General features: G+C 32.2%; 2 protein-coding genes and 2 long non-coding RNA genes across 5 annotated transcripts; 3 read left to right on the top strand and 1 right to left on the bottom strand.

Annotated features, from left to right (window-relative positions):
* The first annotated feature begins 1,082 nt into the window (after positions 1-1,082).
* On the top strand, positions 1,083-18,058 carry LOC143075899 (sulfotransferase 1E1-like). The gene is made up of 6 exons (XM_076251480.1): positions 1,083-1,142; positions 3,702-3,841; positions 4,433-4,753; positions 5,534-5,640; positions 6,758-6,926; positions 17,774-18,058. The coding sequence occupies exons 1-6, from the start codon at positions 1,120-1,122 to the stop codon at positions 17,881-17,883; spliced, it is 870 nt and encodes a 289-aa protein (XP_076107595.1). The 5' UTR covers positions 1,083-1,119; the 3' UTR covers positions 17,884-18,058.
* On the bottom strand, positions 11,734-16,171 carry LOC143075898 (uncharacterized). The gene is made up of 2 exons (XM_076251479.1): positions 16,078-16,171; positions 11,734-14,074 (listed from the first exon to the last, which is right to left on the bottom strand). Exons 1-2 carry the CDS (start codon positions 16,079-16,081, stop codon positions 11,769-11,771), a joined length of 2,310 nt encoding a protein of 769 aa, XP_076107594.1. The 5' UTR covers positions 16,082-16,171; the 3' UTR covers positions 11,734-11,768.
* Positions 18,059-30,812: 12,754 nt separating the features above from the next.
* On the top strand, positions 30,813-34,231 carry LOC143074546 (uncharacterized). Its single transcript, XR_012977928.1, has 3 exons — positions 30,813-31,008; positions 32,806-33,003; positions 33,885-34,231. It is a non-coding gene; the product is annotated as an uncharacterized LOC143074546 (long non-coding RNA).
* A 6,275-nt stretch (positions 34,232-40,506) lies between these two features.
* LOC143074545 (uncharacterized) lies at positions 40,507-42,905 on the top strand. 2 transcript variants are annotated; one of them, XR_012977926.1, is made up of 3 exons: positions 40,507-40,567; positions 41,994-42,058; positions 42,662-42,905. It is a non-coding gene; the product is annotated as an uncharacterized LOC143074545 (long non-coding RNA). The 2 variants fall into 2 exon arrangements; XR_012977927.1 differs by lacking the exon at positions 40,507-40,567 and adding an exon at positions 40,730-40,959.
* The last annotated feature ends 18,476 nt before the right edge of the window (positions 42,906-61,381 follow it).

Genomic DNA, 61,381 nt, shown 5'->3' with positions numbered 1-61,381 from the left:
TATTCAAAGATCTACAGCAATCAACTCATACTTCTCATAGCAACTTAAACATACAAAGTTGTCACATCCCACACACAGCTGCTTAACAAAAGTAGCATATTTGTTAGATTGATAAACGGTTTTTAACGTCCAGTGGCAAATATTGCATGCATATTCAGGACAGTATAGTAGCGAACTGGATGTACACAATATGAATATATTAATTTAGTGTTTAGTACGTTCTTTTTAGCCGTATTAACTTTCTTGAATATGTTGTGTTCAAGTTGCAGTTATGTAAGAAAATATTAATAAGATAAATAATTAAGTAATGTTTTCTCATTTAATTTTCTATTATTTGTTATGTTTTACTTTTTTTCATTGTTAATTGAGAAATGTTACTTAATATAATACAAAAACGATGAGCAATACATTCTAAAATGTGCATTCGATACTTTCAATTTTCATTTGGTTTAAATGGAAGGCCAAGTATTGTCAAAGAACGGGTCGAAGTAAGTACTTTTTCTCACAGCTTGGCGACTGTAGAATAATTTGCAGTGAATCACATGTCTACCCCATCACTCGCGATATAAACAAAAACTTTCTCGAACGGAAAGGTTGGCATATCAAATCGGGAAAATTAGATAAAGAATATCTGAAACCTGTTAGTTCAGCTACATGTACATGTAAGTATGCAAAAAACGGTAAAAAATGTTTTCGATTAGAAGTTTTGACATATTCCACTCCTCTAAACACGGTTTGTCATCCCCTTTTTAAAGCTTCTGGATGATTAAATTTCATCATTGTCTAATGTTTTTGTCTAAACTGCTCAATGTGCAGAGGCGCTTTCCGGTTGTCAAAAGAGTCATTAGGCGTCCGTTATTTTGCGACAACTTGTCCACGAATCGCTATTTACAATGTACAATTCGTCAATGAAAAAAAAGAACAAATATCGTAAATAGATATCAAACTAATTAATAATATCTAGTTTACTATACAAACAGCAAAAAAATGGCATTAAAACGACAAAATCCTCCTCATACGATGTCTTTATTTTTCAATATGGCCCTTACAGGCTTCCGTAGTTTTATACAAGGGTTATATATATTTAGCATATCATATTACCTATATGTCAAGGTAATCATGGATAAATTGAACTTAGCAGTGTAAGTTTAAAGAAGTAGCCTTAATATCTTGTCGCTTTTTGTAAATAATCAACAATTAAATAGCCTCATGAACTTTTTACTCAATTACTAATTACATTTGCAAATACATTTGAATGTTATGAAATACAATTTTATTCCATTTAATTTAATTGAAATTACTTAGAATGATGAAATTATCAGTGTGGCAATGTTTAAATATGTATTTGTGTCATAAGGTACACTAACTTCATAACAGATGTGACACTGCATAATTTTGTACAACTGATTATAAATAATATAAACATTAACTGTATGTTTACGTATTATGAATGAATATTGATCGTATGTGCTAGGGTTATAAGGTACTATCTAAATATAGATTAAACCACTATGCAGCTAGCTACACCAATGTGTAAAACATTTATAAATATATTTTGAATTATTAAAATACTGTTTTTCTTTGGTTATTTTTTTCCGGTAAAGCATCTTCAAGGGTTATTGATTGTACTAAATGGTTATATAATATCAATTTATTTTTTATTTTATTTTTTTTGGAGGGGGTGGATAGCTTCCAACCATACACCGCTTCATTGTTATCTGTGAAACTTCGTGAACAAATATACCGTATTAAAAAGTCATTTTTTATTCGTCTGAAGATCAATTTGATTGGTCGAGTTTCATGTGTCTAAAATTTAAAAATAACAGTCCCAAATGAATAGAATTGATTGTCGATGCTTAATATCCAGTGACAAATATATCAAGGACGCATTTCAAACAATAACAGCCATACAAAACTCGTTCAAGTTGAGTTTTGGAAATAAATTTATTATACGGTCTGATTTTTTAACAAATACAAAACTTTTATTTGTTCATAGTATTTTCAACGCGTTGTATAAAATGTTTCTTGAAATAAAATAAAGCTATATCATCATGATCATTCACTCTAAATGTTTGTGTAATTGGAGCTAATTAAATATATTTGACCTGTCTCAAATAACGGATTGCACTTGATTTGCAGAAGAAAAAAAAACATTATAAAAGTAAAGATGGCAAAATTTCCGATTTACCTCCTTTCTTGTATGTATAAGCTAATTGTGTCAACAGATTGATTGATTATTGACTGCATAACGTCCATTGGCAAATATGTCATGTATCTTCATATCGAAAACAAATAAACAATGAATAAAATAGGTGGTTCCTGTACAAATTAAAGGCGTCCGGGATGAAGGTACGGTAAATTTTGACTGCCACTCGAAAATGAGGGTAAATTGGATAGAAACAGAAATTGTACGTTGCAACAACTCAAGTTGTTGCAACGGTTCTTAAAGTGCAGAGAGCCTGACACTCTCTTTGAACGAGGCTTCAGATTTAATGCTCTCATTCTGCCCGGACGTGGCTGCGTATGTGTATATCCCACAGAGCCAAAAGGGCTACTTACTTTGGAAAGGGTTTTACTGCCGATCGGAAGAAGACCCAAGTGTCCATATTGTGGATTCATTTATTTTTATCGGTACCAATTTCAGTCGATTGGGGAAAAATTGTTTTTCGTGGACAGTTGATTACTCGGTTTTGACAAAATGTGCATACAAGCCTTTAAAATAATATTCTTCGTTAGACATGTGATTTGAATTATGGTTAACCTGTACCGCAAAATTCACGAAAATTGGTATCAGACGAATGATAATAAATTCACAGTACTTCTATTCCTCAGTCCGCCTGGGGGAACGTCAACATAAGGATGGATGACAAAGGGAAGTTTTTGGATAACGCGAAGAGTAAATAAAAATTATATCAACCACGCATATGGAAAAAACCTGGAACCTTATCTTCTTTTATTTTTTTATATAAAAGGATATATATAACATGTATAATGAAACATTTCAGAGTCTCATACATTTGTGTTGTATCCCATCCAGGCCTAGGGGCCTCGGTTGACGAGTCGTCAGGTAGTCGAATAACTGTATCACTAGCCTGTCAACGCTGACTTTGTTGGTTCAAATCCCGCACGTGGCAATTGCGCTCGACTCCAATCTTAATTGTCTAGGATTGTCAGTTTTCCTACCGACGGCTTCCTCATCCGATAAAAACTGACCGCTACGAAATAGCACAATAGTGCTGAAAGTGACGTTAAACACCAATCAATCAAGCAGTCAATCTCACCCACACCACTCATATATAATATACAGTGAAGCCATTGCTTCCTTTTTAAGATACATTAAACTTTTTCTCCAAAATGAAAATGAAAAATTAAAAATTTATATGGCAAATATAATCCCACAAAACACAGACCAAGTTTGAATTTTTGTGACGTCACTTTTACTTTTCTAGAGTTATGCCCCTTTACAAATAGAAACATTGCTGAATTTTCGTTTATGTTCTTTTACTTAAGTTTGCCTCAAACAAATGATATGAAACATATACACACTGCTTATTACCACAAAACTCAGATCAAGCAAGAATTTTGGTCGCGTCACTTTTACCGTTAATGAACTATGTCCCTTTGTGATGTAATACGCAAGCAGGGGGCATCATCTGTTGCCCATAGACCAATTCCCTATTTATTTTTTCAATATTTTACAGATCAAAGATACCGTATTACCATGGTATTTTACTTCCAGATTACCCAGAATTCGCAAACGATGTTGAAAAGAAAATGTTAGATATAAAGAATTTTGATTCACGAGAATCTGACATTCTGCTTTGTTCTTCTATGAAATCAGGTAACCTATCCGTACTGATCATTTATTATGTGAATAATACCAATCTGCGTATTATACCTGTGTGCTTTTCGATCTTGCTATTGAATATCTAACTATTGTTAAAATTAGATTGATCGATTGTTTCTTAACGTCCAGTGGAACATATCTCATGCATGTTGAGGACTATAACAAATCAAAATATATACTGTACGAATATAGATGGCAAATTAGATAAAGACAACAGTTTGGCATTGCACCAGGCCATCTACAGATCCATCAAAGAGTTGTTGCAAATGTTCTTACCGAGCTTGGCACTCTCTTTACACGAGAAATTAAATTAAACGACCCATTCTGACCGGACATGGTTGCGAATGTGGGTTGTGTTTTATTGCGTACTATCTTATGTTAAAATAGAATGTGTATTGTCATTGACAATTGTATCTCTAACTAGAAATAAAACATGGGATAAGATATAACTGATGCGTAGTATTGTTTTTCTTCTGAGTAAAGATTGATAATTCGAATTCGTCTATAGATAAATCTTTGTTTTAGTTATAATGTTCAGTTTACAGTTATATAACAAATCTTTAAATCTTTGTCTTTTTTACACAGGTTCTCATTGGTTGTTAGAAATCATTTCCATGTTGATTTCCGGAAGTTGCGATGTAACAAAAGAAACAGTATTGAGTAGTAATCTTGAATACACACGACTTGAGGCGTTCGAAGATAGACCAAATCCACGAATTATTCATTCACATCTTCCTTTAAAATTCCTGCCAGCAAAGCATTTAGAAAAGGCTTATAAAACAGTTCTAGTTATGAGAAATCCTAAAGATAGACTTGCATCGTACTATTTTTCAATATTAGGAAAAATGCCCGGATTGGAAAATCTCAAATGGTCGGATTACTTCAATCGAATCATACAAGAAGGAGGTACAGAAAATGTTATTGTAATTTATTTTTAGTTTTGAGTATTATATATTTTTGTAAAACTAAAAATGTCGTTCGATTTGTGAAGTTTGAAAAGATTATACAAAGGACACGGAAATTAAGAATTGTAGATGGATATATAACACCATTGTCGTTATTTTATTAATAAAAAATGCAAACTAATCAGTTTATAGTTGAAAAACAGGTGCGGATCCTTGATTTTCAAAAGGGGAGGGGTGTGGGGGTGTCAAACCAACGATTGGGGTGATGCTAAAAAAAGTCTATGCATTAAATAGAACCCTTCCCTCCAAAAGCTATTCACGAAACTAGGCGTTCCAGTCTGATGTAAACTTCCTGCTAAACGTGTTGCACCTATCGTGTTGCTAACGACAAATATAAAAACAACTTCCAAGTTAAGTCTCAATCGGTTACAAACACAGAAAAGCAGGAAATTAGTGCGTGATTTGCTTCGACAAATTTATCGTATCTGTTGTCAACTGTGTCACTGATACTCCTTAACGGACAACCAAAATGTGCCTGTTATGACGGCGTCCGTAAGATGTTCGAATAGATGACTCCAAAGTTCTACCAATAAGGTCTTGCTTCAGAAACAAATGGCGATCTTTAAATTTAAAAATCTTAGTTTAGATAAATAAAAGTGAAAGTTAGAAATAAACTTCTAAACAATTCGGAGAAATGTGTACTACAATTTATAATTAAGTGGCATGTTACAAATGTTCATTCAATAATTAGTATAAATATAATGTTCTTTATTTATCACAGTTCCACGAGTGTACGGAGATTGGTTCGATTACACATTAGAATGGGCAACAGAACTAAAGAAAAATTCGACAAACATATTTCCGATCTTTTATGAAGATTTAAAGGAGGTAAAGATTAAAAAACACAGGAGTTAAGTGTAAAAAACGATATTATGCAAAGGGACTGTACATGTAGTAACATGAGCAGTCGATGAAACTCATATTTTACTGTTTCTACCAGGACTAATCTGTCGAGAAAATTTTCCCATTCAAAACAAACAATATTTTACCATGGCGCAATATAACGTAAAATTTAATTATAAATTGATGCTTTATACTATATGTAGCCTTTCTTCTGATCGCAAATTAACGCCCGAAAATATATCCATAGTACATTGTAATTTAAAACAAAAGTCAATAAAAGCAAAGTTAATTAAAATCATGTATGTAAAATCAACAACTATATAACTATTAATAGCCTATGATGAACCCAATTGACTATTATTATCCTTGTGGCATTTAAAAACTGGAAAAATATAGCTCTTCATTATATTCGAGAAAAGACAGATATAATACACAGCAAAGTCTGTCGATGACGAATGTCAAATTAGTGCGCCCAAGGTTGGTTTTATTTTGATATGCTAAAACTCTATTTTTATTTGAAAATGATTCATTTGTATGATTTGGAGCATGATTTGGAGCATGCTCTGCTAACTCTTCCGAAGTACCCGAGATAACCCCCGGTTTTTGATGGGGTTCGTGTTGCTATGTCTTTTGTTTTTTTATGTTGTGTTTTGATACTGATGTTTGTCTTTTGATCGTTTTTGTTTTAATGCCCTCGCCGTATGCAAGGGGCACATTAAGTGTTACCCTTGATCCTCCTTCCGTCCGTCCGTCCGTCTTTCTGTCCGTCCCATTTTCGTTTCCGTCATGCATGAAAAATTGCAAAGCTTTTCCGTTTGTGTTCGAGTATTCAGTTTGAATATTCCTTTGGTAACTTTCGCCTCACTTTTCCTTTAAGTTAAGTGTTTAATAAGCAAGTGATTCTGATTTAGTATACTTTTTAAGCAGACATCCATGAATTTTTTATACTTCTGTTGTTTTGTTTTTTTATTAACAAATATTTGTAAATAGTAATATATATCTCCATTTAACCTTTTGTCAATATTAACTATCCGTTGTTATTAAACTTTAAAAGGTGTGAAAAGGTCATGTGAATATAAAAATTCAACCAATCCATTTTCAGAATTTTGCAGTAAACGTGAAGAGATTGGGTGAATTTCTCTGTGTCGAACGAGATGCCTCGTTTTATAGTGAGATAGAACATAAATGTAGTTTTGAATACATGAAAAAGAATAAAGCTGATGATTTGGTAGCAATTGATCATAAAGGCCGGTCCACATTGTATAGGAAAGGTAAGCGTCAATAAATGACATTTTATTTAGCATTTAAGGACTTAGAACCTCCGTAAAGTAGATCGAAAATGGAATATCTATGACACTGATTTACAAAATAAAAACAAAACGCCCGACGCGCTTTCCAGATTTACCTTCACCGGAACGTTGAAAGCTGAATTTTTGAAAGCCAATGATGTATAAGAACAATGTTTGTTAACTGTCCGATTGCAGCTCGAAGACTGCAATACTGTAAAATGTTGTTTTCATTTTTGAATGTTTACGAATGCAACATAATAGTTCTTTGAAGTATTGACGAAAGTTATAAAAAAGAGAATAAATCCAATTGATTTATAAGGTATATTTGTGCATTTGAATTGCATATTTTTTTATTAAATTTACTTATTCACGTGTTGTTTTTTTTTTAATATTTTTCAACGAACAATTTGATGAACTATTTCAAAGAAAAATGTCTGATTCCAAGATCCGATTTCAGTTTGAATAATAATAAGTATCTAACAATTTGAATGCATAATTATATGTTTGTTTGAAGACCAATGTTCTTTAATTGTCCAAGAACAACTCAACAGACGACACATGACATATCCGAGAGAATCAATATTGCGGAAATTATTATTCTAGTATATCATGTTTATGGTCAATGGAAGGTGCTTTTCTAAAGAGTTGAAATAAAGAACTAGTGAATATATATATAGCAATAGCTGAATAGACAAAACAGAGGATTAATTATTTATCCCATAAAATTGTACTATAGCACGAGATTATATATTGTAGACGATGGAAATCTTTCATATATAAAAAAATTAAGTAACATATAACGATTCTAGAGAAGTCTTTTATTTTTCTCGAATATCATTTTTCAATCGGGATACACATGGCTATAATACTCAAAATATCAAAAGGACGTCAAAATGGCCAAGTATGACTGTATTAAAGCATGCATATTTATATTTAAACGGTTAATTGTATATGAGAAAGTAACAAAATATTATACCAAATTGTTATACTTTATTTTATAAATTGACAGATATTTCAATAATTCTCCATTTGTGTATACATTTGTACGTTCTTTTTCATTTTAATGAATTTACTTATAATAAGTGTTACCTCTTAAATACTTTTCTACCTTTGTTACATATAAAGATGCTCACTCTGTTGACGATCCTGATTTCAATTTGGTTAACATTAAATCGACATAAGCTTTTTGAAAATATTGTTAAATAAATTAGTCCTTGGTTTATAACAGCTTAGCAACTTCACCTGCATATATATGATAAACGTTTCCAAACTCTTTTGGTTATCAAGAGCTTGAGCTGCCACTCAAACGTCACCAGTGTCTGAACAGAAAGGTGACGAGCCAGGGTTATGTCAAAGAACGTCTCTTCCTTTTATGTCTCACCTACGAAGAAAGTCGCAGAACGCGAGACATAGGGATTGCTTCTCTGGCTTCGGCAGCGATGGCGTCAACAATAGTTACGTTTTCTGATTAAGTTAGTTTGATTTGAAGTAAACTTGTGATAGATCATTGATAGTCGTAAATAACTGTCAGTACATATAAGTTTGACGACTATTTTGAGGCCCTGTCTCAATTTTGGTAATATCCAAACAAATGAAAGTTTTTAACGACCTTGACTGGCTATACAGCCCTCGCACGGTCGGCTCGGTGCCCGAAGGCGATTGGTGAGCGTTTAAATATTTTTTGCCGGCATCGGTCAGGAATAGGTGGTGGTGGCCATTCTGGAGGTCGCCATCTTGGTTTTGTGAGTTCTTTTTGGTTTGTTTAATATTTTTGTTGTTATTTCTTCACAACGGCTGCTTTCAGGGCCAGTTTGGTCAGTTTGGCAGCCCGCTAACCTCGATGATGGAGTACTGGTAGATGAGTCTAGGACGAAGTGCTAAAGATGACAGGAAGCGTTATCAGGACCAAAGCCGTGAGGCAGTGAAATGAAGGTCAATCATCTAACACCTAGGATACAGCCCTCGGACGTTAATCGGCATAACACTCCCCCATGATACAATGGGTTTTGGAGTGCATGTTAACGCGGGTACGCCCACTACTACGTCTACTGTAAGGCGTTGGATTGGTTTCTGTCATCTAAAGTAGTAAGTCGTTGATCATCCAACTGCAAACCCTCAACGAAGATAGCGGGTAAAGGCCAGGAGAGCTGGCCCAGCACGTCCGTTCAGCTGTAATGACTGAGACGTGTCTGAATGTGATTCGGATTGTAATGTGGTAATATTCTTTTGGTGTGGATAGGTATTTATACATCCCGCTATTTTGTAATGGTGAAATGGTTATTTCTAGTAATCTTGTCTTTTACTGTTGATTTGTTGATTATGTACTCTGTCTATTGAGTGGTCAGTTTGGCAGCCCGCTAACCTCGATGATGGAGTACTGGTAGATGAGTCTAGGACGAAGTGCTAAAGATGACAGGAAGCATTATCAAGACCAAAGCTGTGAGGCAGTGAAATGAAGGTCAATCATCTAACACCTAGGATACAGCCCTCGGACGTTAATCGGCATAACACTCCCCCATGATACAATGGGTTTTGGAGTGCATGTTAACGCGGGTACGCCTACTACTACGTCTACTGTAAGGCGTTGGATTGGTTTCTGTCATCTAAAGTAGTAAGTCGTTGATCATCCAACTGCAAACCCTCAACGAAGATAGCGGGTAAAGGCCAGGAGAGCTGGCCCAGCACGTCCGTTCAGCTGTAATGACTGAGACGTGTCTGAATGTGATTCGGATTGTAATGTGGTAATATCCTTTTGGTGTGGATAGGTATTTATACATCCCGCTATTTTTTAATGGTGAAATGGTCATTTCTAGTAATCTTGTCTTTTACTGTTGATTTGTTGATTATGTACTCTGTCGATTGAGTGTCTTTATGCCATTCTAATATTCTTTGTTGACAGTTGTTTGTTTTTATAGTAAACAAGATTATAGCACAATGTTGACTGCTGTACCCCAATGTTTTGACATTTTGTACATTTGTCTTGTTATGCGTTTACTTAACTACATTGGTTAGAGGTATAGGGGGAGGGTTGAGATCTCACAAACATGTTTAACCCCGCCGCATTTTTGCGCCTGTCCCAAGTCAGGAGCCTCTGGCCTTTGTTAGTCTTGTATTATTTTAATTTTAGTTTCTTGTGTACAATTTGGAAATTAGTATGGCGTTCATTATCACTGGACTAGTATATATTTGTTTAGGGGCCAGCTGAAGGACGCCTCCGGGTGCGGGAATTTCTCGCTACATTGAAGACCTGTTGGTGACCCTCTGCTGTTGTTTTTTATTTGGTCGGGTTGTTGTCTCTTTGACACATTCCCCATTTCCATTCTCAATTTGTCTGTTTGTTATGCTCACACATTTTATGTCAACATAATGGGATTCTGTGCATCTGTCATACAAGTGAGAGGTTATGACACCTGTGTGTAATGTCTCTGCAAAAGCTTTTATGTAACTACATTTACATGTTGATTGGAATAGTACGAATAATTTTATTGGTTTTTAACAATATTACAAATTATGATTGATTACAAAATTAATTACATGTAACAGGTTAAACCTTCTGATCACAAAGAAATTATGAACTATAATATGTGTCCTTTTTTTTAAAGAATAGGTACACAATAACGCATAGATTTTTAGTGTCAAGAATGCTGGTATCGAAATATGGGATATGTCTTCATAACAAAATACTCACATTACCAGTTCTTCTAATGTAATTTTGTTCTCAAAACTGTCTTTTATGTATAATGTGACTTTCTTCAACAACAATATGTTTTATTTCAATATCATACACGATTTTTTTTAACTTAATGTCGTATTTTTCTCGGCTTATTTTCAAAAAATGCAACACTAAATTTGTTTAAAAGACTCATTGCCCCCCCTTTTTCCACAAAAAAAGTGCACCATATAATTTGTGACTTTTTGTCCTATCAAATTCATGACTTTCTGAACTGTGACTTTCAGTCCGTTTACCATATGAGGCTTTGAATGGGTACCATTTATGAGGGTATGAATTGGGATTACAGATAGGAGAATAATGGGCATGCAAGGTTAGATTAGGAGCGGGACCAAAAACTATAAATAACAGAATTAAAAGATGATGAAATATGAAGAATAGATGAATTGATTGTGCGTTGCTTAATGTCCAGTGGCAAATATCTAATGCATGTTTATGACGAATATAATAATGATAAAAAAATAAAGAATAAAGTGAACTGGTAACACCTCAGTTCACTGAAGATTAAAAGATATAGAAATAAAAAAAAGATCTACCCCCACCCCTTTTCCCCTTTTCCCCCAAAAATACCAAAACAAAAACAAACAAACAACGTACTTACACAAACACACTATAACCATTGCCACCTACACTCGCATATAAATTAATCTCTGAACAAATATCTAATTTTGGCTTCATGGTGTCCCCCCCACCAGACATCGAGGTTCTGGATTTGCCCCTGTGTGTTGCATGCTGGTTTTTTTTTCAGAACATACATAAAATATATCTTTTACTTAAATATTTCAGCAGTAATTAATTTGGAACTTGACTTTATTTAGAGGCAGTTGATGGGTCAAAAAATTAACTGACCTTTGTCCCATGATTTTTGAAAAGCAGATTATTATAAGAAATGTGGCATACACCAACTCTCTTTACAAATTATTGCCATTTTAAGTAGTTCTAAAGGATATTTTTTTAATTATCTGCCTTTTTTCTTGTCCGTTGCCGATGTTTCATAGTCCAGATGATAACGATAATGTAGCATAATAACATACACATGGTCGATACTAGTATCTTGGATTAGTTTTATTTTAAACAGTTTTTGAACACCACATTCAAATATTCGATATAAATTTCAATGACTGTTGAATAATGTTTTTCAGATATCCGAAAGCTGCATTCTGGCGCGACGGAAATATTTTTAAGGATTGTACTACATATTTTGCTGCTTTTTCCTTATGGTCTGCTTTGCCATTGTAATACGCAAGAATATTATATAATAAAACGCCATTGTCATTGTCAACCGAGACGTCATCTCTTTTGAGATAATTCAGTTTTCGTAGTATTGAATTTCTCATAGAAAAATCTTCTCTTCTGTCGAAACTTAAGAAAAGTAGCAAATAACATATAAGAAGAGGATGCATTTGTATTCCAGGAACTTGATCATATTTTGGACACGGACAACCATCACTTAAATGTTTCTTCAGTTTAGTAGGCACTGACAGAAGTTCAAATTGAATAACATCGGGAACGGCCCACATTTCCGCAGTCATGTACCGTACGTAAAAGTGGTGTCTGGAAGAATCCACGATCTTCATTATATCCGCTCCTTTGGAGTTTTCAGATAGAATATATGTAGAAGGCTTACTTTCTAAGGAATATGCATCAGCTAACATCTTTCGTCGGATGTGATTGAGTTGTTCAAGCTGATTGATTGCCATACACAATTTGGTAACATCCCTCACTTTTTGAACAATATAATAAAATGTTTTCTTCATTGGTATGACATTTAATCGTTTTTTCAATAGATTTCCACATACAGTGATACATTCATCAAATCTTTCTTCCATGAACAAAATGGTAGCTGACCTTAGTTGTAAGGATGATATGTTAGAACAAAGTGTTGTATTCAAATATATTGCTACATTTTTTAAATACTTATCGTCATGATTTTTTCTGTAGTACGAATACGACAACACGCATAGAATGCTTTTTGTGAGCAAAGAAAATAGATCTCTGAAAACAGCCTTATCATTAGCGGCACTTATTCCGTTCAAAACATGTTCGTATGTTTCTATGCTTTCTTCAGTTACTACTCTGTTGTATTTTACCCAAAATAAATTTGATTGACTATAGTGGAAAAACAGTTTATCTAATTTTTGGGTGCAATAACACACAATGATAGAAGCTTCCCTATACATTTCTAACTGGATATTTTGTTGATATAATCCGCGGACAAAGTCAAATGTTCTCAAATTGATTACATTTGTTATGTCTTGAATATATTTTTGAATCGCATCTTGTAATGTAATAGTGAGACCAGGTGTCATTTTTGAAGTGAATAAATTCCTTGCCGGAATAATGTAATGAGGTAAGTTTCTGTCTTTTAAATATGTTTGCAATCTTGAAAGACATAAATGAACACAGGCAACAAAATTTTCCTGACTCCAGCTAATATTTTCCGTTGTTTCTATGCACCAGAAAATCAGATGTTTTATACAATAGGATGATAAGATTGTTTTATTGCTGTCAGGCAGCAATTCTTTTAAGTCATCTTTCAATATAATTTTCAAAACAATAAAGCAATATAATTGAATTATATTTAGCTGTTCAAATATCAATCCCTCACCTCTAAAAGATATTCGCCATTGCATTTCATTTTCGTCACAGTCGCGGTGTCCAACTGGGGCTAGTAAGCACTGTTTGGACACGACCTTTCTCACTATTTCTTCATTTAGCCACCCATTTGACTTGAATCGAAGTTTCCATTCATCAGCTAAAGTAGGCCAATGAAGATAGGCCAAACATGGTACATTGTCCCTAATCAGTGACGGTCCTTTCATACAACTTTTATTTTTGTAAAATGGATTGAAATATTTTTCTGTCACTGACGGTCCATTCAAGTCATATTCATTCGATACATCATGATCTAAATCTTCATCATCAGCCTTTGATCTTCGAACAGCTAGCTTGCGGAATGCATTATTGGGAAAAAAGTCATCATTTAGTTCGATATGAACGTTTTTCATATTGAATGGTTGTTTATGGGGAGCGTAAAGCAAAACATACCCAGGGAAGTCCGTATCGTTGATGGCTAGGAGGCGATATCCTGGATGTTCTTTTATCGCTTTAATTTCCAAGGTTGAAAGCTTTATGTCGCTTTGAACTACGTTGAATTCCTCGAAAAATGTTAGGATTGCATCAGTATCCGGCTGTTCACCTCGATAGAATGTACCTGGCAATAGTCCTTCTGCTATACTACCAACGTATATCGGATGGTCTATGTCAGGTAGTAAAAGTCTATGAACATAGTACGGGAAGTTGTATGAATATTTATTAAATCTTATCTGTTCAGCCGAAAACCCCAATACTTCAAGCATGCTTATAAGTAACCGGGAAAAGTAATCTGCATTTTCGTTATCTGAAATGAGGGTAATTCTTCATTATTATAATGACAGAAATGTTTTATTTTTTATTGATAACGAATAGTCATTAAAGTCATTGGTTGTGTGGCATGCATACTTTTAACATGTTTATCCATCCTAAATGTCTACCCCATTAACTTTCATGCTCCTTTTTTGTTACCAAAATGAATGCATCTGATAAAGTACGCAATTATCATAAACATGTACTGATTATCTATATTGCTTGTTACACAAACGGACTGGTACTGGATAATACATAAAGGCATAGCTTACTTTTCGATGTGATTCAATGATACGTGTTAAAGACCATACTTTGACCTATAATGGTTGACTTTTACAAACTATGACTTGATGCAGAGTTGTCTCATTGGCATTCATACCACATCTCCTTATATCTATAGGTACTCCGTTATATAGGAGTAAGTCTCATTAAAGACATGTTATGTTGCAGGAAATATAATTAGATTCCTGGCTACGTTTTTGTAGTTTCTTTGAGATACTATCATAAACTATGCTAGTATACTTAATTGTTATGAAATTCAGTTTTATTTAAAACTTTTGAATCAATGATTTTACTGTTTACATTGTAAGTGGCCGAATAATCAAACTGTAGCGTTCTTTTGACAAACGTTTACCGATAAAAAAACGGCACGTACATTTATATACCAAATATTTGATACTGCACAGCATTAAAAAAATCATAAGTAATAACTTTACAATCAATTTGGATAAACATTAATAGGATCCGTGATTGTTAGCTTCATTGATTTGTTTTTTCTTTAACCATCTAAAAGTAAGGATTCCATGCGAATTCAGGGCGATGAAAAATTCACGATCAATTAAATGGGTTGTTTAAGCAAGATCCGACCAACCAGAATGTTTGACTTCCACAGAAAAACAGGTGTGCGACCTTTTTCCTAACGACAGATCACGAACGTTTCCTGGTTAAATAACTGATAGGGTTACTCGACGTGCAGATATCATAGTACTTCCCCTAACGAGTGTCATTCTTCCTATCAGACGTTTTTGCAAATTAAAATGTATCTCGAACATCCAAAAAGACACATATGATAAAACCGGTTTTTTCCAAAAGTGATTATGTTCTTTCGTGCCATGGCTTTGTTTGGACTTGTTTGTTTGGTTTTTGGCCTTGAATGTTTGTCCCGAATATTTTTTTTTTATTTGTATTTGCATTCAGGTATCGCAGATCAAATTTATTCGTTCATAGTGTGTTAATTTTCGTTTTCTGATTGAGTTAAGCCTTCCAATTGATATTTTATCGTGTGTTTTTTCTATGTTGTTATGTTATACTATTGTTTCAGAAAAACAGAGAAGGTTTGGTACCATTAAAACGTTAAACCCCGCTGCAAATGGTTGCACCTGTCCTAAGTCAGGAATCTGATGTACAGTAGTTGTCATTTGTTTATTTAGTTTATACGTGTTTCTCGTTTCTCGTTTTTTATATAGATTAGACCGTTGGTTTTCCCGTTTGAATGGTTTTACACTAGTAATTTTGGGGCCCTTTATAGCTTGTTGTTCGGTGTGAGCCAAAGCTCCGTGTTGAAGGCCGTACATTGACCTATTATAGTTTACTTTAATTAATTAATTGTTATTTGGATGAAGAGTTGTCTCATTTTCACTCACACCACATCTTCCTATATCTAGACACATACAAAACATGAGGTTTAGTTCTGGACTGGAGCGGTACAGATCTAGAGATGAACATATTTAGGCTCCTTTTGGAACAGAATGATAAATGACTCCGTCTATTTAACTACACGGTTTACCCGTTTTTTTACGTTATAACGAGCATGTTTGGAAATAGATGTAATAATATTGCATCAACTTTTTTTTTTATTTTTAACAGCTACTATTATTTTCTCTGCATAGCATGATTTAATTTGTAACAGCTACTATTATTTTCTCTGCATAGCATGATATAGCTAGTTTTCAGTTGTCTTAATTGATTCTTCAACTTTCTAAATTGATATTGACTTACCCATTATTTCTCTACTTGGTGTCCAACATATTTCAATTGTTTTTCAATACTCCTTTGGATTTATAAAAGTTGTGTACAGGAAAACAAGTTTAACATAACATTGATTTTAATAGCTACTGGTAATATGCCAATAGCGCAAATACATATTAAATGAAAATATTTTAACAACAGGTCATTGCTTTTCAATGAATAATTAAAAAACCATTGTTTTAAATCATATGTGGAATAAAAAAAAGCTCTTGTTTTTCATAATAAACAATAAATAATCATTGATCCTTTTATATAATATAGACATTGCATTTATTTTGAAGTTGTATGTTTAAATACATATCCATGATTCATATTTTGTCTGATAAGGACACTTCAATTTAATATTAACATCCAATCTGTTTGTAAATAAAGGCAATAATAGTATACAGTTGTTCGGAAGTCATAAATCGATTGAGAAAAAACAAATCCAGTGTACAAACTAAAACTGAGCGAAACACATCAACTTTAACAGAAACACTGAAGTTCATCAAAAAACCAAACGGCAATGCAACACAAACAGAAACGAACTATAAGATAACAACTGCCATTTTCCTGACTTGGTACAGGACATTTTAAGAAAAAAATGTTCGGTTGAACCTGGTTTTGTGGCAAGTCAAACCTCGCGCTTTTATGGCAATGCTATACATCACACTCAAAGGACAACATTACATGACAGGACTACTGTACAAATAAATGGAAGACAGGGTAGAGAAATCCACAAATAAACAATACAATAGAACATTTCGACAATTTAATTTTAATACGCCAAACGCGTGTTCTACATAAGACTACTAAGCGACACTCAGGTTAACAAAAGTAAAGAATGCCAAAAAAAAAAAGAGGGAGTGTCCTTTTGTGGTAAATTTTATCCTTTAAATATGCTAGACATACAGGTTTGACCATTGTCCAAAATTCTGATTTCCCGATATTTCCAAAACCTTGAAAGAGTATAACAGGTACCTGTCCAATGGTCCAAATACTATCTCTTATACCACATTCATTTAACAATTGTCTCTGATATAAATATTATTAAATGGAAATATATCGGAAAAAACGGAGAAAAATTTAAGCATTCCATCTCTAAATACTGTCTAGGTCTTTTTTCTATATCGCGAAACACATAAACCATCAAGTCAAGTTTCATCGGTGTCACTTAACACCAAGGGCTCACATGTTTGTGACATACGGGTATACAGACGGCTAGTTAATTTCTATAGGTCAGTTTTCGTACAAATTAAAGGTCCACATGATTATTTTAATGATATATAATAAGTAAGGCAAATGGTTTCATCATTTATATAATAAAAGTTCGTGAAATTGTAGCATTGTTATTTGGGGTAGGTCATTGTTACAGAAAAGATTATTTTGTGTATAAGTATAAGTGCCAACACAATTTTATTTTTGAAAAAAATAAGGAAGTCGTTTTGGAATTTGTAATTCACTATTAAACCAATGTACATAACATCTTTAGTGCACCATGTAATTTATACAAGGAAACAGGACTACGAATGCATTTGAAATATAATCTAATTATTACATTTGAATAAACATATCCAATTGAATGTAAAGTTGGGCATAGCTATTATCACTTGTTACTAGAAACTGCCATATTTGTTATCCATTCTTTTTTTAACTTATTCACATGCTGTTTTTTTCAATATTTCAGGTGAGATTGGTGACTGGAAAAACTTATTCACGGTTGCTCAAAACGAACAATTTGACGAACTTTTGCAAAGAAAAATGTCAGGTTCCATTATTCATTTTAAATTTGAATGATAATCTGTATCCAACGATTTGAATGCATAATTATATGTTTGTTGGTCAATATTCGTTAATTGTCCGAGAGCAACTCAAAGTACGTTTAACGGACAACATACTTTTATGACATATCCGAGAGAAACAATATTTAGGAAAATATTATTCAAGTAGTCAATGAACGTATTTACACTTTTGGTATTTAGCTGAATTTTGTCTCCAAATGACCTTAGATCGCCTCTGAATAACCTTTTGACGTCAAAAAACAATCTCTTTTTTATTGTGACGTCAAATTTTTATGCCAAAGTTTACGGGAACAGCTGTGTGATTCTACGTAATGGCGGACAAATTTGCATACAATCTTTGAATCTGTTCAAAGTTTTGATTTTTCTACCCTGTATACCACATTGCCTCACATTCTCATTAAGAAAAAATTCAGACACCTAATTAAATGGGTATTCAAAAAATCAGAATGTGAATATACATGTTCAAACTCTTTTAGGTCATTTTTCAGTTGCAATAAACAAAAAAAACTATGTTAATTGGACATGCTTTGATACTATATATGCCCTTGAATTTTTACTAGATAACATTTTTGTTCGCTTTGGGGATTCCGTATATCGTCAGATTATCGGAATTCCAATGGGGACTAACTGTGTACCACTTATTGCGGACCTGTTTTTGTATTGTTATGAGTTACAATTTATGACAAAAATAAGCAAAGACCCATCGAAACAACATCTGATAAACAAATTTAATAATACTTTTAGATATTTGGATGATATTTTGGCTCTCAATAATGACGACTTCAGTATGTATATTAATGAAATTTATCCTGTTGAACTTACTTTAAATAATGCTAATACTAACAATGACCACTGCCCTTTTCTCGATCTTGATATCTATATCACTAATGGAAAGCTGAATACTAAAATTTATGATAAAAGGGATGATTTTTCATTTCCTATCGTTAATTATCCGTTTTTAGATGGTGACGTTCCCTTGTAACCATCTTACGGTGTTTATATATCTCAACTTGTACGATTCGCTCGTGTATGTAACAATGTTTTAGATTTTAACGAGAGAAATTTATGTATTACTGAAAAATTATTACACCAGGGTTTTCGATATCACAAACTAGTCAAAACATTTACTAAATTTTATCATCGGTATAAAGACATCATTCGTAAATATAGCTCAACATGCAGACTTCTAATACGTTCAGGTATTTCACATCCAATTTTTTATGGAAATATTCTTTATAAAGCACAAAGGTGTCAGTATTCACCTCAGAAACTTACAAAACCTTTGAATAGACTTATTAAGAAGGGATATAATTACGATACTGTTGTCAAGTCATTAAAGATTGCATATTTTGGCGTTAATATTGAGTCACTGATAAGGTCTTTGCATCGGAACTAAACACATTTATTCTAAAAACAGTTGTTGGCATGACACGGGTTATGTTCTTCTCATATATGTTATGATGGTATGATACTAAACCTCTAACGGGAAGGATTGTGCCTGATGTTCATATGATGAAATCATAATCTTTCAGTCATTTTAATTGAAGTCTGGAGCTGGCATGTCAGTTAACTGCTAGTAGTCTGTTGTTATTTATGTATTATTGTCATTTTGTGTATTTTCTTTGGTTACATCTTCTGACATCAGACTCGGACTTCTCTTGAACTGCATTTTAATGTGCGTATTGTTATGCGTTTACTTTTCTACATTGGTTAGAGGTATAGGGGGAGGGTTGAGATCTCACAAACATGTTTAACCCCGCCGCATTTTTGCGCCTGTCCCAAGTCAGGAGCCTCTGGCCTTTGTTAGTCTTGTATTATTTAATTTTAGTTTCTTGTGTACAATTTGGAAATTAGTATGGCGTTCATTATCACTGGACTAGTATATATTTGTTTAGGGGCCAGCTGAAGGACGCCTCCGGGTGCGGGAATTTCTCGCTACATTGAAGACCTGTTGGTGACCGTCTGCTGTTGTTTTTTATTTGGTCGGGTTGTTGTCTCTTTGACACATTCCCCATTTCCATTCTCAATTTTATACAAGTGTAAATACATCATTCTAGGATTAACTGAAGCCTCTCTAACAAGTAACAACTAAGATCCAGTGAATATAGCATTGACTGTATGGACAAAACATGACTAGTTATTTCTACTATAGAATTGCACTTAAGGTATAGATTATGTAGATGATGGAAGTGTCTATTGAGTGTCTTTAGGCCATCAATTAATTTTCTTTGTTGACATAGTTGTTTGTTTTTATAGTATACAAGATTATAACAGAATTTTGACATCTGTGCCCCAATTAATGACATTTCGTATCTTTGTTTGTTTGTTCTGCTCACACATTGATGTCAACATATTTGGATGCTGTGCGAATGTCATCCAAGTGAGAGGTTAAGCAAGCTATAAAACAAGGTGTAATCCATGACTTTCTACATAAGGAATTAACTGTACCAAGTCAGAACTGTCACAGTTTTTTTCTCTCGATTTTTTCGATTCGTTTCCATAACAGCTTTTTGTAAACATGTAATACTGGTTGATGGCTAAGTGATTACAATCAAATGTTTTAATATAAAAAAGAAGATGTGGTATAATTGCCAATGAGAAAACTTTCCATACACAAGAGACGAAATGGCCCAACTATAGCTCACCACACGGCCATCAACAAAAAGCAAAGCCCACCCCACATAGTCAGCTATAAAAATCACCCGAAATGACAAATGTACAACAATCCAAACGAGAAAACTAACGGCATAATTTAGGTACAAAAAATGAACGAAAAACAAATATATTACACATCAACAAACAACAACCACTGATTTAAAGGCACCTGCTTTGAGACAGGTACATACATACAGAATGTGGCGGGGTGAAATATGTTAGCGGGATCCAAACCCTTCCTCTAACCTGGGACAGTGGTACAACAGTACACAATTAGAACGAAATAAAAAAATCAGTAGAAAAAAATTAACTCATCAGATGGATACAAAGTTATATTTGTGTGTATTGCATGCTGTATTTTTCAGAACATGCATAAAACATAACTTGTTACTTAAATATTTCAAAAGTATTTTTAAGTTCGAACTTGTCTTTATTAACAGGCAGATAATGGGTTTGACATGAACAATTAACCAGCCTTAGTTACGTGATTTTTTAAAAACAGATTATTATAAGAAATATACCATAACATCAAACTCTGAAGGTCAGTGTTTCAATTATCTGCATTTTCACTTGCCGTTGTCGATGGTTAGAATATTTGAGATGTCTTTTGTATTTTTATATTTGGCATTACCATCAATATGAATTTTTTTTTTCTTTAAAATGAGTATTCTCTACACATGCTACACCATAGTCCAGATTATAACGATAGTGTAGCATAACAACATAACAATGGACGATATCTTGGATAAGATTAATTTTAAACAGTCCTTGAACACAACATTTAGAAATTCGTTATAAATTTCAATGACTGTTGAATAATGTTTTTTAGACATCCGAAAGCTGCATTTTGGCGCGACGGAAATATCTTTAAAGATTTTACTATATATGTTGCTGCTATTTCCTTATTATCTGCTTTGACATTGCAGTACGCAAGAATATTATATAATAAAACGTCATTGTCAACCGTTACATCATCCTTTTTAAGATAATTCAGTTTTTGTAAAATTAAATTTCTCTCAGAAAATGCTTCTTTTGTGTCGAAATTTAGGAAAAGTAGCAAATAACATATTAGCAGAGGATGCATCTGTATTCCAGGAACTTGATCATATTTCGGACACGGACAACCATTACTTCAATGTTTCTTCAGCTTAATAGGCACTGGCAGAAGTTCAAATTGAATAACATCTGGAACGGCCCACATTTCCGCAGTCATATACCGCACGTAAAAGTGTTGTCTGGAAGAATCCACGATCTTCATAATATTCGCTCCTTTGGAGTTTTAAGAAAGATTATATGTAGTAGGCTTATTTTCTAAGAAAAAAGTATCAGCTAACATCATTTGTCGTATGTGTTTGAGTTGTTCAAGCTGATCAATTGCCATACACAATTTGGTAACATCCCTCACTTTTTTAACAATATCATAAAATGTTTTCTTCATTGGTATAACATGTAAAAGAGGGACGAAAGATACCAAAGAGACAGTCAAACTTACAAATCCAAAACAAACTGACAACGCCATGGCTAAAAATGAAAAGACAAACAAACAAACAGCACACATGACACAACATAGAAAACTAAAGAATAAACAACACGAACCTCACCAAAAAACTAGTGGTGATCGCAGGTGCTCCGGAAGAGTAAGCAGATCCTGCTCCTGCTAATTGTTTTTTCAATAGATTTTTACAGACAGTGATACATTAATCAGATTCATTGTCCATGAATAAAATGGTAGCAGACCGTAGTTGAATGAATGAAATGTTAGAAAAAAGGTGTTACATTCAAATAACTTGTTACATTTTTTGAATACTTATCATCATGATTTTTTCTGAAGTACGAATACGACAATACGCATATAATGCTTTTTGTGAGCAAAGAAAAAAGATCTCTTAAAACAGCCTGATCACTAGCGGCCCTTATTCCGTTTAAAACATTGTTGTATGTTTCTATGCTTTTTTTCTGCTGTTACTACTCTGTTGTATTGTACCCAAAAAATATTTTGTTTGACTATAGTGGAAAAGCAGTTTATCTAATTTTTTGGTGCAATAACACACAATGATATAAGCTTCCCTAAACATTTCCATCTGGATATTTTGTTGATATAACCCGCGGACGAAGTCAAATGTTCTCAAATTGATTACATTTGATGTGTCTTGGATATACTTCTGAATGGCATCTTGTAATGTAATAGAGAGGCCAGGTGTTAATTGTGAAGTGAATAAATTCCTTGCCGGAATAATATAATGAGGTAAGTGTCTGTCCTTGAAATATGTTTGTAATCTTGAAAGTCATACATGTACATGAAGACAGGCAACAAAATTTTCCCGACTCCAGCTGATATTTTTTGTTGTTTCTATGCACTAGAAAATCAGATTTTTTATACAATAGGATGATAATATTGTGTTATTATTGTCAGGAAGCAATTCTTTTTAAAAGTCATCTTTCAAAATAATTTTCAAAACAATATACAAATGTAGATATATAATTGAATTATATTTAGCTGTTCAAATATTAATCCCTCACCTCTAAAATATATTCGCCATTGCATTTCATTTTCGTCACAGTCGCGGTGTCTAACTGGGGCTAGTAAGCACTGTTGGGACACCATCATTCTCACTCTTTCTTCATTTAACCACCCATTTGACTTGAATCGAAGTTTCCATTGATTAGCTAAAGAAGGCCAATGAAGATAGGCCAAACATGGTATATTGTCCCTTATTAGCGAAGGACCCCCTGTGCCATCTTTGTAAAATGGATTAAAATATTTTTTTCCGTAACTGAGGGTCCATTGAAGTCATATTCATTCGGTGCATCATGATCTAAGTCTTCATTATCGGCCTTTGATTTTCTTATAGCAACCCTACGGAATTGTGTGTTGCTTTTACTTCAAAAAGTATTGTATTCAAGTAGAAAGGTTTTCCATCAGGAACTTTAAGCCTAACATAACCCGGAAATTGTGATTCGTTGATGGCACTGACTGCTTGACCAGGGCTTTGTAATAATAACTTAGTTTCGGCTCTCGGCAGCAAAGTTTCGTTTTGAATCACATTGAACTCCTCGAAAAATGTTCGGATTGCATCAGTATTTGGCTTTTCCCCTCGATAGAATGCACCTGGCAATAATCCTTCTGTTATACTACCAACGTATATAGGATGATCTATGTCAGGTAGTAAAAGTCTGTGAACATAGTACGGGAAGTTGTATGAATATTTATTGAATTTTAATCTGCTCAGTCGAAAACCCCAATACTTCAAGCATCCTTATAAGTAACCCGGAAAATGAATCAGCATTTTCTGCATTTGAAATAAAGATAATTCGTTACAATTATGTCAAAGATGTTTTGTCTTGTGATTGATAACATGGATAATGAATCCAGTAAATATGTGTGAGACATTCATACCTGTATCATGTTTTTAAATTATCTAATTTAAATTCTTATCATAAGTTATTATGATCCATGATCCTTTTTCTTGCCATAATCGTATGTATTTCATCACGATATAAAGTACGCTTACGGGATTCTCTCTCTGTGATGAAAACCTATTTGTGGCTTTAGACTGGTTTTTATTCTTTGTTCGGATTGTTGTCTTTTTGACACATTCTCCGTTTTCATTTTCAATTTCACATCCCCATTATTATGTTGATGTAGTCTGAATCTTTTATTTGGCACATGAACAGAACAATACATTTGTTCTTGATTAACTCACCATAGACACCAGGATTAAATTTTGCAATTATGCCAGACGCACACTTCGTCTACAAAGACTCATCAAGCAATGACGCTCTAATCCAAAAAGGTTAAAAAGGCAAAACAAAGTACGAAGTTGAAGAGTATTAAGGATCACAATTCCTAAAAGTTTTGCAAGATACAGCTAGGTAATCTATTCTTAAATTAAAAAAACCTTAGTTTTTCAAAAATTTTAGTTTACAGTTTATTTATAAATATTACCGAATCAATGATAGTTTGTCCTAATGATTTGAAAAAAGTTGGAATATATTTGAATTTGTCTATTTTGATACGAAACTTAAGATACAGAACAAACACATTTAAAAAGACTCTTGATAAAGTGAGTTGTATTTTTAATAATTGGATCTATAAATCAATTCATCGTCAATTGAAAAACCATCGAAAAATTTGCATTGGTATTTATTGATTTGCCAAAATTACTTTATTGATATATATTGTTGATTACTTAACTTCTAACTATTCCATTCGACAGGGATTATTAGAATCAACTCTCATTATATTAAGTTGTTTTTGCAAGATCGGCTACCCGTAAAAAAGCAGTAAAAGTGTGAATGCTTCATAAAAAGAATGCGTGTGAAGAGGACATACTTTTGACTGTGTAACAGACCACAAATGGTTCTTTGTTAAAATTCATATAGGGTTACTTGACTTGCATATTAACACTAAAGAGCTCAGTATTACAACCATACATATTTGCAAATTCAAAAATAACCCGTGCGAACAAAGAGACTGATACACACATCAAGGGTTTTGTGCTGCATGAGAAGTGCAGGTATTACTATATGTCAGCAGCCTTGTAATCATACTGGAAGGTTGCTCCGTCTAATTTAAATACACAAGTAAACATCGTTCACGTTTCTTTCAGAAGGAGTCTGTTACACACAACATGAATTTGAGAAGGAATATGGCCATTCTCTCAATAAGGGGGATTAAAATGGAAGTCTTTTGCATATGTACAGTCAGCCATCAATCGACAAAGGCCCTAAAAAAATCGGGTAGTTATAAGCAATAACAGTTCACATTTCTTTACAGCGTAGTATTGCTAGTTTATTTTAATTCAATTATCTTTACGTTGTGACTTTACATTTTTGTCTTTGAAACTAGTTTAAGTGAAAAGAAATCTTCTATGAATCATTTTTATAAAAACAATACTCACCATCCTTCTTTCTAAACGTGGATGACATGGTCTGTATTTAACAGAATGCCATCATGGTTTTTCAACTTTTCCTTGGTCTTATAACACTCGATTACAGGAAAGGAGTAATACTACTTTAACATGTTTAAATGTCTAATAAATATTTAACAGGTTTAAATAGCACCAGGCAATGTGCCATTTATACGAATACATAAACGAAAATATTCTAACAACGGGTCATTACTTTTCAATGAATGTTTTAGTTCATTGGTTCAAACACATATTTGCAAATTAAAATCGATAGAACGCTTTTGTTCTTCATAACTAAACATAGGTCTATACCTCATTGATTTTTTTAAATTTCTACACGCCTAGTTTGTTTACCTTCCTATAATAAATATAAAAAAAAATAAGATGTGGAATGATTGCCAATGAGACAACTCTCCACAAGAGACCAAAATGACACAGAAATTAACAACTATAGGTCAAATAGAAAAATATTTCATTCTCTTAATACTGTCTAAGGTTTTTCTTTCTTAATCGCTTATCGTTGATCATGTTGATAATCTTGTCCAGTTTAATCGTTTTCACTTAACATCAAGGTGCTGTTCACATATCGGAGAGAAGAATTATTTTAATAATCAATATAATAAAAACTTGTGAAATTGTAATATTTCCATTTGATGTAATTCATTGTTACAGGCATTAATAAATAATTTGTTCATAGGTATTAGTGCCAAAACAAATGTAATTTTATTTTAAATGAGGAAGTTATTTGGGACTTTGCAAATCTTTAACGAATTAACATAACATTTTAAATGCACCATAAAATTGTAATCATTACAAGGAAACAGGACTGCAAATGCAAATGCACAATAATCTGATTTTTGAATTCGAATAAGCATCAAAAAATAAATGCAGGGTTATGCATATATGTTTTCAGTGTTGATAGATACCAAACATACCAAAACACTGCATCACACAAGTGACCTCGAATTGTGCTAAATGCTAGGTACAAATATCCCAGTGAACTATATTTCACATTATATTATATCATAGGCGAAATAAAAAAATAGCATTTGGCAACAATAATATGAGGCAGGCATTACCTGTGAATGGGGACGAAGTCTGTATGAAGTATTATTTTTGTAACTTACTTACATGTTTGTTAAAAAAAAAAAGAAACGCAAATACCGTAACGTTTCCGATTTTGGTTCTGTTGTTAGGGATTTTACTTGTGACGTTATTTAAGTAATGACGTGATGTTCAATGTAAACAAAGAAACGCAATGCATCAGGTAACGTTAATTCATATCAAAGACAAATAATTATTAAAAATGAAATATTGGTTTTGTGTTCCCTGAGTTCCTATATTTTACTAGACTATACTCAAAGTCTCCCGACAACGAGACCGGAAGAAGGAAGTAGATTTCTGTGTTCTGCACAAATGCGGGAATTAAAAAAAGCGACAAAAAAAATTTGAACGATTTTGAGTTCATTAGTACAATGAAAATTTCTGGAAATTTTCCCGATTTTTTTTTTTTTTTTTTTTTTTTTTATTGATTTTTTTACTGTAATAGGGGACTTCGTCCCCATAATAAGTTGTGAACGTCTAAGTTATTTGACAATTCGTATTGACCTAGTAACCACAAACTGTACGCATCTTTGCAAATATCTTTTTCATTTCTGCTTAGAAGTACATCTTAAACCAACAGAAATCAAAATGGATATGAACGCTTATATAAAATTATATTGAACTACCTATTGGGCGGATAAAAATGTATCTATTACACTTGGCGGGGTTCAACATGTTCAATCCAGTCCGAAAAAGGGGGAATTTGTTCAAGTTTGTACAAAAAATAGCCCCGATGAAAATTAAGGATGTACACCTCTGAGGAACCAAAAATTTCTAGAATTAAACTTATTTTCTTAACCTGAATTTTGAGTTTAAAAGACTGTAACAAAATAATTCGTGAAGAAAAAATCATATGGTGGTGCACTTCTTTTTTTGCTACGGCCCTTTGAAAATGCACAATTTTGATGATTTTCCCATTTTTCATCGACTTTTACCTAATTTTGGGCTATTATCGTGAAAAAAATCACAGTTCCACCAAGGATTTGTATAGTAAGACTATACAAATCCTTGGTTCCACAAATAAACTTTTTTTCATACTTTCTATAAAGAAAGAAGTGGACCAATCTGAATAAATTTTACTTATAAAAACTATAGATAGGTGTTAATATAAGAAAGTTTTATCATATTTTGACGCTTTTTTGTGTAAAATTAAACATGCTTTCAATTTTCTATTTTTGTGATTTTTCTCAGTTTTAAGAACAAAATGCATATTTTTTTCAATGTTTTTGTTATAAATGATTGAAAACATACATATCTAAGAAATTTGAAAAGACCAAAATGATATGGGATGTACATGATTCTTGTAAAATCATTTTTTGTATCCCTCGCCCATTTTCTCAAAATTTTGGCTGAAAATACTGATTTGATTGGTCGTAAAATTTGATAACTGGATTACTCAAAAACCTTTCATTGTAAATACACAATTTTTTCACAGAGTTATGTTTGATTATAATATTTTTAAAATTCATTGATATTTTCCACTTGTATCACATGTTTTGGAAATAATTCAAGAACGAGATTTCAACGAAACTGAACGAGACTGAAAAGTCAGAAGAAAACATCCTTAATTTAACGGTTCTGCAAAAAATTATCATTTTCCCGATTAGATATTAATTGTGTATGCCCTTTAAATCACATCTTGAATCCGTCAAATTTATTACCGAAAAGCGCTTTGGGTGATCGAAATTTATATACAGTTGTTTTCATAATTTTTACCAGCATCGATAATGCTTTTGCATGGTTGACAATCAGTTCCCGAGGGTATCATCAGCTAAGTAAACCAGCTGACGTGATTTATATCAAATTTTTCTTTATTTGTTGGTTGATATAAATTTAGAAATCATTAAAAATCTATTCTGTCAACTTTCTCAGTCGAAGTTACCTTAGATGGATTTATTTATAAAAAAAAAGATGCAGTATGATTGCCAATGAGACTATTCTCCACAAGAGACCAAAGTACACAGAAAAAAAGAACTATATGTCACCGTACTGCCTTCAACAAGGAGCAAAGCCCAAATAGCATAATCAGCTATAAAAGGCTCCGAAATGACATTGTCAAATGTTTCAAATTTTCCGGTTAATAGCGTTCCTGGTAGAAGTGAAAAGCACAAAATTATAAAAGTAAATCAAAAAGTATTGTTTAAATAATCGTATTAAGGTAGATTTTATTTAAATACATTTGGTTTTTTAAATAAACATACGCATTCATGTGTAACGCAAACACAATTCTTATGAAATAAATACATGTATGTATTTAACTTTTATTTTCATCTGTAAAGAAATAAGTAGAATATAATTGCAGTTATAAAACATGTTGTGACTATATGAATAAATCGAAGAAAAATATTATATGCCTTTATATGTCGTATATCTTATTTTGCGGATAGCATGTCAGGTAACCTTGATTTTCATATGGAATTGTTTTCGATGATTTCGAATGACTGAAAATGTGTAAAGCAGTTCATAATTGGTACGTATATTGGTATATGACAAATAAATTCAGGTACAGTTACAATTCATTACGATACAAACAAATAACACTATAATAGTATAGTGCCTAACAAGATTTTGTGATGCATACGAAATTGACCTTTAAACGATCGTATTAACTTTTGATGTCGAACATATTTTGACTTTATTTAATGACAACTTTAGTTTTGGATTAATTGTAATTTTTAATTCAAATGAAAAACTATAATTTTACCTAGTGAAGCCGTGTGTAAAATGTACATCGGCATTTCTTTTCGAAAAATGACTTATTTAAGTTAATGGAATAAATTGTAAACTTTCTCTTTTTTCTCCACAATAGGCTTTTAAAAAATAATTTATCAGCTACGTATTCAGATAATTTTGTGGAAATAGAAAAAGTGGTAATTCGCACCTTTTATACTTAACTTTCATTGATAAAACATAATATTGACTCGTCCGGTGTCCATTTTGAAGGTAATTTAAGGTACTGTACACAATCGTGCACCTTCTGATTTAATCAATTCATTTAGTCATGTATGCAAAGCATAAACAATTTATGGTAAATAATAATAACTTAAACCAATCAAATTGCATAAGGTTCAATAACATTGACCGATTCACAAGTGATTAGGGCAAATTGGGTAGGGAAAAATGTCAGATATTTTGAGTTCATTATTTTGCGAAAAAAAATAAAAATCAAAACGTTTTGCTATTTTTTCGTAAACATGTCGTTCTCTATTGATATAGTTTTTTGAACTTTTATTTGCGTATTTAAGGCAATAAAAAGATTGGGCTTCAAAAATCTGCATAATTGTTGACTTGATACAGAAAATTCGTCCTTTTAAAACATTAAATGTTTCACAAATAATACATGTCTTCAAAGTAAAATTATTGCATAAAACACTGCAAAATAATTCATTCTGATTGATATAATGAAGTTGTCATGAAGTGTGAAGGAATGAACAGTGGTATAGCAAATATCGAATTCCCTCACAAAATATTAGCACACGTTATAAAAAACCAAAATAGAATTTACGATTGTAGATTATAACGAAAAATGCACTAAGAAGAAGAATATGTGTCAATACACACTATGCTTATTCCGCACTATTTAGTTATCATGTTCAAAATTTTACTTTGGCATTACTCTAGATTGAATTGTGTTACGTAAGATAACATGTTCATTTATTTCATGATAAAATCATTGACCAAAATCTAAACCTGTTGATATGTATTGTATAAGTATATCAAGTGGTTATGATAAATAAACCGTAAAATCAAAGTAAAAAAATAAATAGATTAACTAAAATTAGCATGACTTTGTACTTAAAGTCATACTTATATAACTACAACTTCGTGGTAAAATTAGTTGACAAAAAACTTTGTGCAGGACGAAAGGAATATAAAACGGACATACAGACCAAAGCACGACATGATCCACAAATTTTTAGAGGTGGTACTTGAAATATAAAGACAGCGAGATAGCGACAATCGTTTTAAACGCATAAAAAAACAAGCATGATGAATTAAAAACAAACTCGTAACATAACATACATTTTACGGTAACTTAACATTGCCATAATACTATTAATACTCAAGATGTGACGTCAAACAACTTTTTTTTTGTTGTGAACACCATATAGGTTTATCACTTATGAACGATAATTTCTATAGTGAATTATAATTATAGTGCTAAATCAATAAATATGTTTTAAAAACGTTGGTTGCAACAGATTCAGTCATGTCTATTTTATCATAATGCTCTGTATTTTAGGGATATGTTATGTTTCATAAGTATATGCCTTGTTGTATCGGTTCTATCAACCCATAGAAAAGGTTCATCGGTTCGCAGTCACACCATTAAATCTGCCCAAAGAAGTGTGACAAGAGTTTTGTCGGTAAAAAATGGAGGACGTAGGGGAAAATGGAGTAGAACTGAATTTTGTGCAAGGGGATATCATGCAAGTGGGTTTTTATTGAAGGTAACATTTTTTTTATAGAACAACAATCATGACACATGTAAGATAAAGTCACAATTCAAAAACACACACAACAATACGAAGAGGATAACTATGGTTCAATATAGCCCAGCATTTATTAGGTAAATAAGTTTTCGTCACGCTTTAAATCTTTCACCTTGTAAAAATAAGGTATGGATATTCGACGGAATTTATCAAACACTTTTCCATCAACGCAAATTTGAAAGAAAAAATAACGCACAACGACAATTAGCTGATTCTAGACTAGATATAAAAAGATGTGGTATGAGTGTCAATGAGACATATCTCCGTCTATGTGATAACAATGTGTAAAATTTTAACTATAAAAGATCGAAGTACGGCTTTCAACAAGGCTTGATTCACACTGCACAGCAAGCTATAAAGGACCCAAAAATTACTAATGTAAAATCACTTAAAACGTGAAAACCTTGGGTCTAATCTATGTAAAAAAATCGAGATCAACAAACATTACAACATAGATAGACACACCATAAAATATTAGTTGAAGTGGCTTAATTTAATCAAAAAACTTATTGATGCATTTGAACATACGCTGAACGAATAAATTTGATTTCTGATACAATGTAAATTTTTATACAAAATCAACAAAATGAGGGGGCATAAAAAAAGGCATAATAGTATACCGCTGTGAGATGTTACACAATTAAAAGAAAACACCATAACACTGAACAGAAAGCCGCCAAATACAAAAATACACACTGGTAATTGAAAATAATTTTGTTGTAAGGTATACATATAGCCATGTTTTCCACATCTGTTTTGTTGCTTGTTTTATCTTGTTTTTCGAGGGTTCTTATAATGCTTGAATTACGTATTCATAGAAGATATATTTATACATGTTGTTGTAGATTTTTGAAATGTGCAAATTTTGAGAGTAGTATACAATTTACATATTAGACTTTTAATATAAATAAAGGAAATTGTGTGTTTTATCATAATAACGGCTGTAATTTCTCAAAAAACAATATTTGTGGTTGATTATTTTTTTTAACTTTGACAAACAAGGGGAGATAACTCAGATAAAGTTTTTTTTTTCAAATAGAAAGTGTTGTGAATTTACCTCGTAGGTACAAAGAAAACAAGATCGGCTACCCCATCTGTTTCTTTTTATTATCTAAAAACAGGTCATAAAATCTATCTTCTCCCATTTTATCCTACTATTTTATTGTGTAGTTTTTTTTATTAAACATAATCGGAATTTCCATGCATAATATTTAAAAAACTTGAAAATTTTGGACAACCTGTAGCGTGAACAAAAAGTTTGGTGACCTATACTTTTTATTATATTTTTGAAAACAGCATGATAAAAACCTCATTTGGACAAATTATTAAAAAATCAATCAATTTTAATTAAGATGCCCCAGCCTCTTTAATAGTCTTCTGAAAATTGAGGTCAATGTCAAATTGACGTCATAGATGTAGACCTTTGCTTGTTTCTTGTTCCATTTCTTACCATACAAGAAAAACATAAAAAAGGATATGAGCAAACAAAATATGTGGAATATTTAATGAAATTTGTTCAAACTTATATGAACACGTATTAGAGTTGTTGTCTTTGGAATGTTTACAAACATAGAATTATTGATGGGTTAATGCCTCCAAAAGGTACATTACAAATGTAAAGTGATCAATGTAAATATTCAATATATACTGCACTTCAAAACTTATGGTACTATGTATGTGTTTTTGCTGCCTCAGCTTTATACTCATAGGAAAGTTGAATTTTCTCAATTATCATTAAACAAAACAATTCTATAGATAGCACCAAAACAAGGAAAAGGAGACGACAGTGGCTTAAATGCTATCCGACTTAAATGTCGAAGGGGAACTAGCGCTCCAAATACTGGTGGTACTATAACAGCGAGAGAAGGTCCCTGGGGTCGATGGACAAAAGCTATGAATTGTCGATCTGGTAAACGCCTGGTTAGTTTTCGTCTACAAGTTCAACCAAAACAGGTATACCGTATTTTGTGAAAAGCTGTACATTTCTTTTTAATCACATTCATTTTGTTTTTTTACACTTAGTTTTGCTACCAGCATCGTAACATATTTTGCAATGGTCCTGGTTAAACACAAAGTTACGTCAATCATGCAACTTTTATATTACAGGATGGTTCATTTACTTAATTTTTGGTCCAGAAAGATTAATCAGAATTGTCAAAACCATTTTCGTGGATTGAGGAAATCTTTAATATTCATAATACTCGTGATTGATCTATTCTTGTTCTCGTAAAAGATATATCATGAATTTTTTCATTCAAATTTAAACATATCTGTTAAAATGTTTTCATCATAGGCATGGATTCACACATACAACTTAATCAGTAACCCACATACAACTTAATCGGTAACCCACATACAACTAAATCGGTAACCCACATACCATTTAATAGGTAACTTGAATATTTGACTTGATTATATATTCGTAGTAAATACAATACAGGCTATCTATTGTTACGTGTATAAATCTATCAAAATAATGGATACAATAATAGTATGAATATGAAGTCATTTCTTATAAAGGTAATACAGCATTAATTTTGAATTAGATTAAGAACCGATAGAAAAATATTACTCACCGAGTCTTTTTCCCTGTTACATAACTGCAGTTAGAACAAATATACCCCATAGGTTGATCCATGCACCGTGGATTTTTATTCGTTGGTTCTAGTTTGGGGGGATTTCGTGGTAACCGGGAACAATGAATCTTAATGTCCAAATAGATTCATATCTTAGGTATCTGTCAACTCTCGACAGTTATGTTTTACATAAAATTTACATGTTCCAAGAAGATAAATGTCGTATCTATCTTGATGCAGTGGTATGTTTGTGTTTAGGGTACTGGAGATGATACATCTGCAAACTCTGTACGTTTTAAGTGCAGAAAAATCAATGGTGGAAAGAAAGGTGACTTAGGTAAATCTGGAACTAGAGGGAAATTTGGAGCTTGGAGTAAAACATGTCCTGAAAGATCTGCTATATGTGGTATGCAAGTTAGAATGGCACCACGTCAAGGAGTAGGCGATGATACGGCATTGAATGACGTGCGGTTCTATTGCTGTAAATAATACAAACTTGTAGAAAAGAAGATGAAGTATGATGAAGATTTTGTTTGTTTGTTTATCTATTTATTTACAAGCATCACCACGTGTTTATACAATGAGGATTTCCAAAATTCCTTCATGTGATTAAATGATATCCATGATATACTTTGTTTTACTCTTCATGTGTACAATAAACACATATGTCTCTGTATTTATTTTCGTGACGGGTTTTTTTTCACTCTAAGTCATAAATGCGCTAGTGTTTCGGAATTCAATGAAATTGTCAGAACATTAGATCCTTTTTACTAGTCATATGTTTTCATGTATTCTGATTCTCACAGTCATGTTTGTTGTGCTGTTTGGTTGCAGTGATATAACTAAATCATCAAACAATTCAGTAGATGTGGCCTGCGTGAAAAAAAGGTGCGAGTTATAAAGAGTTACTAGTAATATATATTTGCCTTTAACATTGTTGGTTTGATACTTTTCATCATTTACTGCTTCAGTTGATACATAGATATTGTTTAAAAACAGAGAAAGGTGCGTTCGTACTAAGATGCTTGGAGTGTTACTGTAGCTCCCCCTCAATTAATGGATATATAAGATATGTAATAGATTGTTGATAATAATAATGATAAAATTGTTGCATTCAATTTCAGATTTTGGACAATGGGTACATATAAAAGGGATACTTTTGCATCTGATCCCATCGAACTAGAGATAAATAATACAACAGATACAGTTATGTCTGAATCATATCTTTACTTACATCTAAAATTTGATTGAACACATAAGAAATGATTTCAGCTTCCTAATTGTGAACTTTCCATTTCTATGTAGTATCTCTTTATTGATGCGATATTCCGGGCTTGTATTTCCTATCATTGATATAGAGGTTTGTTTCACACAAGGAAGGTATTACGAGAGTTCCAAATTGTGAAGTTGAAGCCAACTCTTCGTAAATTGTACGGACTCCATCACAACTTCATTGACGATTATAAAATATCCGTTTCACAGATGATATCGGATATGTTCTTCTAATATCTTTCGTTCCTAATGTCGTAACTAAAACCACATTCCCTTTTCACGAATGTGACCTACCGAAGAGGATTATAACCGGGTTTGTGATTGCATGAGCAATACGACGGGTGGCACACGAAGAACAGGATCTACTTGGATCTACTTGCCTTTCGGAGCACCTCATACCAACCCTAGCTTTTGGTGGGTATCGTGTTTCTAAGTGTTTAGTTTTCTATGTTATGTTTTGTGTACAATTGTGTGTCTGTTTGTCTTTTTTAGCCATGACGTTGATATTTTCGATCTATGAGTTTGAATGTCGGTCTTGTGTTTTTCTACCCTTTTTTCTTGTTAAACAGCATGGGTTTAATAGTACGTTTCATAGAAGTTGTATTTATCTTGCATATCATGCATATAAACACAATATCGGTGGATACAATTATCAATGTGCATTTGACATGTTTGATCTTGAAGCCGAACGTACGAAGAGACTAAATACAGCATTACACTAATGAAATCAAGGACTACGTGCACTATTTCACGAATTGATAAAATAATGTAGGACACTTTCCGCTTGTTTCTTTTATGATTTGCATAAAATTCCATTCATCGTATCTAATAGATTACCAAGAGCATGTAGAGGTGGCGATAGTTTGATGCACAAGATACTGCGGGAGTTCAATATCTATTATCCTCTAAAATAGTTCACCTTGCGACACAATGGTCCAAAATGGTTGTTGCAATCATCAGCTCATTAGTGAGTTAAGCTTTTTAAATTTCAAATTTCCTTTGAAATATATAAAAAATACTTAAGTGATATTTTTCTTCGGTGCAGTGCAAGGTACTCATGTTCAAACTAAAGTACAAAATGTACTTGAGACTGTGAGAGGAATTTCGTGTTACCGAACCCGTTATCTGTTTGAACTTGCCTGTTTAAACGGCAAAGTCTTGTTTGCAGAATTTGGAAAAACTTAGAAATTAAATAACTACGAACAAGTAAGTTTTACTAAATAAACGAAAATTGACACCAGGAAGAAATATAAATCCTAAGTATCTAAAAGGAAAAATGTTCATATTTCATTGAATTCATTTCGCACTTCCGAATCCAAGTTTTTCATTCATCTTCATCAGAAACGATCAAAGCCTAATATTTGAAAGCAAACAATGTATTAGAACTGACAAAGTGGAAAATGTATATGACCAAACAATACTTAACAATAAAGCCAAATTTGTATGAAGTTAACTTTGACTGAGCAAGGTGAAACATAAGTGAACTGATGACATACATTTGTTTTCTGTTTTCACATTTTCACTTGAATGAAGAGTTGGATGATTGACACTAACATACATCTTACTATCTATATTCATGTTGTTAATAGTATCATAGTTTTCAAAAGTAGTCTATCAGTTGCACTGTGCTTAAACGGCTGTGGGTAACTTAAGTTACCCACAGCCCAAGATGGAGCCGCCTTGCGTCGGTTAGATACTTTTCTCCTATAGAATAACAATACCACGAATGCATCAATTAAACAACTGAATTTAAAAGTTGTATTAATCGTTTAGGGAAACCCCTAAACTGGAAAGGTGATTAAATTCTACAAAATAAACGATCACAGCACGATTTTAAAAAACACTTAGGCTGTCCGTAACTTCAAAACAACTTGTCCGTAACTTTTTTCATCATACCAATAGAGATGTCCGTAACTTTCAAAGAATCGACATACGCGGATGTAATGTTTAAACCGATGATAGAGATTGCATCGAATACATATTCACAAAACGAAGTAGATGTCTAGTATGATATAATTCATTGTATCGATGGAAGACAAAATTGGGAAAAATATGAAAAAAATCACGATAAATCCGCAAAACTCGGGTTTCATTTTGTAAAACGTCGGGGTACCCAAATCGCCTAGTTCGGAGGGTTGTTTCCGATCATAGCAGATAAACTGTTGAAACATCATTGTTCGTTTTTATTTTTGAACAAGTAGACTACACAAGTATTTTTTACACATACATGTAGCATGTATACACTTACTGATTTTCTGCCAGCAACGACAAGGGTAGCGTGAATCCGGGATTTTGGAGGGGAACCCAAATTGCCCAGGCATGCAGTGGATAGACTATACGAGACTTAAGTGCACAAACTTTTTCCGTCTTTTTGAAAAAGCCAAAAACACTTTTCTCTCATCCCCACAAAAACAAATCCCATCAGCATTGACAGTAAAATAAAAGGGGTGTCAATCTGGACACACTGGGACGTTGAGCACGGTGATATTGCGGCACCCTGGCCAAGATTTACAGTAAACGGGAAAACTTTAAAAAAGGACATTTTGTATAAATGAATAAACCTAGTTTTAAAGCTAGCTGCATATTTCATTTGTATGCAAGTTGCATTAAATCTCATTAAACTGAATAAAACTAAAAGATACAATAGGTAAAAGTCAGTGACAATAAAAGGAAAAGAGCAGTCAACATAGTGTAACAATTCGACATAGTTTATAAAAATATAAATAACTACGTAGGACAACAGGATAATTTAATAGTCTAACAACCCCTGATAACATACAAAGAGAGAAAAAAAACATACTAGGAAACATATTCAAAAAATCATAACACTATAACTAACTGGTGGGATGTATAAATACCGAGCCGCGCCAAAGAGTATTCATCAAAATAACACTATAACTAACTGGTGGGGTGTATAAATACCGAGCCGCGTCAAAGAGTATTCATCAAAATACACATAGAAAGAAACAGAGGTGAAGGTAAACCGCAAACATATAATTAAACTCAAAACATTAAAGAGCCACGGTATGGAAAAGCCTTGGTCTGACAAGCGAAAAACGTCGATAAGACGCACATCAGTAAATAAAAGTTCAAACCATAACCAGGATGGAGTACCACAAACCCCACATAAAACTTCTGTGGTGTAAGTATGATGCGTTAATAAAATCACATTTGGTGGGGAATGAGTAGTATAAACGGCCGCGAAGGTTACAAATATGATGTTAATTGTCTTCTAATTGTTGAAATTATAATTCTTAAAATTTTAAATCAAAAGTTACCCACATCTAAAAATAAAGTTACGGACAGCCTGCTTAGTTTCGATAAAAAAGTTACGGACATCTTATGCATTTTTTAAAGTTGACCTTGCGCTTTAGTGAACTCTATATTAACAAATTTATGGTAATTGTTAGTCATTTATTTATTCAATAATCCTATAAATATTTACATTCTGCATGAAAAACGTCGCAAAAGGTACATTTTGTATGAATTAAATATCAACGAGTTTAGAGTCCGCCATCTTGGGCTGTGGGTAACTTAAGTTACCCACAGCCGTTTAAGCACAGTGAGTTGGTAGGGCAAAATTTCAATTCTGTGTTACATCCCAGGGTACTGCAATTTTTTTGCATACATTTAAAGAGTAATGTCTGTAGAATATTTTAAGAGGTGTTGTTTTTTTTTTAAAAGTGTCCAAAAGGGGATAAAAGGGGAATTATTTAAGAGTATATCAAACATTTTGTTTTAGGCATATTTGCAGATATAAATTTTTTTATTTTTATTAAGTGGAACAAATCATATCTTATTAAAACGTAGGCTAATTTTTAATTAATTTTTAAATCATAAAGGACCAAGAAAAAAGAGAAAGGGTCATTTCCAAAATTCATGATTTTGAAGGAAAAAAAGCATACATACTAGTTTTCTTGATAAAATGGTATATTTTTTACTTTGATACATAGAACATAAAGTAACTAAAGGCTGTTGAAAAACATTTAAAGGTAAAAAACAAAAACATAGAATAAACGACAAACACAAACATAAGCAACCAGAAATGCATTATTCTGTCACGAATTTATACACCACATTTATTAAATAACTGACATATTAATAATTATCAAAGGTACCAGGATTATAATTTAGTACGCCAGACGCGTGTTTCGTCTACATAAGACTCATCAGTGACGCTCAAATCCAAATATGTATTAAGCCAAACAAGTACAAAGTTGAAGAGCATTGAGGATCTAAAATTCCAAAAAGTTGTGCCAAATACAGCTAAGGTAATCTATGCCCGGGATAAGAAAATCCTTAGTTTTTCGAAAAAATCATAGTTTGGTAAACAGAAAATTTATAAAAATGACCACATTATTAATATTCATGTCAACACACAAAAACTGTCAGGGTTTCTAAATCTCTATTTTTTTTTTTTTTATTTTATTTTTTTTTTTTGAACAACGGAACCACCACATTTTAAGGTCACACATAAGGTCAATCCATAGAATCATCATCAGTTCGGTCACCTGCATTTATCGAATTATCATTATCAACATTTCCATCTTCTTCGTCGCCATCGTTAGCAATATCAACGATTTGATAATCCTTATTTCTACAAGCTTTTGAGTATTTACAGCTATCTGTTCAGGATAAACCTTGTCGAACACATAAACATCTTTTGTAGTCACAAACAGCTTTACATGAACAGCTAATCAGAATTAATAAGGAATCTAGCGCTGGTGGTTGGTCTAGCCAATTGATACTGATCAAATCGTTCTAAACAATTCAACCATAGTTGTTTGGCAACGGACCAGTGTTGTGTTCAAGAGCAGATTTTAAAATCTTCATCTGAAAGTTGGCTTGTTTTATGTGCTTTAACATTGCATCTTTTGTTGGGGGCAGCAGATAATAATGAATGTTTTTTTTTTTTTGCATTTCAAAACTTTCTGATCTTTATTTATCAATGTTATTAATTTCGTTGCCATATATAGAACACAAAAACCTCCCGAGTGTTTTGACAAATCTTCGCCTTCCTCTTCACAGGTTTCACCAAGATGGAATAGACTATCTGAAAACTCCACAGAACTTGTCAAAAAACCGAATACTTTGCTTTTTCCTTTACAAGACAAACACTGACTGAATCACAACCAGTATTGGCTGAAATCCGGGCAGTGTTCTACAAAGATTCTCCCCAAATGTCGCACACATTGATTGCACATTTTATATTCTGCATTTGGAAGATGTACCTGTCAGGCCCACCATTTTATAATTGATATGCAACTGTGAAAATAGCAGGCCGATAAGGCAACAAACCAAAATAAAGAAATAGCCATCGTATAACCTATAAAGATAAAACAATGTCGATGCTGCATAATTCTTTAACTGAAGTTCATGAATCATTGATGAAAAAAGGGAAATGCTTAAAGATTTATACGATGGTCATTTCTTCGGTTATAAAACATTAAGTATCCCAATCATCTTTTACCCAGGTGTTGTTTAATTTTATTGATCACATAATATTATATAAATATGTATTTAGAGTAAACCAATTTCCAGAAAACTACACTGCACATTTAATTTCTGAAAGTACACTATAACCTATATCAATAGATTAAAGCAGTTATCAATGTTATAGCATAACCTTTCGCCATCTTTTTAGTTATTACTTGATATGAACGATTCAGGTAGGATGATTATTTCTGTTTATTTGTTTTGAATTTGTAATATCAATGATTTTGTTAAATACCTGAAACTTCAGTAGCCTGGTATAAGCACTAAGAAAAAATTATGCATTCATTTTCTTTTTTTCTTTTCTTTTCACTAGGGTTTCACAACACCAATTTGTAACTGCAATTATCAAGAGCTATAATAAAATCAACTGTTTTAATAACAACAACGATACAATGTTTCTGCATCAGATGCGCATTTCAGTTTAGCTCGAGACTAAAATAGTCTTCGGCACTGGCATAAAAATACGGATTTAGTTTTATAAAAGTATTCGGATTCGGAGAACTGGCTTCTGGCTGGCGATACCTTAGGGGACTATCAGTCCACAAGCAGATACATCGATCTAGTGGTAATGATAACATAAACGGTTCCAATGTTCTGCTGTAGATTACCTTTTCGTTTATAAAACACGCTTTGGATTTTCAGATATGTTGGCCTTTAGCATCACTGAAGAGACATTAATTATCGAAGTGCGTTTTTGTTGCAGAACAATTGTTAATTTTAATGTTATTCCAGGGTTTCTACAAAATTATTCAATTGGGTATTATTTTACACTTCTGAACTACTTAAACTTTTACATAAATATTTGTTTGGACTTTTAGAGAATGTGGAATATCTATACAGTAAATATAGTTGCCAATATATTTCTTATCAAATACAGATGTTGTTTTAATTGTTGCTGAACTGATCCATTTTTTCAGCTACCATGCACTAAAATTTGTATTTATGTGTGTTGCTAAGTATCCATATTTATATTTATTGTTTTGTAAACGGTTGTTTTATCTTGTCATATAGTGTTTTCTCATGGTTTGGCAACTTCTTCTTGGCTTAAGATTTTATGGTGTCATTTTACAAATGATGTGGCTCCGCACTTATGCATCCCGTCATTGTGTTTTTGTGCAATGGTAAATGTTTGTATTCTTGCCTTTTCTTTTACACATTGTTGTCAATAAAGTGGAATGTGATGAGATTGTCAAACAAGGGAGAAGTTTAGAGGTTTGGTCTGCTATAAAACCAAGTTTAATCCACAATTGTTTACATAGGAAAATGCCTGTGTTTGGTTAGGAATATGACAGCTGTTTTCCATTCGTTTCATGTGTTTGAGCGTTTGAGTTTGCCATTTGATTAGGGATTTTTCGGTTTGATTTTCCTCGGAGTTCAGTATTTTTGTACTTTACTTTTTTCACACCTTCCCGCTTCGTTCTGTGAGACTAGGATACACGACGTGTTATTTGTAAAACTGATCTCTATTTGTACAACAGTTTACACTTTCAAATTAATACTTCATCTTTTGGTAAACTTTTTTTAATTTTCTTTACCATTCGTCGTTTTGCTACTTTTACAAATATATTTTATAAATTGATTACAAAATTTCTTTTGTAGAATCATGGGATGTGATTTTTTCATATTTCTTGTAGTGGCAATTTTGTATTTATCTAGTATGGAAGGTAAATATACATTCATTGTTATGACAGAAACATTAACAAGTTACAAATACGTGATATCATAAGTACATGTTAATCATTTGAATTGGAACTAGTTAGAAAAATCATTTTCACAGAATGCATGAATAGAAAGCCGTTTCGATATTAGTGATACGACAAGATTCATTTGAATATTCTGTTGAGAATTTTCAACCATAAAATTTATAATTTTCTTTCACCGTTACGAAATAATCACACACACACACACACACACGTATCGATCTTTAGGTGTAACACCACTAATTCGGCCGGCTAGAAAGCACATTCCTGAAAGTAGTATATATTTAACACAGAATACTTCCTACTCATAAGTGTAGCTTTTAAAATATGGAGAATACTTAGATTTTTGTAACAACAGCTGAATGACTGGTTATCCTTGTAAAACACTTAAATTGGACTTTCAATATTTATAGCAAATTTTGTTTTCGTAAACGGAAAAAAATCGTAACCTCGACAAACAGCTTGGCAGTTAATATCAGAAAGATGAACATAATTGTGATGCTCCAAATATTTCTGAAGAACAATATAAAGGCAATTAAATGCTAAAAATGATTATCTTCATTTAAGGACCTTTTTCCTGTTTTCTTAATTGTTCTTGGAATTGCTATCTTGATAGTGCTGGTTGGAAATCCGGACCGTTAATGTGTAAGCTGTCCTATGGTGTTGCATTACAAAGGCGAACTGGATGGACTGCAACAGATAATTTCGTCAGGTTGTCGGACGTTTTAGAAACTTGTGCAACTTGGTGTCATGCATTGTATCCATCTCCAAAAAAATAAAATATCAAATAAAAAACATCAGTAGGTTTTTATACTTTTTTTCGTTGATTGATATAATTTTATTTTGTCAGTTTTCATGGAGTTGCACAATTTGATAATGCCTTGGATATGAGTATTTTTGTTCACCTATTTTTATAGACATTTCTGAAAATAATATCAACTGGAGAACCATGAAACTACAGTGAATCCTTGTTCTTGAAAAAGCACGGCAAAGGAAAAACAAATCTTTTACCAGCTGTGAACAATTATACAGATTGCTGAATACTATATTATGTAAATTTCAAAGGTTTCTCAATTTTGGTAATTATATTCTTTTTAATTTTCAAAAAAAAGATGAATAAATTCGGTATGTTAATATATGTCTTTTTGGATGTATATCTAGCTTCATTCCACAATGATTTGAAAGAATTATAACAAAAATACCGAATCACAATACAAGTTCAAAAAGTGGGGAGTCCAAAAAAACTAACAAACACACAATCAACCGAATGAATTAAAAGGAATTGCTATACCCCTGACTTGGCACATATGTGTATTGTCTGGGTAATACTTTAAAATGTTCATCAAACATTTGTACACGCTATGATATTGTTGTCACGGATAGAATAACTACAAGATTAGTTAAACCGATATCACGATATAACTATTGTTATCAACATTTTTTTCGAGGACTAACCTAGTATTGCTTAGAACTGTAATTTATTCAGAGATATGATAGATACATGCAATGGACAGTCAGAAAATTAATATATTGTTCACAAACATATTGAAAAATTTTTGGGGAGTATGTGCAATAGTGACCTAGCTGACTAAAATTTATCCTTTGACTTGGTATGTTTGCTCTTCCTGAAAATCACCAGCCGTTACAAACTCACGTGACTGTTACACTACAATCCAAGGTTAAAGAAAGGGTTGTTATCACAAACATGTGAAACATTGTCAAAATCTGTACGTATCTGTTCCCAGTCAGATGCCTTTATTTCATCATTTGTTCAGCAATAGCTGTCTCCATTTTGCTTGATCATTTTAACAAGCTGATCAGCAATTGATTTTTGCCTTTTTAAATGATTTCTTATTTTGTAATGTTGGGTCTTTTCAGTTGACTCAGCTGCATTATATTACTCATAGCCGATGACCTTACTGTGGCGTATTATTGTCTGTATCTTCGCCTTTTTATCACTGGTAGATTGTATTTCATTGAAAATCAAACAACATCTTCTTATTTAAACATACAAAAACTTTGGCTTGGAAAACCAATACTTCTAATAAAAACGGTTTATTTGTAATAGATAAAAAATAACAAACAACAGTTAGGCAAATAATTTAAATTTAGGACGTATCTCTAGGATAAGGGACATAATCTTAAAAAAAATATTTTTTTGTTTCAACACTTCAATGTATATGACTGTAAGGAATACAAATTAATTTAATTTTGTATCACATATGTGTTTCTGTTTTTCAACGCAATACCCTTTTGCAGAGACGAAAAATACAAGCTACTGTTGTTTTCAGCTGAATACTTATTAGAAACTATTGATTATTGTGGCCTTTACACACACATGATATTGATTTCAAGAGTGGCCTCTTTTACCAGTTACCATAAGGGTGACTGGGGTATAGAAATATGGTCACTGTCTTCTCCCGACCGGTAGTAAAACGCTTGCCGAAGTGGGGTGTCCGTTTGACTGTGCGGGATGTATCAAGTTCGCAGTAACGTCCGGTCAGAAGGGGGACGTTAAATCCGATGTCTCGTGTAAAGAGAGTACCACGCTCTTTGCACGTTAAGAACCCTTGCAATAACTCTTTGAGGGGTCCGTAGGTGGCCTGTTGCAAGGCAAAATTTCTGCCTCTATCCAATATACCCTCATTTTCCAGTGGCAGTCCAAATTTCCCCGACCATCATCCTCCATTATAACTACCTACCTATTGTGTTTATTGTTAACTTGTTCTCGTCCTGAATATTCCTGAAATATTTGCCACTGGACGTTAAGCAACTAACAATCGATCAATCAGTCTTTTAACAGTTAATTGATTGCTTGGTGTTAAATTCCACTTTCAGCACTTCAGAGATATTTCGTGGTGGTTAGTTTTTATTGGTTAGGTAGTCATGGTGTGCGGAGAAAGGTAGGAAAACTAGCAATACTTGCCATTAAATTTTGATTCGATTAAACCTGCTAAATTCGGCATTCGAATTTCACCACCTGAGAGCTGATAGATAAAAGATACATCATTTCGGTCTGCATTGACCATCCAGACACCAAGACCTAACCAAAGATCACGTGATAATTCAAAGAAAACATTATACATCTTCTGACAATTATTCTATTTAAAACAAAACAATAAAGCAATAACAGCTAGCAGGTCAAGACTTAAACATGTATTGTAAGTTCAGAGCTGTTTATGTGTGCCAAAGAGATTTAAGAAATAAATATGAAAAATTATTTTATTTCACTTGAAGATATCTTGGATTCTCACTCTGTGTCTTTTATCAACTTCTGAAATTTAAGATAAAATAATGACAGGATGATATAAAAGATATGATACATTAGTTAATTTGATTATATCAAGTACATTCAAATTCTACAAACATGTATGTATAAGAAGTGTTTTATACATCAATTTCTTCTATATAAAGATTGAAAACAGTTACTCTTCAATGAAATATTCTGCTCCATGCTGAAGACCTCACTTTGACCTATAATGGTTTATTTTTATAAATTGTGACTTGGATGGAGAGTTACCAATTGGCAATCATACCACATCTTTTTATATCTATATTCAAATAAATACAAACTTCATGAATATCCCTTACCTGCGGTGTTTCATGCACTGTCCACGATTTTCTGCAATTCAAAATAGATAAAGACGATCATGATTGCTATATTAAAAATTTCGCCTCTTAAACTCGAAGAAACATGTTGCTTAAAATTTACATTTGCTTTCTATAAATGTATTGTATTAAGGAAGAAGTAAATCTTTTGAAAATTAACTGCTTCACTGCATTTTGCAATGCTTCAATACATGTTAAAAGTTAGATTCTTGATACGTCAAAATGGTTAGACACTTTATTATTCATTTTGTTTTAAATCCTTATATTCAAATCTCCTATAATTCAACTTGTACATGCGTTATTGTTTTGTAATGACGATGACGAAAATATAATATATTTTTTGGTATTGTCAATTTAGCTCCAGAAATGCACATCAATGAATAAATTTCATATTTATAAACGTTTCATATAAATTTCATCACTGCAACAAGTGTTTAATGGTATTTTTTCCACTAGAGACAGCTAAATTTTAATATCAAAAGCACGAGGCTTGCCGAGCTTTTCAAATTTGAATTTAACTGTTGAGAGTGAAAAAAATATGGTGATACAGAGTTACAGTAGTGAAGTCTGTTTGTTTCTTTTATGTTATTTACCCTTCATTTTCAAAGATTCACAGACAGTTATGTGATGTCATCAGGCATGGTAGTCTTCTTTCAAAACGTCAAGATATGAAATTCAGGAGAAATCATGAAAATTTTACATCATTATCAAATTTCTTCCAATCATATGCCGAAAAAAATTTTCTCACACCGCTTACGAAATGTGAAAGAATAACAATCAAAACCAAGGAGTAAACAAAGACTCATCAAACCAAAAGACATTTACATAAACAGTTATAGATAATTAATAAGAAACAACACGAACTCCACTAGAGACCGGGAGTGAAATCAGGTGCTCCGGAAGGGTAAGCATTTCCTGCACCTTATACGGTTCCCACCGTGTTATTTCTTTGTTCAGTTCGGAAAGGATGGAAGGTTAGTATGACTGAGGAAGAATATCAAATATAATTTCTGACACACTTTTGTCATAATGGTCAATCAGCTCATGATGGCGACCGTAAAATTTCTTGAGTGATGACCTTAATTTGATTGATTCCTAGTCCTGAGTTAGCAACTTTTGAGAAAGCAGTATTCCTCGTTCAACAAAATCAACATACTCTGAGGTAGATCTAGAGTAACGTGTCAATTGAGATACATATACTCCATATGCTGGTGCCGCTGAGATGTTGCTACACAGAAATGGAAAGTTGACAATAGAAAAATTAAAATCATCGCGTTTGTCATAAATTTTGGTATTTAACCGGCCATCAGTAGTCATTTCGAGAGAAAGGTCTAAATATGAAGCAGATTTATCTGTGTCGGTAGTATCTTTAATTTCAAATTCACTGGATTAATTAAATGTAAGTGATCACTGAATTTATTATTTTTAAGAGAAAGTACACCATCAATATACCTAAAGGCACACAAAATAGAAAAATAGTTGTACAACACTTACCGCCAGAACACATGCATCTTCTCACACACCTTTCAGCTTAAATATAGAAATGAGATTGTAAATTATGTATGCATACGTCAATCAATAAATAATTATAAAGACATTTCTGTTATACAAATGTTCAATGTGTTAGTTCCCTTGATTTATGTATTGTTACTGCTGTTAGGAGAGGGGTGTAAAGGGGTATGTCCACAGAAATATGCGTAATAAAATTGCCATTTCACGATGAACGACCGATTTAAAGTTTTTTACAAGTTGATCTTGTTATCGATTTCACGAAACACGAACCTTTTTCAAGTCTGCACGTAAAATTAAAATGGCAAAACACGTTGCACGAAAATAACCCTTTTACACCCTCTTAGGAATCTACTTGTTATGTGTTCTAAGTATGATAGCAATACGTGTATCAATAAAATATATTTCTAAGAGACTGATAGATAAAATTAAAATATAAAGAATCAATTTGCCTATGTTACATGTCAAAGTCAAACGAACCTTGTGAATAAGCAAATGATAATTCATTCAATTTGAACCAACTTTGAATATCAAAACCTAATAAAAAAGGAATCATGAGTAATTTGCTCGGTTCAACTTTCAAACACCAAACACTTAGAGTGTGCTGTCGGTGTAGACGAAACGCGCGTCTGGCGTAATACATTATAAGTCTGGTATCTTTGATAACTATTCTATCGGATAAACATTTTCTTTTAATATATAATGATAGTTATTTACATGTAATATCAATACACAAACATCAGGGTGTAATTTGGTTAACAATATAGAAAATAAAAAGCAACAAATATAAATAAAACAGATAATTGGACAAAAAGAATAAAGAAAAAATGAGTGACTAATTAAACAATACATAAAAGGGGGCCGTGCATCCAGACGCTACTATAGCCATAAAGTTATATAGAAAATTGACTTACCCCGCATACAACGCTGTAACATCTACGAAATTCAGATCCTACAAGAGCAAAATTTGAATTGTTAACCAAGATTAATACAATATTCTTTATCACTGTACATATATACCGAAAATTGTATACTTTCACCAAAGCCATCGTTTATTTAATACGTTTTCAAAGTATATACCAAAATCAAACGGGGAAATTAAACTTGTTATCCTCTACACCTCCAAACTTCGAAACAGGTGTGACGTCTTCCTTGCTACTCTACCTTGACTTTAATTTAGGGAAGCAAGATCGCCTATATTTTAGGGTTTGCCAATATTTCCGTAATTTTACCACTATAATTGTTGTTATCGCACCGTGGGTAAAATATCACTTTGTGATTGGTTTAACGCCGTCACGTGGTGACTCCCTATGAGACCGTATGGGGTTAGTAGAATTCATAGGGGGTTCATGACGCGTCAATGGTGACGTCATCTATCGATGTTGTTGTGTTTCATTGTTTATTTTTCAACATAACTTTTACTAACCCTCTATGGATCCGTATGGGATCAGTAGCAAATCATATAACTTATAAAAACATTTCATATTCTAATGCTATTGTCACATGATATGTTTTTTTCATTAGTACGTTAATTGTAATTTTCTGATAGTTGTTCTTCTGTATGAAAGTTATACAAGTATGAAAACATTTATAAGATTGAAGACCCATTGGTGGCCTTCGGATGTTGTCTGCTCGATGGTCGGGTTGTTGTCGCTTTGACTATTTCCCATTTCTTTTCTCAATTTTATTATTTATAAGAGGTCCATCCAACTAAACTACAATGTTATTAAATCACATAAAGTTATCATTAATCATGGTGTTAACGTATAATTTAAAATGTTAATCACTATAACCCTGATCAACAAACAATACAATTTTCGTAATAGTACGAAAACTTACCTGAATAACGATTACAACTGTTACACCTTTTACCATTATCTGTATGTATAAAATAGTATAAGTATCAAAAAGTGTATATGTCAATATAAGTTGTAAATCAAATATTGAAATTGATGTAAGTATCAACTTTTCTTTACAATTAAACATGAACTTTATTGACGTTCGAAAGCTCCAGATATACATGTTAAACCATTGGAATTATTTCACTTTTGAAAATGCATAGAATAGTATTACGTTATCCATTACGAAAACAAAGGTGTTATACATGTAGAAAAATTAAATCATAAAAACGAGTAGCTTACCCTCCATTATTTAACTAATTTTAACACTTAAAAAGAACGAAACTATAGATAATTGTTATCGTAAAATAACGACACTTATTTGTTAAACTTGTTTTATCACTTAAAAGGAACGAAACTATAGATGATCGTTATTGTATAAAACAAGTATTTTCATTAAATTAAGGCAACAATTGTTTACCGATGTTCACATCTAGCAAATTGATCAAGAAGAGACAAATCAATGTCACAAACAGACACTGAGGGAATTACATGAACTCCAAAAGAAGGCTGACTGTATGCACCTACAGGGAAAGCGTCTCTTGCTATGTATACAGGCACAAATCGCCATGCGAATTCATTAAGTCAAAATGTCACTTTTGGGGATTGGACACAATCTAGTATTATAGGTTAGACCCCTATACTAGTATTTTAAAAATATATCCGACTACGAAATCCTGTCGCTAGTGAATAGAGACACCAACGCATAGTACTGATTAATCATTTTGTGATTGGAAAACGTATGTGTTGTCGATTTCAGTCGTTCTAGTCAAATAGCTTTTTTTTTATGTAGTATGCATATGGATTAAATGAGGTCGATTTATAGCATGTATAGTCTTGCAAGTAAATTTCACATCAGCGATATTTAGAGACAAAATTGAACCAAATAAATGAAATTGAGAATGGAAATTGGGAATGTGTCAAAGAGACAACAAACCGACAACAGAACAGACAACAGCAGAAGGTCACCAATAGGTCTAAAATGCTGCGAGAAACTCCCGCACCCCGAGGCGTCCTTCATCTTGCCCCTTAACAAATATATACATTATGTATATACTAGTTCGGTGAAAATGGACGTCGTATATACTAAACTCCGATTTATACACAAGAAACTAAAATTAACAATCATACAAGACTTACAAAGGCCGGAGGCTCCTGACTTTGGACAGTCGCAAAAAAGCGGCGGGGTTAAACATGTTGTTTTAACTCTCAACCCTCCTCCTATACCTCTAGCCAATATAGAAAAGTAAACGCATAACAATACGCACGGTAAAATGCAGTCCGAGTCCGATGTCAGAAGAGGTAACAAAAGAAAAGAAACAAAATGACAATAATAGGTAAATAACAACAGACTACTAGCAATAACTGACATGCCAGCTCGATTATTTACCAATAATTATTCAATACACCCTATGGGAAATGCTTGAAGCCAAAAAAAAAACATTTTGCCCTATGGTTGTTAATTTCTGTGTCATTTTGGTCTCTTGTGTATAGTTGTCTAATTGGCAATCAAATCACATCTTCTTTTTTTATATTTGTCTATATTTTCAAAATAATAACTAAAGACTCTGAAATGCCAAGTTTCGATACAATCTCAAACTAAAAATCAATTCGAATTATAAAGCTATCTTGAAAATATGTCATAAAATGTCGTAAAAATAAAATATGTACATTAAAAAATTTTCCTCGATTTGAATGCAACAATGAATTTAACGTAAATCGATATATCCAATCTGTCGATTAGAAATGACTTGTTTGTTGGACTGCTTACATGCTATACGTGAATGAAAAATATTTCCAGGTAAGAATATATCTTTAAATTTCAACTTCATTTAGATGTCATTGAAGGTTGGTGGCATTTAATCATTGCACAAACAATAATGGAAAACAAATAGATTGAAATAAAATGTATTACGCAATTTTAAGCAGTTTTATCTTTGTTTGAAAAACTATTAACATTGGTAATAAAGAGAAGTTTGAGTATTGACATGTATGTATTTTACCATTAATTTTGTATTTTTTTATTTAATGGCAAGGTTAAGACGCTGCCTTATCTACATTTTTATTCACTACTTAATTAAACGATGACTGTATTCCGGACCATATGAGTATTTGGACCATATGAGTATTTGGACCATATGAGTATTTGGACCATATGCGTATGGTCGTTGATCACATGTGTAAATACTGATATTGTATGACCATACGCGTATAATACGGATAATTTAACGAAGGACGTTGACAGGAATTGGGTGTCATAAATCATTGAGTTTTAAAAAAAAAAATTGACCTAAGATAATTATTTGGTAATCATTGTTACGTGATTAATCAAAAAGAAATAAATTTACTCACTAGTTAAGATTATAGTGGAAGCATTTTTGCCTAGTCATTATTAATATGTTTTTACGAAACACAATATGTCGACTAAATAATGGAATAAACCGTTAAGCAAGAAATCAACGTTTTTACTCATGAGAAATTTGGACATTGGACCCTATTTTTTCTCTCTTTATTTTGGTGTGTTAATTTTAAAAAAAAAAATTTTAAATTAAATTTTAAACATTTCATATTATTTTTAGTTATTTAATTTGTTCATGTTTCTCTTTATACGACGTACAGTGGTTTATCCGTGTTGACCCTCTATTTCTATATAGAAGCCATTGTCATTGTAAGAGCGTATTAATAAAAGTATGAACTAAATATAATGGAAATTAGAAGAAATTCAGGAAAATCAAAATCAAACGCCCGGAAGAGGGAGGGATGTCCATGTCCCAAACTCCTGTGGTTTCACGTACGGATGAAACTGTCGACATGGTAAAGGTATATGAAAATGACATATGAAAGCAAAGGCAAAACCACAAATATACCAAAATTCAGACAATATGTGACAAAGATAAAGGACTTCAGTTAATAACTTGTGTCAATTTTGGCTCAAACAATCTGTGTATATTAAGGAAGTTAAAAATAGTAATATGATCTTAATACTCCGGTCCGGCCTATTAGCAACAAATAAAGTATATATACTAGTTTTGTCAATCGCGTACGGTCCAAATACTCAAATGTTCCGGAACATATATATTACATTTACATCAGTTACCTTTATAAGGAACGGAGAGATTAAAAATAAATCACGATGAAATTTTTAATACAAAAATTGGTATTTTCACTGAAACCAAAAATATGGGTAAAATAGTGAATTCAATCAGTTTATGACACAATTAGACTTTCATGTATAACACATTCATACATTTCCTTTATAAATGGTGGTATGCTTACTTAATTTAACCCCATTTTTTAAATAATACCATGTGTTTAATACTTGACACACATGTAACGTTGTCTTACTTTATTTTATATTTGCATTATACACTTAACAGAAAGTGATTACAAAAAATATTACACAAAACAATGAAACAGTGGTGACATCTTTTTTTTTGCTTCGCTACGTTGACCTATAGGTTTAGCGAAACAACGTCACCGCTGTTTAGAAGTCTAATAATTTATACTGTTGCCTCGTTGGCCTAAAATGTCATGGCTAAGTGACAATAGAATAGAAGATACGACTTTTTAATGTTGATGCTTTGTATTATGTCATGGGGATGTCAATTTTCACATTGCAACATTTGAATTATATTCATAAAGGAACATTTTAAGGACAAATCAAAAACGAAGTTTAAGCGCATTAAAAACCCAAAGTTCCGTTAAAGTAATACCAAATCAGCTTGTTATTTCGAAAAATTCAACTTTATAAACATTCTATTTGCAGAACGGACCAATTTCATTTTACAGTGAATAATGAAGGACGATAGGCTGTGTGAATGAATTTCAGTTCCAAAATATTCAATTGTGAGAAATATGCTTTTATATTGCTCAATGTGGACAGGGATTTTTTTTTACCCTTAAGTGTTCAATAAAATTTGATTTTAGACTGTATTTTTTTTTTTCTTCAATAAATGAGATTTCCTTCATCATGGAAAATCGAGAGTGTCTCTTTGACAACTTGCTATATTCCATGACATAAAGTGGTTCTATCATTTTAGAAATGTTGAAAATTCCTCAGTGGAATATATTTGTATGTATCAATTTTTGGACAAGTGTGAATAATATTCGAATCATACATTTTTTGGTAAATAAGGTTTCGTATCGATGACTTAGTAGGGTATCAAATTATGGTGATGACATTTCGTAATATGATAAGTACGAGCTATGAATAGAAACAAATGTACAAGCCTACTGATGTTGTGCATAATTAAGGCAGCAGTAGTATACCGCTGTTCGAAATTCATAAATCGATTGAGGAAAAAACATGAACAGAACGAGAACATTTCAAAGTTACTTTTTGTAATTTTACATATCATCTCATGATTATTTTTTACTTATTAAGTTATTGTGTCAGACCATGGTAATTAAAATTAAGTCATCTTAATAAAAGTGTTGTGTAGTTCGAAACAATAATTAGCTTACGATTTATTACATTCTTGATGCATTAATAGTCAGCTGCAATGATACAGGATTGGTGGTTTTTAATGAGTTCATTGACACAGGTTTTTATAAGTCAGCTCTCCGATACATTTTAATCAACGTTTTGTTTTGGTTGTTTAGGGGATATTTGTATAAAAGACGACCAATGTGATTTCAAAAACAAATGAACGAACCTTCACCAATATGATGTCCATATATATTTGAATTAGTCTATTTAGAATTATGAATAGAACACTAGACCAGTCGACGTCACATAATGTATTAGAATTTAACGATAATTGATTCATGCAGATTTTAGTTACTATAGTATTGTGAGAAGTATTGACACACACATGGACGGACGGACGGAATTCGGTATACCATCTTGTATATGCGTATACTATTAGTTACATGGTGTGTATGGGGTCAGTAAATTTCATAAATATAGTATTAGGTCACTAGCACACCGTGTAACGAATTTCTCTTATCGACTTCATTGTATCTTCACATGAGGTATTTTGACTAGCAGCCTATCAAAGTGATCAAGTCATCAATACTTAGTACATGATTAGTTACCATATGTGGTTAGTAAGGAGTTCCTTTTCAATACAAAAAAGATGCTACAACCCTTTATTAAAACAACACGGTGTTGAGAAAAAATCTGAAATGATTCAAAAGGCAAAGAAATTTATGATGAAAGGTTGAAATAAGTCCATAAAACCTAAAGCTGATAAGTTGTTATTGTTGCCATAGCGGAGATACTTCCCTTTCAAAACAGAAAAAGAAATCTGAAAGGATTCAACAGACGAAGAAATTGATTCATGTAATGAACGATTGAAATAAGTTCATAAAATAGATTTAAAGCTAAAAAGTTGTTACTGTTGGCATTTGTTTTCTGCATAGACAAATAAATGGAAGTAGGATCTTAATACTAAGTATTGAAGACTTGATCACTTTGATAGGCCGCTACTAAAAATGCCATATGTGAAGATAGTCGGTAAGATAAAATCCTTACACGGTGTGCTAGTGACCTTACACTATATATATGGGGTCACTAAATTCCATAAGGGGATTCGAGCTTTGCTCTCACCCCATATGGAATTTACTGACCCCATATATATCGTATTAGGTCACTTACACACCATGTAACTAATATTAATTAGGAGACATCAACATCAAATTCCATAATATAAAGAACAGAGATAATAGACTTATGAAAGAGAGGCAAAAAATGCCAACGGACCCTCAAACTCAAAAATGGAAAATAACTGACAACCGCATAGCAAAAAAAGAGAATAACCAAAATAAAAACAATATTATACAAAACACCACATAGAAAACTAAAGACTGAACACTAAACCCCACCAAAAACTTGGGGTAACCTTAATTGATCGTCGTGTTGTTCGTGTAAGAACAAATCTAGTAATAAGTCTAATTTGGTAGGTTATAATCGGAGAAACGAGAACGGGATTGTGATTACAACAATTGAACATATTCGTCGTCATCTTTGAAACAGATATTCCATAATTGTCAACCAACACATGGTGGCGTTCGTAAAATTTTAGATGTAATAATTTCAATTTACCACTTGAAACTCTTGGTTTGATAGCTTCCTTGTAAGTAGCAAGCCTCTACCAACGAAATTAATGTCCTTAATTATCGCACCAAATGAAAGATATATACTCCATATATACAGGCGCTTCTTGAATGTTGATTGATAGAAAAGGAAAGTTCACAATTGAGAAGCTAAACCATTTCTTTTGTCGTAAAGTTCTTTTTCTCAACTGACCTTCATTTTTTGTGTATTCATATGACCAAGATGACTATCACGGTGACCTTGGAGTCCAGTTTACATAAACATGGTAGACAGACTGAAATTTCCACTAGCTAACAATGCAAGATTGTGTCATACATAATACATGCTTTGAACAGAGAGGCAAAACTCACCAAAGTCATAAAATAGACATATTAAGTAAATGAAATAGAAAACAAATCTGGATATTGTATCAGCTGCTTTCAAACATGATAACCAAATGTTTGCGTTTGACTGTTCCTGGTTGAGTTAATACAGAAAAGCAATTCGGACGCACCAAATTCATTATCACAACAACACTGTTCTACTTAAACGATGTGGTGTCGCAGTCAGTGTCAATTTTCTCTAATTAGTAATTGCTATGCACAAAAAATGTTAGCAAGTTACTCGATTATCATTTTCTTTTCTTTTTTCATTTCAGTAATTTTATCAAACCAGATTGTGTTATATTGGAGGAATATTTCAAAGAATGAGAACATAATGAATAGCTAGAAATTGTGACTACTCCAAGAAATCTTGGATAGATTGGATACGATTAAAACATTTCAACTATTATTCAACAATTTGTTTTATTACTTTCCTAGTTAATATAAAATAAGTAAACAAATGCCAAAATTTCAATCAATCTTAATATTTGCATCTTGCATTTCCCGACAATTTTTAACATGTCTAACGTGACAAAGGTTGCAATCTACGTGAGATTATTGAAGTAGCAAGCACATGTTTGCCTTGCTTTATAAATCTTTACAAATTAAGTACATATTGAAGTTAGTGGTCTTCTTGTATGTATATCGACTGTTCAGGTTTGCATTGTGTGTTTTACTTTAACAACATATAACCTAATAAGGCAAAAAGGGAAGTTTGTGTGCATTTGAGACTGGATAAAAACTCATCAAATGTTTGCTGTACAAAGTCTGGCTATCTCTACCATGTATTTCTAATTGTTGGTTGTCTTTGTTTAAATATTTTTGTCAGGAGTGAGGTTTTGGTGGTTGCTGTTGTCTAACATATATGTACCGTCAAATATATTTGGTAGTTGCTAATATCTATTCTATGTTATGGTAATTACCGGTAAAAGAAAAGATGTCAAGGTGCTAAGGGACGATCATTTTATTATCGATGAAGGTAGAGGCAGGAGAATTTTCAGGATGGAATATTTATTTATACTGGTAAGGATAATTATTAATTACATACACAACTATTTCTTGCAAAATAATGTGTTGTATTTTAATAAAACGTTCGGTGTCATCCTATTGTGGAAATGAATATTTTTCCAAAGTTATTCTGGTCAGAATATTCATTTAAAAATTCACTATCCAACAACCACCACATTGGTCATTCCCTTATGTCACAAGTCGTTTGTTTGTGTTTAACGATAAAATTCGCTGCTTGGATAGTTTAAAGATGCTGTATTCTTAAACCGAAGTGCAACAATAACTTGCATTGACAATTTGTCAAATTTGATATTTAAATGGTGCAATGACCATACGATCGCAATGAATTTAACATCTTGGTGTGTTTTTTGTGCAAAATGCACTACGAAAATCATCCCATAAATTTATATCTATGTTATTAAGACGCAATAACCGTACATTTACACCGATGATAACATCTTGATGTCTGTTTTTTCTTCGCACTTAAAAATCATCCTGTGAATTTATATGTATGCTACTGAAAACGCAATGACCATACCTTTACAACGAACGTAACACCTTGGTGTGTTTTTTCCCATTTAGAAAAGAATACTGTGAATGTCTATCCCTCATACTGGAGAAACAATGAATGTAACAGTTGGTATGTTTTTCGACCGTACTAGTATTGGAAATACTATGATTAAAAAGTAAAAAGTAAACATTTGCAATCTAGGCGAAGCCAAGAATATTTTTATTTTATCGTTATCAAATTTATGATAAATGACAGTTTTTGAGGGCTAGTTTTTTTAATCAAACATGGTCCACTATATTTCCTAACCCTCTAATATCGCTTTTGCCACAAAACATCATTTTCAGTTTATTCATCAAATGGACTTCTTTTAACTTCAGGGATCCAAATCATTATTCCCTGTGTCATTTGATGGTAAAGAGGGAAGGGTCTTACAATCCAATGGTCATGCACAAATAAATTAATCAGGACATAGTCATGGAATCCAATTCTACATATGAAAGACATTTAAATAGTGTATACAGAAATATTCAAGACCAAATGCAATTGTATTTAATGTAGAAAATTTATGCATTTAAGTAACCTGTATATGTTCTCACTCCACTCTTTCAGTTTTTGATCGTGCTATAGCAGTAGTTGCACAATGTTGTGTGTTTTTTTTTTTTTTTTTTTATATAATGTAATGTAAACAGAAACAAAATTGACTGTTAATTTGTCAAAAAAAAAAGAAAAAAAAAAAGATTTCAAAGAATGAAATATCCACGAATTTGGGATTACAATACATATTAAATATTTAAAATTGAAGAGGAAATCCATAAGAAAGTGAAATATGTATAAAATATACCGATCCGAAAAATAAAAATAATCCTTGACAGTACCATTCCCGATTCAAATTTGTCGAAAGTCTTCTCAAATTCTGTGAATTGACGCAGGAAACTCAAACTTTAATTAAATATGTGAAAACATTTCTTTAATCACGGCAAAAATCAGGTATAATTTAACATGTTTAAGAAGCTTCCCAATTCAGTCGTCAAAGTTCAATTCTACCAAATGGTATCCGTCTGTGACCAGACAGTGAACCAACCCTGACGAAAGACATCCTTTAGAAAAGTGTCACCATATACGGGATGATCAGGTACTGTCGTAATGCAATCTTATCACAGTGTGTTATGTCACATTACAAACCGGCTTTGTCTGGACTCTGTCGCATCGTGTTTTGTAATTGTCGGGACTCTGTCGAATTTCGTATTGATGATGGAACTGTTCTAGAACGATTTTTGCAAAGATGGTTCGCATTCGACTAGATCTAGATTCTATCAAAAAAGTATCAAACTTAGATTAATTGACCAGTTTAAACAAATTTGGAACTCAGCTATTCAGAACACATCAAAATGCATTACATATAGGCTCTTTAAGGAACATTTTGAATTTGAGAATTATTTCAACATCATAAATGACCGAGATATATATACACTTTGTAAATTCCGAACATCGAATCATTCACTGCCAATAGAAAAGGGGAGATGGTATAACATTGACAGAAGTGATAGAAAATGTTCAATATGTACAAAAAGAGATATCGGAGACGAATACCACTATATTTTTGTTTGCCCGGCTTTACAAGATGAAAGAAGAAGATTTATTCCAAATGGACTAATACCAAGACATAACATTTTTACATTCAACAAACTGTTTAATTAAAAAAAACCAAAGACACTAAGAAACCTCTGCAATTTTATAAGATGTATTAATAGTAAGCTCACTCCTTCTTAACAACCATAATTTATTTAACATACTTATAGAAAGTATTTCTTTATACAATTTTAGCTTTTACATTTGACTATATAAGTCTATATATATATTCTTTTATATGTTATCTCATCCGAAATTTTGAATTTTATGCATTTTTAATGCATTTTTTATTTTTATGTATACTATTTTTTTAACTTCTCTGTAACCTTTGTACTTGCATGGTTTTATGAGAATAAACTATCTATCTATCTGTATCTGGTTTCATTCGGCAAAAATACTGCAATAACAAATGTTTCCAGATCATGCTCGGTTCACAGTACACGGGTCAGAAAATACAGAACATTATTATGATTTGATTCGATACAGCAGAATCTGTAACGACATAGTTACGCTTATTACGGCTAAACAAAATCGGAGGGTTTTTTCGGAATGTTACGGAACTGAACCTTATCCCGACCATTAACGATCCTAAGGACACAGTTATGAATGCATACGACTGATATAAGCAATTGACGATCATTGATGAGTTTTATTCTGTTGATTTATATGGCATAAACAAAGTCATTATATCGAGTTAACTAAGCAACTCATATTAACGACATAGCTTCCTTGGTATAACGACTAAATTAGCTAACTGATTATAACGACTAAGTCAACTTGTTATAACGACTAAGCTTCATTCTCAATCCAAGGACTCAACTACTTTGGTCTTGATTTATTTTTGCTTTTCCTCTTATAGAATTATAATAGAATAGACAATATCAAGTTGGAAAATATGACTTTTTCCTTGAAACGGCAATTTTTGAAAAATGTTATTTTAAAAAATATATTCCCACCAAATTGATCTATAAAATTAAATTACGTGTACATGTACTAAAAGTAAAATTTAATTCGTTAATCATTTTTTATTGAATTCTTCCTCATCGATTTGTTTAAACTATAATTGTGTCCCAAATTTTATTTCCTGTCATTTTTAGTTCCTACAATAACAATGATGAACACGATATTCTTTGCAATATGTATATATATGATAAGTAAAATCGAGTTTGCCTTCCAGCTTAGTGGAGCAGTGTGTAAGAATGAAGTAACAGGGTAGGTAAACATTTATATTCAATACAGTGATTCAATTAAAATAGTGGGATGTAAATTGCACAAGTTTGTGTCATATACAATTTAAGAATTTAACACACTCTAAAAAAAACATTACTAAGTAATTTTTCTTTTAATTATATTACTTACTATTACTTTCAATTAATTCACTTTACTTAAAGTTTTACTAAACATTCCGGAGAAATAACTTGAAGTTACTTAATTTATATGTTTACTTGATTTAAGTAATCCAAATACTATTCCGTAAACACTGATTACCTGAATTTAGTAAAACTAATCCAAAAATTACTTAGTAATTTATATTTATCTAAATGCAGTAGATGATTTCCGAAAATGACTTGTCCTAACTAGTTTTGATTAGATAAATTACTTAAAATTATTACTTCATAATTTCATATTACAAATAGTTAATTGTTTATTTATTTTTCACAATCATACTGACAAATGACTGATATATTTCTAATTGCATGGAAACTTTAAACTCAATTTCCAAACATTACGGAACGTTATGTTGAAATATTATCTTTATACATTGTTATATAAAACCTTTGCAATAGTGATAATAGGTGGTGTTTTGGTATGAATAACAAGTTGCACACTCTAAAAAAAACATTTCTAAGTAATTTTTCTTTACTCGTTTTGAGTAAAATATTATTTACATATTTACTTATTATTATAGTTTGGATAACTAGCAATTTAATTTGGATAACACTTTTAAATACTTACAAAAAATGCTTTTAATTACTTGGTATTACTTAGAATTTTACTTTAAACTGCTAAAACAGATAACTTTAAATTACTAGCCATTACTTAAATACGTTAAATTATTTTCATATCAAAATATTTTCAAGCTTTCATTTGTTATCTTTATATAATTTTAATGATATAAACTTGATCTTACTAACATTAATACCTATTGACTATCAATAAATGTACACAATTGTATCATGTTTTCATTATTTAAGAAGACGTTTTTGATTTGAGACTAAAAGTATTTAACCATCCAGAATAAAGCTTTCATTTGACTTTGATCAGGTTTTTTTCTTTTAAAATGGCTGAAATTCATTAGATTTGAATTTTAACAAAGAAATTACTGAGATTGTTGTAATACTTGCACAATATACAAGCATGAGAGGAAAGGAGAAATTTTCAAACGGGACACTTTTGTGGGTATTCATGTTTTCGGCTACTCTTGCCCATGTTAACTTACAACAACCAAATATAGAAATGGATTAAGACAAAAGATATACAATGACGACTTTAAAAGGTGTGTTGCTTTTTAAAAGCATATGCATTTATAATAAAACAGCGTAGAATTTTCGTTCCGGTCTATTTATATATGAAATAAATTGTGACTTGGATAGAGAGTTGTCGCATTGGCACTCATACAACATCTTCTTATGTCTATATATGTAGAAGAATTACTGAAAATCTACAAATAAATTTACTGATTCTAATACAAGTTTTTTTTTA

This window comes from Mytilus galloprovincialis, chromosome 5, assembly GCF_965363235.1.
Source record: "Mytilus galloprovincialis chromosome 5, xbMytGall1.hap1.1, whole genome shotgun sequence".
NCBI classification, from domain to species: domain Eukaryota; kingdom Metazoa; phylum Mollusca; class Bivalvia; order Mytilida; family Mytilidae; genus Mytilus; species Mytilus galloprovincialis.
This window is presented reverse-complemented; position numbering and strand designations above follow the sequence as displayed.

Coding starts and splice junctions, on each gene's coding strand:
- LOC143075899 (XM_076251480.1), top strand. CDS start 1,120: ATGGATAAATTGAACTTAGCAGT. Junction 3,842..4,432: donor TTGTTCTTCTATGAAATCAG/GTAACCTATCCG, acceptor TTTTTTACACAG/GTTCTCATTGGTTGTTAGAA. Junction 5,641..6,757: donor TTTATGAAGATTTAAAGGAG/GTAAAGATTAAA, acceptor ATCCATTTTCAG/AATTTTGCAGTAAACGTGAA.